General features: G+C 40.8%; 1 protein-coding gene across 2 annotated transcripts; it reads left to right on the top strand.

Moving 5' to 3' along the window:
- The first annotated feature begins 27,572 nt into the window (after positions 1 to 27,572).
- Positions 27,573 to 50,219, top strand: MYL10 (myosin light chain 10). 2 transcript variants are annotated; one of them, XM_076354288.1, is made up of 7 exons: positions 27,573 to 27,634; positions 36,001 to 36,087; positions 38,871 to 38,946; positions 40,391 to 40,495; positions 44,061 to 44,139; positions 49,159 to 49,207; positions 49,972 to 50,219. In XM_076354288.1, exons 1-7 carry the CDS (start codon positions 27,632 to 27,634, stop codon positions 50,068 to 50,070), a joined length of 498 nt encoding a protein of 165 aa, XP_076210403.1. In that variant the 5' UTR covers positions 27,573 to 27,631; the 3' UTR covers positions 50,071 to 50,219. The 2 variants fall into 2 exon arrangements, with proteins under 2 accessions (XP_076210403.1, XP_076210404.1); XM_076354289.1 differs by lacking the exons at positions 27,573 to 27,634; positions 36,001 to 36,087 and adding an exon at positions 36,987 to 37,055.
- The last annotated feature ends 703 nt before the right edge of the window (positions 50,220 to 50,922 follow it).

Raw genomic sequence — 50,922 nt, 5'->3', positions numbered from 1 at the left:
TAGCCTGCAGGAAGTGTGATGGTGATTCAGTAGGTGGCTCAGTTCCCTTAGAGTCAGGATTGAACTGGTAAGACTTTCCAGGGCCAGAGAGTGCAGTACTGGCAGAGATGACATCTTCCAAAGGTCAGGGCAGGATGGAAAACTGATGTCTGTTTATTTTGTTTGCAAGGGCATGAAGAAGAGTTCCTGTCCTAGAAATGAGGCACCTCTGATGTGATCAAAGAAGTCAGCAAAACTCTTCTTCTTTAAAACTGGGAAATGACCCTTTAAAAAAGATCACACCTATGGTATTCTAGGAGGCCACAAAACACCATTCCTTAGTCTACAGAAGCCCAATTCTTTTATAGCCTTGCTGCTAGTGGAGAGTCAGCCCTGCTGTTTATGTGAAGAATGTTCCTCCTTCACATGCCAAAGATACCAGCTTGATTACCATGATGGGTCAGTATAGGTTATGCACAGAGTAGGTTTACAGGTGAAACACATCCAAAATGGCTGTGTTATGCTAGCTACTACCAGCACCTCCATTTGTGCTCCTTCCTCCTTCAATAACAACAGCATGAGCTAAAACAGTCCTTATAATATTATGGGTCATAGGTCATCAAGACTTCTGTGAATGGGCCTGTGGTTTCTGTTGGCACAGTGTGAAAGCCTCTTCAGGGCAGAGCAAAGAAATGTTGTTCCTCTGGAGAAAACTTGCATCAGTTCTCCTAATTTCTCTCTTCCACTATGGCCATGTAGTCGCATCCTCTGCCCACATGATCAGTCCGTACAGTGCTAAAACTGGGAAAATGCAAGAGGCTTCAAAATGGGTGGGACAACTTCTACCTACCTTCCTCACTCTGCTTACCTAGATACTGTTCTCTGCTGCATGCAAGGAAGAGAACAACTACTGAAAGATTTTTCATCCCAACCAGGATTAAAGCAATTACTCCATGTGTGTGGACAACTGTGTCCAAGTGTCTCTTAGAAGAGGTCAAATTAAGTAGGAAAGTCCTTTGTAGACTTGAAACGGTCTGTGGTTTGTCTCAGCCTTTCACATAGCAGGTTAGCTTAGAATGAAGTTTTTATTCTTGTTTTATTAAGATCAGTTTGTACTTGAATCATTTTGGGTCAAACCTCCTTTTTGCTTAGCATTTTTCTTAAGTTTCTGAGTAGCAGTGAATGAGAGTTCTTGTAATACAAATCTTTCTACCTCTTTGGACCCAGTCATGTATATTACACCTGGCTCAAAACTTCAGCTCTCTAAATGAGAAATGATGCTGTGGTTCATCCCACTAAAACTGGACAATGATCTTACTGACATCAAATTTACTCATGTGAAATACCTTTTTCAAATTAGTGTGAATGACTATGCCTTGTTACAATAAAATGCCTTAAGATGAAATCTACCTTTAGGATAGATTTTTGCCTCATGAAGAGAGAACTTTTTCAGGACAATTACTGTTATTCCTCACTTGTATCATTAGTCTACTGATCATTAATTTATTGCATCTTTATTCGGGACAATGCTGAATGCAAGCTTAGTTTTAAAGTATTGAGTCACTATTCATTACTGATTTATTGACGTCTGTAGTGGGAACAGAGTGAAACAGTGCTAAGCGTTTTTGAAAGTAAAGTCAAGTGAATGTAAAGCATATGCTTAACGTTAAGTGCCTGCTTAAATGTTGTCCCAAAAGAAGGATGGATTTCTCATCCTTAAGCATTTTGCATTAAATCATAGGGGTTGAAATTCAGGATTTGTTTCATTGAATCAGTCAACTCAGTATAAATGAGCTATTTTCTGATCAGCCACTGATAGTACTTTCTATGCAGACATGCTCCTCTTGGATGCTCCATCTCATCTGCTGCTTTTTTTGTTAGTCCTGGAGTCTTTATGTACATTTTTGCCAATTGCAGCTGGAATTGCCACTTACTATTTGATAGGAGAAGGGGGGAGCAAGTACAATTTCTAGATTTTCGTGGGTTTAGGCATCTTCATGACAGCTTTACTGAGCTTGCTTATGTTATGCTCTTCCTGGCATTTCCTCCTTTTGAAGTCATTAAAACCAATTTCATGTTTATAAATAAAATGTCCTAATGCATCTAATATTTGATGAGGTCTGGCTGCTGCCTGCTTTTCTTTTTAATGTTTACACCAGGTGCCTCTTGCTATCAAGGAACCAAGCAATGAATAAATTTAACAGATATTTCTTTTAATTAGCCCCCAAAGAGCTAGCAATGAAAAACACTATCAGAAACATTTTACTGCTTTAGAAAATATAAGACTTCTTCACAAAGCCACTACACAGAATTACAGAACAGCAATAAAATCATCACTTGCATGCAGAAATAGATTGTTTACACAGGGATCTTGTATGAACTGTGCATTTATTACTATTAACTTCTAATCATGCAAACACTTCCACACATGCATCTGAGTAGAGCTATTAAAATCAGTGGGACAACTATGCTGCCTAACATTAGGTACATGCATTAAAGTTTGTAGGATTAAGGCTCCATTTGTGTATATCCCTAAGAGCTTTGCCTTCTCTCAGAAGGGGGGAGGAAAATTTATATTCCAGATTGGTGTAATTACTGTAGCACATACAGTATTGGCAAACTAGATTCTCTGAATGTCTGCAACATTTCAAAGCAGTTTAAGATACAGGCTAAAGTCTGACAGTTCCTTATTCTGACTTATATTCTGCCCCCTCTGCTTTTGATTCTGCATTCAGAGCTGCCACAAGAATGTCAGCACTGCAATAAATATGCATTTATGTAGCACCTTTTTTTGAAGTTTTCTAAACACTTTACAGACAGCCCTTTATATTCACAGATCTCAAAGTATTTTAGAAATCTGTTAGTATTGTTATCCCTCTTTTATTGAGGGAGAAATGGGTGTGTTTCAAGGGAAGTGACTGATCCAGGAACCATTGCTTTCAAATTAGATAAATCAGAATTCTTCTATGAAAATTTTATCTGAAAGATCTCAAGTGGCTCTGAGGGAAAACATGAAGTTTTTATTTCCATGTTGCAGTTAGCTGATATAGGCAGGATTACACAAGGCTAATAACCCTCATGTGTGACGATAGTCAGCCTAGAAAACTCCTCTCAACCAGACACACAGTAATTATCTCTACTCTATGGCTAGGATATTGTGAAGAAAATCCAAGAATCCTGACTCCAGAGTTGTTTGTTGTAGACTGTAGATCATGGGGGTGTGGTAATTCTGCACTGAGTCCCTCCCACAGGTCAGTTTTACATGGGGCTTTAAGGGAGACTGAAATTACATCCTGGATTCTATTTTTTGTGTGTGGTTTATCTGGCTTGCAGTTGAATTGTCCCCAAGATGTACAGATAATATAGCTGACTATGTGTGCATGCAGCCCTGCACTTGAAATGTACCCAAAACCTGGAGCAATGGACAGTGGAGAGCAAACACGTCCACACAGATCTGCAGAAACCAGCCTGATCTGATACAGCCAGAATTAGCATATTCTTTTCGTAGCTGATGCACTGCTATCTGGTGTGTTTGTGCCACGGTCTCTGGTACATCCCATAGGATCCATAATGTTTCATTGAGGACTCACAATCCCTAGATAATGGAGTGTACAGGGTCATCCCATTGTATTGATCCAATCCCTGAAACAGCTAGTTGAGGAAAAAAAAACCCCTCTCTCCCCCAGCTATACAGAAGTTCCTTAATTAGAGAGCACTATAGAGCTAGAGAAACATTCTCTGCCAGCAAAATATTTCCCATAATGTTGTTATGGGAAATGTCTTAAAAGTGGCGATCAATTCTTCTTTGAAGTCATTAACAACCAAAAATGGATGCAGGAATTGGTGTGAGAGGGCTGGAAATACGAGAAGATTTAAAGTGTCCCTCTCACATGTGCTCCAGCAGAGACAAGGGAAGAGATCCAATTGCTTTCTTGCTCTTGGAATTTCTCTGTTGGTTTTAATAGTGTGATGCCCTAATGACAGACTCCTCACACACTCTGGGGTATGTTCTCAACTTAATCCATGGGGATACATGTCTGTAATACTCATTAATGTCAAGGAGTGTTAGGACGAACATAAATCTTTGCTCACTAAGATGTGAATCTAGGCTCTGATGTACACCATACAACATCAGCTGCTGACTGAAGAAAAAGAGGAATTCCAGCACCTAGAAAGTCTACTTGAGAGTTCCTAGACTAAACAATCAATCCAGCCAAAAAAATCAGGGATGAAATTTCTAGTCCACACTTTGGTTCAAAAACACCAGCTGTGATAGAGAAAGATGCATACCCAATGGGCAGTCTCGGGCTCACACAGGAAGTCCGTAAAATCTCTGTGAATCCCCAGCTGGCTAGACAAACTCTCTAGTTCCATCAGAAACCTTGAAAAACAGATAAGCAATGCATTTCTCAGTAAATCTTCAGTGCCATACAGCTACGGAAAACATCACACTATGCATATACGTAAAGAGAAATTTTGATGCCAAGAAATTGGAACTACTCTATAACAGACTTCTGATTTGTGATTTCTTTGGCACTGAGCCTAACAAAAAATCACTGTGATTTCCAACTACAAATATTTTTGGAACCACCAGACTTGCTCCCATGTGTATGTTAAATGAAATGAATGTTCAATACCCATAATAAAACCCCAGAGGGAAGACTCCGATCAGAATATTAACATTAATCTTAGGAAGTCACTAGGAACCATTCAAGCTACAATAATAAATTGCAATAAAGAAGGAATATAAGGGCTTTTTTTCTGTCTGTCCAGTAAGAAGTTGTTACTGTGAACACTCTAATCTACACAGCACAGAAGTGAAGTGGTTGCCCTTAAATTTTCCAGTTGCGTAAAATAAATAAATGACATTACCATAATATGTACAGCAATCCCTCTTATACTAACTTAAGTGTAGTTTAGGGAATAGTGCAGATACTGAGATAACATAATGCAGCTATCCGAGACAAGGCTAGAAAGTTTTGAAAAGCAATCCTTCTATCAACAGCTTCAGAGTCAAAATCAGGAGCCCGAGTTCACTCCAGATTTATGGTAAGAGCCATTGCCAGGCCACTTGCTTGTGAGTAGGTCCCTGGTCATTCAGCCTGGGAAGTCAAAGATATCAGGACACGATGCTATCATGTTGCTCCCGTACTAAAGCAAGTGGCTGAGCTGCACTGTTCTGACCTGCCACCTATACTGAACTTTGGCTTTGATTTTATTTGGATCCAGACTGAAGTGCCTAAATTTAGGTATCTAAAATGGTAGCAAAGTACCTTATCAACAGTGGCTTGATTTTCAAAACTAATGATTGTTTTCAAAAGCAACTTCCTTTGGCTAGCAGCAGTTAATCAGGACTGCTCAGCGCTGTCATGTAGATAATATGGATATATATGTATGTTCAGTCTTAAACCATTGAGTTTAAATGCTTTGACCACAGTCTCTAACACTGAAAACTGTGGTTCTCTGTGTACAATATTTGCTTGTAAAATCTAGCAAGAAGAATGATCAGGAGATGAATGAAATCAAACCAAACCTGCCCTTTTACTTTGACTGGATTTTTTTAAGTTTGGTGTTCTGAATTTAAGTGGTGACAGAAAAAGTTTCTCATTATCATTAGAAAGATAGACTCTGTCATGACTAGCACACAATTCTACTGGCAATGTCATAGTGTTTTCACAGATAGGTGGGAAATAAGGTGTACAGGAATTTCTTAATTCAGTAAAAGGTTGCTTTCGAGTTCAGGCACTGACTCCCAATAGTGAACATATTTCTGTTGTCATGGAGAAGTAATTTTTCACACCTGACTATTTTGCGGTGTTCACTGTATTTCTGATGCGACTCAGATTCCAGGAAGTCTGGGAACTCCAACAGCAAAGCCTGCTCTGCAGAGGTCTTTAGCTCAGCGGCAACAGTAAGGAGTTGGAAGCTAATCCATGTTGAACTGTATCATTGAATCTTTTGGGATTCATTCAGAGCTTGTTAGGAAACAGAGAGGTTGTATCTCAAATCCTGAAATGCAAAGCATCAAGACACCTCAAGGAAATTTTTTGATCACATGTAACAATGCAATTCACAAAGAACTGTCTAAACATGTAGTGGCTTTAGTGTGTTTAGTGTGTCCCTATGATAAGTTTTCTGTGTGCAGCCTCGCAGAATAGCAAAATTGTCCTTCCAGGTATGAACAATGCTCTATTAATAGTCTACTAAGTACTAGGAGTGAATGAAAGACACTTCAGATGACTCTTGAAAAATGAATCAGTATCTACTCTGAAATTGGACCCCAAGTATGGAAACATAAAGTAGGACGTGGCTGTAAGAGATTATTTTGGGGCCATATGGTTTCTTACTCTGCTCCACCCTCCTTTTCAGGAAGCGCACATGTCCCAGGACTCTGTATTCATTTGAGATTAATATGGGCATGTTTTGTGAGAACACTTTGTGGGGCTATTAGGAATTTTGTTCTCTCATAACAGACAACTGCTCTGGTAATGTCTCCTCACCTGCCTTTGTGGAAAACACTTATGCAGGGAGAAGCTGTTGTGCACCGATTCTTGTCTTCATCCTACAAGTAAGTTGCTGGTCTTTCTCTTCACCACTCTGCTTTTATCTCTCATCTATCCTATTTGACACATCTCTCCTGCTGACTGCTGGTGGGGCAAGCCTGTGATGTGTTCCGAGCAAACGCATGTGCACAGTTTCCACCATTGTGTGGTCTCATGTTATGAACTTACCTGTGGGTGTTTACTTTGGTGGCATGACCTGGTATTTTGTAGCACTGTATCTTTTTTTTCCTTCCTTGGTATTTTTTTCCCCTCAGCCATGATAACTCTTCATCAGAAGCTGCTGCATTTCTGCTTTGATCATATAGAACATACCGTATAGCCTCGGGTAACACAGTGCTGCTTAATACAGATGAAATAGCTACAGACCCTCTTAGAAGTAGGGTTTAAAAAGGGATACCAGTGAAATCAGATCCCTCTAGCTGGACAGCAGTCTGATAGGAGAACAAGGGCTGTTGTGGTATTTGGCAGCCAGACAGCCTTTATTGTTATTAGATGAAACAAAGCTTGTGATCTTTAGTCCTTGACCTTAGCTGCAGCAGCACACTCTTAATCAGACCTTAATTTAACACCTAACATGGTCACAGAAAAGATCGGACATGGGCTGCTGGTTTAATTACATATGGCTGATATCATCCAAACCAATTTAACCTCATTGCTGTGTGTTGGGCGCTGGATGGGAATCGCCCTTTAGACACAGGACGAAACAGTTTCCAACAGAAAAAAAACAGCAACAAACCGTTCAAAGTTTTGTGCATTCACTTAAAAAAAGAAATAACTACTCTTTTGGATACTTTGCAGATGATGTTACAACCTTTTCAGGAAGAACTGGAATCAGCATTTAGCAAATCAGATTTGCTAAATCTGTTTGCCCTTTATGCTTTCACTCTGGCATTTTAAGTATTTCTAATATTTAAAGATTAAGCATCTTGCTGATAGGATTCTCCCATCCACATTCATTGAATCTGTTGCTGTGTTGTAGCATCTGATGACTGAACTGTGTAGCTGGGTAAAAAGTAATATTTATATGTTTCATGATAAGATTTTCACATTTTGCTACTGCTTACTTTGTGCTCAGTTCTTCACAAACTGACACAATATTTATTTTTGACGTTTAAATATGAACAGTCATATTTTTACATGTTTTGACACAAAATTTGATCTCTTTCTGAATTAGTCTGGAAATCCAAAAACATCCAAAGTCTTCCTTCAGAAACAGGATTGTTTTGATTAATCAGATTTCACTCAATTTTTTTTTCCAAGACACCATCAGCAAACCAAATCCACACCAAGCATTGTAAATATTCTGCAGTTTTTTCGTGAAATCACAACTTTTCCATGAAATCCCAGTTAAATACAAAAAGATTGTTGTGAACACCATAGGTTTACTTGAAAGAGATTGCCTCAAGTTTGCTAGAGGTAGATGTCTAACTAGTGGCCTAGCAGCGCACTTAAGCAAAAATACTAATGAATAAAAGTAACATAAAATATTAACAAGCAGCAAGAGCTTAGTCTCTGGGACTTAGAAGACAGATTCCACTGTCAGTGTTTGTCACTTGGCTTGCTGAGACCTTGGGCAGGTCATGTTGCTTCTACAGATGAACTCTGATTGCTCTAACTGAAGTGGTTTGAGACATTACCATTCTGTGTTGTCGGTCCTACCTGTCTGCAAGAGGTTATATGCCTCGCGGCAGGGATGGCAGAACAAGACATGTGCCAGCAAATTAGGCATTCCTGTTCGCAGTATGACATATTAGCCTGCATTACTGGTGAAGGTGGATTTACACTGAGACACTGGGCAGTAACATGCAGGCACTGGGATATACACCCTGTAGAATCATTGTGCACATGTAAAGGTGAATGCGGATTACCTACCACTCTCAGTAGGAAGCGGCCTGCTGGTGACAGACGGAGTCCAGCTGTCTCACAAGGGAAAAAGGATCATGGCTCATGAATTGGCAGGGCTCATTGAGAGGGCTTTAAACTAGGTTCGAAGGGGGAAGGGGATAAAACCAGGCTCGCTAGAGATGAGCCAAGGGGTGGCGTGCCGATGCCGGGGGCGAAATCGATAGCCCAGCTCAAGTGCATCTACACCAATGCACGCAGCATGGGCGGCAAGCAGGAGGAGCTGGAAGCCATTGTGCAGCGGGAGAGATATGACTTAGTCGCCATCACAGAAACATGGTGGGGTGACTCTCATGACTGGAGTGCTGCAATGGATGGCTATAGACTCTTCAGAAGGGACAGGCGAGGAAGGAGAGGCGGTGGGGTGGCCCTGTATGTTAGGGAGTGTTTTGATTGTATAGAGCTCAATGATTGTGATGATGGTACGGTTGAGTGTCTATGGGTAAGGATGAGGGGGAAGGCCAACGAGGCAGATATCCTGCTGGGAGTCTGTTATAGGCCACCCAACCAGGATGAAGAGGCAGATGAAGCGTTCTATAAGCGGCTGGCAGAAGTCTCTCAATCGCTAGCCCTTGTTCTCGTGGGGGACTTCAACTTCCTGGACATCTGCTGGAAATACAACACGGCAGAGAGGAAGCAGTCTAGGAGGTTCCTGGAGTGTGTGGAAGACAACTTCCTGACACAGCTGGTAAGTGAGCCTACCAGGGGAGGTGCCTCGCTCGACCTGCTGCTTACAAACAGAGAAGGACTGGTGGGAGATGTGGTGGTCGGAGGCCGTCTTGGGCTTAGCGACCATGAAATGGTAGAATTCTCGCTTCTTGGTGAAGTAAGGAGGGGGGGCAGCAAAACCACAACCATGGACTTCTGGAGGGCGGATTTTGGCCTGTTCAGGACGTTGGTTGAGAGAGTCCCGTGGGAGACGGTCCTGAAGGGCAAAGGGGTCCAGGAAGGCTGGACGATCTTCAAGAAGGAAGTCTTAAAGGCGCAGGAGCAGGCTGTCCCTGTATGCCGTAAGAAGAATGGGCGGGGAAGACGACCGGCCTGGCTGAACGGGGAGCTCTTGCTGGGACTCAGGAAAAAAAGGAGAGTTTACCGCTTGTGGAAGAAGGGGCAGGCGACTCAAGAAGAGTACAGGGATCTCGTTAGGTCGTGCAGAGAAGAAATGAGAAAGGCAAAAGCCCAGCTAGAACGCAATCTGGCCGCTGTCATTAAAGACAACAAAAAAAGTTTTTACAAATATATTAATGACAAGAAGAGAGCCAAGGAGAATCTCCATCCTTTATTGGATGCAGGGGGGAACATTGTCACTGAGGATGAGGAAAAGGCTGAGGTACTCAATGCCTTCTTTGCCTCAGTCTTTAACAGGCAGAGCAGTTATCCTCAGGGTACTCGGCCCCCCGAGCTGGAAGATGGGGACGGCGAGCAGGATGAACCCCCCGTAATCCAGGAGGAAGCAGTCAATGACCTGCTATGTCACCTGGACGCTCACAAGTCTATGGGGCCGGATGGGATCCACCCGAGAGTGCTGAGGGAGCTGGCAGAGGTGCTCGCCAAGCCACTCTCCATCATTTATCAGCAGTCCTGGTTAACGGGGGAGGTCCCGGATGACTGGAGGCTTGCCAATGTGACGCCCATCCACAAGAAGGGCCGGAAGGAGGATCCGGGGAACTACAGGCCTGTCAGCCTGACCTCGGTGCCAGGGAAGATTATGGAGCGGTTCATCTTGAGGGCGCTCACAAGGCATGAGCGGGACAACCAGGGGATCCGGCCCAGCCAGCACGGGTTCATGAGAGGCAGGTCCTGCTTGACCAACCTGATCTCCTTCTATGACCAGGTGACCCGCCTAGTGGATGAGGGAAAGGCTGTGGATGTGGTCTACCTGGACTTCAGCAAGGCCTTTGACACTGTCTCCCACAGCATTCTCCTAGAGAAGCTGGCGGCTCACGGCTTAGACAGGTGGACTCTGCGCTGGGTCAAAAACTGGCTGGACGGCCGGGCCCAGAGAGTTGTGGTGAATGGAGTTACATCCAGTTGGCGGCCGGTCACGAGCGGTGTTCCCCAGGGCTCAGTACTGGGGCCGGTCTTGTTTAATATCTTTATTGATGATCTGGATGAGGGGATTGAGTGCACCCTCAGTAAGTTTGCAGATGACACCAAGCTGGGCGGGAGTGTTGATCTGCTCGAGGGTAGGAAGGCTCTGCAGAGGGACCTGGGCAGGCTGGATCGATGGGCCCAGGCCAACTGTATGAGGTTCAACAAGGACAAGTGCCGGGTCCTGCACTTTGGCCACAACAACCCCATGCAGCGCTACAGGCTTGGGGAAGAGTGGCTGGAAAGCTGCCCAGCAGAGAAGGACCTGGGGGTTCTGGTCGACAGCCGGCTGAACATGAGCCGGCAGTGTGCCCAGGCGGCCAAGAAGGCCAATGGCATCCTGGCCTGTATCAGAAATAGTGTGGCCAGCAGGAGTAGGGAAGTGATCGTGCCCCTGTACTCGGCCCTGGTGAGGCCGCACCTCGAATACTGTGTTCAGTTTTGGGCCCCTCACTACAAGAAGGACGTTGAGGTGCTGGAGCGTGTCCAGAGAAGGGCAACGAGGCTGGTGAGGGGTCTGGAGAACAAGTCTTATGAGGAGCGGCTGAGGGACCTGGGGTTGTTCAGCCTGGAGAAAAGGAGGCTGAGGGGAGACCTCATCGCTCTCTACAACTACCTGAAAGGAGGTTGTAGCGAGGTGGGTGTTGGTCTCTTCTCCGAAGTAACTAGTGATAGGACGAGAGGAAATGGCCTCAAGTTGCGGCAGGGGAGGTTTAGATTGGATGTAAGGAAAAATTTCTTTACTGAAAGAGTGGTGAAACATTGGAACAGGCTGCCCGGGGAAGTGGTGGAGTCCCCATCCCTGGAGGTATTTAAAAGACGTGTAGATGAGGCGCTTAGGGACATGGTTTAGTGGGCATGGTGGTGTTGGGTTGACGGTTGGACTCGATGATCTTAGAGGTCTTTTCCAACCTCAATGATTCTATGATTCTATGATTCTATGATTCTATGATTCTTACTTCCACTCTGCACAGACGTAAATGACTTCACAAGCTGCAAGAATCAAGCCCAAAGGTTTTAGGTTGAAATGAATTTAAAAGCAAAATGAATCCAAACCCTCCATGTGAAGCTACACATAAAATCTGTATTTTCTTCTGTTGCAGATGAAAGACAGACCTTGCCCATGTAAATGCTTTTGCACCAGGTCACTGAAAATCGTCTCTGGTGCTTTCAGCGCAGAGGCCATTTGAATATGAATTTGAACTGAACTGGCTAGCATGCATTGTTTCCCAAAGTGCAAGCTTTAGAAGTGGAGTAGCCTATTGTATGTTTAGTTCTGATGTTGAGTTTTTACATGATGACCACTGTGTATTTACACTCTGGTTTACTTTGCACAAACTTTCCACTGTAGACCCCTTACACTGACTGAGCTTTGACTGAGACAAAAGAAAGACTTGTAGTGTTAGAGCTATGGTGGTGCAAGGTTTAATCTCTAGTTGACACTATACTTATACAAAATCAATATGAACAGCAGGTTGTCACTGGAACTGAAAAGAGAATCTCTATGACAGGCTTATGCATTTTTTTAGTATTTCAGTTTATCTTGTGCAGTTCTTTTGTATAGGTAATTCTTTCTGTTGGAGGATCTGCTGAAATTTTCCCAGGCCTGACTAGAGGATCAGTGTTGCTTTAAAACCTGAATAAACAGTTATACGCCTTGGTAGCTTCAGATCCAGTAGCCAGAACAAATGACATTTTGCATGAATTCTTCCAAATGAACTGCTCTGTGACCACTGTAGACTTTTGAGTTTTTGAATCATGATAGCGGAATACTGTTAAGACTTTTCTTGAAGAGCTCTGAAATGCCCTTCTTTCACTACCGCTGATTGTTTCCAAGGTTAATGCGGTTAGCTCAAAGCCCGGTATGATTTCACATACTCCTGTGAGTTATGTTTTGACATGGGGTTTGGGCTTTTTTGTGATTGAATGTTTTTACACGGCTTTTTGTGACCTCATGCTAGGGCAATCACTGTGTTGATTTGAAGGAATGTAGATGGGTCTGCAGAAATGTCAGGGTCTCCCATTAAGATGTTTCTTTCACCTCAGCAGGAGTACTCAGCATTACTGTGAGTGTTGTTACTGAGATGCCCTGTAGTAAGTAATACAGCACTAGAGCACAATTGCTCTGATGTATTCCAGTAACATGGTGTTAATGTGCCATTGCTTCTCTGTATTTCAGCACCAAGGCATCACTTCTTTGGATTACAATAACACAGGCAAGTGGACTTCTGCTTTAAGAAAACAGAGTAAGCCAGTCTATGCAGTAGTATTATACCGTGGGACAGTGGGATACAATCAGCACTTTTCACATTGTGCCTGAATGCAAGACGTGCTTTCAAAAGGCATCTGAGTCCTGCAAAGCCTTTTTCATATGCTTACCTTTACACTCCATGGACTTGATCCAAGGTTCAGTGGAAGTCAGTGGCACAGTTTCATTGCTTCTGGATAGCTTTGGATCAAGCTGGGTCAGTACTCCATTTCAAAGGGGCCCCTCTTTCACAAGGTCTAAACGTCAGCATTTACAGTACCAGAATACAGTGTACATGGTAACTCATGTAACATGTTTTGGCTAAAGTTTTCTATTTGTTATGCTGACATTTGTCTGCACCATCTAATGAGTATTTGCTCTACAAAGGCACTCAGCACCTAAAAGTGCAATTATATTTTTCAGAAAGCTCTTCGCTTAGAAGTTGTCTTTATGAGTAGGCATTTCTTATGCTGAGGATTGAACTCTTGCAAAGAAAGGAAAGTTTGAGCTTTCTTGATAAAGAAAAACAACACACCTTATTCATAGTTTTCTTGATATTTTTGTGATTCTTATCATGCTTAGTGTTCTTCCTAAGTCTAGAGTCCCCAAAGCTAGATGATTAGAGAATCTTAGTTTGTGTGAAACTCAAAATAGGAATTTTTGAGCTTTCAATATTGTAGAGAAAAGCTTGGAAATAAATGCACATGGAAAGCAAATACCAGAATGCTAAAAAAAGGAACCCAAAGCCATAAGCTAAATTGGTGCAATATTGTGGCACAGAGAACAATTTAATCCCAGGTTCTCACTGAAAATTGCTGCTTATTAAGCAAAATAAAAATATTTTTAATTTTATTGCCTTAAGGATACTTAATCAAACATCAAAATGTTTTTGTTTATAAGATTCATTTTGATGTCACAAATATCACATTCTATATGAAAACATAATAGAGTAAATTTACATCAAGAGTGAATTTGATACAAAATTAAACATTAGCCTTATTCAGAGGTACCTGTATGTCCTTGTGGGTATATGGGTGTGAGTTTGTGTCTATGTCTTCTTATTTTAAGTTAATATTGGTATTTTCATGCCTGATTCATGATTTTTGAATGCCTAAACTTGGCAGCACTGAACATCTGCCTTAGTTGTGGGTACTAAGTTTCTTTGAAATTCTAACCTAAATTTAAAATTTCTGCCATTAAAAAAAAAAATCCTAGACCAGACAAGTCACTTGCCAAATGCTGGGCTATAAAATACAGCCATTTCTTTTTATTACACTGTTATACACTAAAAAAATAAACCCAAAACACCCAAACCCACAAATCTAATTACACCAAATGTGCTCTTCATCCAAAGCTGAGCTGCTGAGCTTAGCCTCAGCTCCAAGTAGACTGCATGGTTTAGCTGCAAACTAAACTTTTGGAAAACCAGAAGCTGAAATAGTAACACAACAGTAACTCTGTATTAGCCCTGTAGGGAAATATCTAAATAAGCAATAAAATTAATGAAATACTATTTATAGCCATTGTGTCATAAATGTATTATTTATAAATAAAAGCAAAGCAGGTTAGTCATGGTAAACTGACACAGCTCTACTGATTGTAAAGGGGATTTACACTAACAGTGGATCTGGCCCAGCCTTTTCCGGTATGGCTGTCACTACTGCGTTGGAGGTAAATTTCAGGAAAAGACAAGTCTGTAAAGTATTGCACTGGTTCTCTCACTTTCAGCCTGGAACATCCTCTTACCTGTGAGGTCTCAGGCTTGGACAGCAATACCTGGGTGTGAGCATCATTACAACCAAAGCAGAATCAGATTGCTAAACCACCAGCTAATATTTATCAAACCCACCAAATTCCACACCCTCTCTGGACAATCTTCATCTGCTTGTCTATCCTTCCAGACAGAAATTGTTCCTGGCACCTAACTTAAAATCTCCCATGTTGCAATTTGAGCCTATCACTTCTCACCTGTCATCAATAATCCCCATGGAATAAGAGATGACCATCTGTTCTCTATGTCACAGCATTGTTACTGAGTTTTCTCCCGATTCCTTTTGATTTTTTCTTGCAGGTTATGCTTCTAGACCTTGCTCCCTCCAGGGACCTTACCCATTCCCAGTAGAACTGCAGATTGACTTCATAGCTAATAAAGACACTGCTCCCATTTATACCCTCTGAAATAGTCTTACACTGCTTGGGTATCATTAGGTGCAAATAAGTATTATTGGCCAGGACCCGGGGGTTGGATGTACGTTTATGAGCATAGAGAGGAAACATTCCTATTCACATCAGGTGCTCCCACAAAGCTCAGAGTAGGGTTGTTCTACCAGATGCATGTCAGATTTTGAATAAAGCTGAACAGGACCTACTGATTGTTTCTACAAAACACCTCCTTATATGAAAACACCTTTTGACATTGTTGCTAATACAGACTTCCGAGAAGGCAGCTCATGACATCAAATGGTAGGTAGTCTCCAGGATCTTTAGAGAGGATCTCCTATATAAGCTTAGCCTGGTTAAAGAGGAAAAATGTTGTCAGAGCAGTGATCTGGAGCAGGTTTTCTAAAATGTTGAGCAGAGAATCTGTGTAAATATTTGAGGCCTTCTAGGCAATGTTGAACATTTCTGTTCAGAACTGCACCTGAAGACATGCTTTCACCAGAACAGCTGACACTGAGTGACACGCACACGGGCTCTGCAAAAGCCAAGGGCCAGCCACAAGACCTGTGCATCATTTAAGACAATGAGTGCTTTGCCTTTATCACTGCTTGAAGACAGAGAGAAGGGAATTTGACTTTTGTAGCACAGGAAGATGAAGCTGTGCACATCTGCATGCATTTTTGCATTTCCCTGTTAAATGTCCCTACATTTTGAAAAGTTTAGCCCAGGAAGTTACATAAAAAAATCAATTGTTATTGAATTTATACTTAACGTGTGAATCCTGTTACAGGAGGCTTTTTAGAGATGGTATTTCAATGCATTTGCTTGTTTTGCTTCATAGCATTAGGCAGGAGTTGTGTCTTGCCCACTGACTATTGACCTGGCATAGCCAAAGGGTTAGTTTGCAAGACAGAGAAAAAAAAAAAAGATGGAGGCATTAATTGTTCATTACAAAGAGTGAAAACTAATCAGGGCACAGTGTTGCTGCTAATGCATTTGAAACCTCCCTCTACCTCACCAAACCATATGGGGGTTTAAAATGTAAATACAATTTGTAATTGAGAGCAGCATTTTATTACTTGCTTTTAAGAGGCACAGGACGCCTGTAACCCTCAATATGAAATTTCCGTTGGCTAGAAATAAATTCAGCTCCATGTTTTGTTTTTATTCCCGCTGCGACACCCGCATGAGAAAGGTAACGGCTAGTCTGCAAGCTTTCACTCTCTCACTCAACACTGAGGGGAGAAGTGGCTGGGAGCTGTGGTTTTCAGTCACACTACTGGCTTCCTCACATTGCACACTGGAGGCAAAAGCAAACATGCTGCAGAATAAATCCTCAGAGATGCTGAGAGCTGCTGAGCTACCACAGCCTTGGCTGAAGTCAATGAGAACTGCAGGCATTCAGCCCTTCCCTACATTTTGCTCTCATTTTCAGTAGTATGCTGCCTAAAAGCAGCTTGTACTGCTGATTGCAGTTATTTATTTATCAGCCTTGCAATAGCTCCTAGAAAGTGCGGTCGTGGGCTCAGATTCCATTGTATTAGGTGCTGTACAACTAAAGAACAAATAACAGTTTCTGCCACAGTGAGCTGCAAATGTACGTGTAAGACAAGTGACAAGAAAAATATACAGAAAAAGGAGTGTGGGACATTTTTGCTTCTTCTGTGATATGGGAGATGTCACAAGGATATATGATTTATAGTTAGATCCTTTAGGGAGCCAAATACTCAGGCTGTATTTGACTCTAGCAAAATGGGCAGTTCAGGGCAAAGTGGACAATTCCAGGAGAACTGTAGGGAAAGGATTAAGAAACTATCCAACAGTGGGTCTCCCTGGGCTGAAGAGTTCACACTTCTGCTAGAATTATTAGAGCTTATTTTTCAAGAAGATAAATCCTGTCAGTTCTAGTAAAAATAGAGAAAATAATCAAAATAGAACTGAAAATGAAATAAGTACTGCTTTGAATGGACTAGACTGGAGTATTTGCCTTCAGTGCAAGTTTTGAGACCTTGTTAGGTGCCCAGTGCCTCACAGGGTTTAACTCATCATATACTTCTTCACTGAGGAATCAGGAACATATTAACTGTAAGACTTGAAATGAAGGCAACCACGCCAGTGCCTGCCACTTTAGTGAATAGAAACTCATTCTGCTACTTCAAGACTTCTCGGCTGAATTAATGTGTAGGACATAATAATAGCCATGCTGAGAGTGAAATATTCCCTCTCTCATTAGAAACCACTTCTGTTCTTGTTGAGCTGTATCCTCCTACCTTCATCTGCTCTGGGTTTTATCCAACATTATTTACAATAATTGTATCCACCTTCGCTGTTGGATTTCTCAAAGGAATTGTGGCTAAGAGGGATAAAAGATGTCTGCATACTCAGTGGCTTTTTCCTCAAACAAATCAGGAAGTCAAGCATGGTTTACAATGAGAAAGAGCTACTTGAAGAGCTCTGGGGTGGGTTTTTTTTCAGCCTCTTAACATTGCAGGACACCTAGACATCCTATCTTATACATGAGAAACTTAAATTGTACATTCTGTCAAGTAGATAATTGAGTTGATTAAAAAACCCTGGATATCCAAGAACTCCTACTGAAATCTCAGGATACGTAACATGTTCCTTGACCTAAAGGCTGGAGTAGGGTAACATAGGAGAAATCTACCCATAGTTTGTCTTCAGGGAGTCCTTATCTTCCAAGGTCTCTCTGCTTACGGGTAAGAAGCAGGCAAACTGTCCAGGACTAAGCCGCAAGTGTGGAGCGATGACTGGATTTGCTAAAGTTACTTCTGTCTGCACCTTTATTAGCCTTGAATATTTGTGTGTTTCCTTATACAAAAAAATCATAAATGCTAAAAGTGAAATACAGAATGACATGCAGCTGATGCCTCCTTGCACGTTAACTTTTTTCATGTCACACTGACAAATACCAAAATGCAAATGACCTCTCTTCACTAACGCACATTTATTGTGCAGCAACTCATGTATGCTGCACAATGCACAACTACAATGGCTAAATGATGAAATAGATGAAAATAGGGTCTAAACAGACTGTACGTTCACCTGCCTCACTGAAGTAGGCACTCAGTAGGCAAAAGAGTGTCTGGCTTAATGAGGTTAATGAAAATTGGATTTCCTTCTGCCTGGCATATTTGAGAAAAACCTTAGGCTAGGAGTTCACAGCAGAATCTTTCCTGAGGGACTTTGTTTTCTTCTGTGCTGTGACCGATACATACGTGTGATCTACGAGTTCTGAATGGCATCCTTATGTCTGAAAGTGAACACTGAGAACTTCCCGGGTTATTACGCATTTTTCCTTCTAATACAGCATGAGTTCAATGTCTGTCATTGGTGAGGGAGCATTACTCGCTCCCCATAAGAAAATTAAAAATAGAAGAAAGTGGCTATTCCTTAATTCCATCTTCTGAGGATCTTGTTAAGCTTTTGGCTTGCTGTAGAAGGTCATGGTAGCCCTACCTCTGCAATCATTACTATTACCTATACACCATTTGTTCGTGGAAGTTAGGCTGAGGGTTGACTGGGAGCCACAGTTATTAATGATAAGCGTCTTCCAGTTTAGATTCCCCAAGTTTTTCCCTTCCCAATGGACTTTTTCCTCACGACATTGCTCTCTATTTTTTCAGTGATGTGGTGCATGATGTCCACCCATGATTATGCTGAGCAGTATCACGGAAGTGCCTGACCCAAGTTCATTTTGAGGATAGATTGTATACTTAGTTTCACCCCTTTGTAAGAACCTGGCTTGAGCTGACATTACAGCTGCCTGAGTTTCAGTGGAAGAGATGAGCCAACAGCAGTTCTCTCCTGCATTCGTTTTCTTCAGCAGGGAGCAGCTTTCATGCCTGCAGAGGGTACAACAGACAGTCTGTAGAGCAGTATCACCACATGCATACTCTGACCTACAACTAACTAGCAAAGGAGGTAACACGAGCAGTTTGCTGTTCTTCCTTTCAGGAGAGATTTTGGCTTCTAGAAGCCTTTGTCTTGACTTCTACTGAAAGGTACAATGTGGGTCCAGTTTGTTTCTTACACAAGTTCAACTCTGCATCCAGAGCATTTTAGTTTTGTCTGTTCTCATGGTTTGATATCTGACTTTGTGCTTTAGGGAGTCTCTGTGTATGGTCGAGATGTTGGGTTCATGGCCCAGACTTCTTTCATACATTTTTAAACCAAAAAGCTCAAGTTAAAGATATTTCTTTCACAGACAAGGGAGGAAGACTAGTACCTCAAGGAGTGATTCAGCCCACCTGAGATGCAATTCTTACAATTTATTATTATTTTTCAAACTTTGTGTGCTCTAAAACATGACTTTTGGCATGTTGACTCATGATTTTGGGGTACTTGTATGGAGTATATTGGAATATGACAGTATCTGTGAATGTGGCATTTGCATTTCCTCCTATTTGAGTGACTGTACTGTGTATTTTCAAACTACCATGGGATTTTGTGTTGCATTTCTGAGTACACTGGGGTTGGCTCGCATGCATACATAACTAATGTCTGTGTTTTAAGTGCCAGGAATGTAAAATGGGTTAGCTAGCTAACTGAGTCGAACAGCAGGTCGAGTCATGTCACAACAGTATAATTCACCCAACAGAATAAGGATAGCTTGGGGGGTCCTAAGTTAAAAGAACTTGATTAGTCTCAGCTCAGAGTAAAGATTACCATAGACTGGCAAAGACAGGAGCAAAGACATTCAGACATGGCTTAGGGTCCCAGTGCTGTGAGGTTATATCCACAATCGCCAAAATATTTAGGAAGTAAGTACCAAGTGAGTCAGTCTGAGTTGCTTAACCATCATTGTGAACGTGTCTGCTTATTTTCAGAAGATTGGTACATGAGGTGCTCAGCTTGTCTCACAGGTGTTCACTGTCTGGCCAGACTGGGTCCCACCCTGACTTCCTATGCTGGTGGGATGCGCTGTCATCCACTATGAAACTGAGCCTTCACTGTCAGTACAGTCCACCCTCCCGCACAGTTCACGTACAGCTCCTGGACTACAGTGGAACCACAATTTCCAGCATTATGGACTAGATGATCTTCAAAGTCCCCTTCCAACCCAAACCATTCTATGATTCTATGAATGCTACAAAGAAAAACTATATTGGTCCAGATTCTGTCCTCAGCCACATGATGGTCAATCCAAGATAATCCCACTCATTCTAAGAGGTGACAATGGATTTATGCTATTGTTTGTGAGGTCAGAATACAGCCCCTTTCTTATGTGCTGTGCTCCTTTTCATAATTTTAAGCCAAGTTTATGAGTGTGGGTTGTTTCTGTAGTACAAACAGGAGAGTGTGTTACTATGCCATGTGATGATTCTCCCATAATGATTTCTTAGAAAAGTGCCAAAGGATTGAATTAGGAACTTGTGACATTTACAAAGAGTTGTTAAATGCCTTTGTGGTTCCTAGCTTTTACAGCTACTGTGCTGGTGGATTATGGCCCTACTACCATGTCCTACATTCAACATCTGCAAAGCAATGCCAAGCTACTACACTCAAAATTTCCAAAGTGACTGTTTCAGCCTGCATTTTTCACTGCACTTAAATTCTTGAATTGTCCCTCATTTGGAAGTCTTTTTTCTAGTGCTTTTATGGATGGTATAGCTTAAAATCTGTGCTGTACTCTGAGGTAGTATTGCTGCCTATCTTCTATTCCCTTGTGTGTGTGTTGTAACCTGCAATGGAACATAAGTGGCTCCAAACCTCAGTATGATGTGATCCAACATACTCTGGGATTCATCTGCAATTATACCACAAGCACCTGGCATTAATTTAGCCACTGGGTCAATATTCAGATATTATTTTCTGTAAACAAAATTGGCTTTTGCTATGCTGGATTTTTGACAGAGGAGGTAGAACCTTATATTTTAGCACATCCTGATACAGTTAGATTTTAGGTGAAGAGTTCCAATTGTTTATCCTAAAATTTTAGGAAGATCCATGCCATACATATTCCAAACATTTTCAGAAATTATGCGTGTGTGTGTGTACAAACAAATTACAAATGCATCAGATTAATTTAGAAAAGTAGATTTTAGCCTAAGAGAAAAAGGCATAGTAGACCCCATCAAAAGCTAAATAAAAGACAGAAATATTCAGGCAAAATTTCTGACAGGGAGAACCATTTGTCAAGTGGTGGGCTGGTTCCTTCATCCTTTGAAAGTTTTAAGTGAATATAGCCTGTTTTTCCATGAAGATACTTGGCCAAAATATTAGCAGATGTCTAAACCTCACCTGCTTTCCCAGAGCTCTTTAGCTTTTCTCCAGCCTCTCTCAATTCCTGACTTCTTCTTTGTTAAACCCTAACTTCTCAGCAGGGTGTCTTGCTGCCAGAAAGAACAGGCATTGTCAGCAGAAACTAATTACTTTCTCATCAAATCCTATCTTGCAGCAAAAAAGTTGTGATCTGTCCTACTGCTTCCAGTGCCTCCCAGATCATTCATGTACAGATGACACCTCTTGTGTGACCAGCAGTCTAAGGTGGGTGTGGAGGATATGCTAAACTGCAGACATGACAAGGTGTGGAACAGTGAGGACAAGTCCACTAACTAGACTGGCTCAAAGTCAATGGGGGCTGAATTCTGTCACTGAGGATGCCATGGCTTGAATTGGCTTGGCCAACCACTATGAGCATAAGATAATAATAATAACAGTAATACTAATAACAACAATGTTTAAATATATGCTCTAGCTCAACCAGAAGACACAGGCTTGATACAGCAACTGATACGTAAAATGCTATGGCCTGTGTTAGACAGGAGAAGTGGCTAGAGATGTTTTTTTGATTGTTTCATCTGTAAAACTCTAGCGGAAATTACAGTAGATTTCATTATAATCCATCAGCTCTATTATTTTTGTTACTGTTGGGTCTTCTGTTTTGGTTCTGTTGGATGGAGAACAAGGCAGCGCTGTTGCACAGGGATTCATAACATCACCAGAACATTCCAACTTCATTTATTATTATTGTTTTGAGGTTTTCACAAATACGGCTCATGTCTGCTTTTTCCGCTGGGGAACTGGGCAGTATAAAGTAGCCAGGGAATGAAAAATAAAGAATTAACGCAAAAGGCTGGGATTCTGCTGCCTTGCATTCTAGCCTTGCCTATGATGGACTTCCTATTGGGCCTATAGTAAGATACAGTTTTGTGGTTCTGCTCTCTGTCTATGGAACAAGGAAGGAGTAACTGTGTGTTTCAACCTTGCGGGTGTGTTGGGAAGACAGAGTCAGCCTTGGTTTTAAAATACACATATACTACGGTAATTAGAACAATACAAAAGCAAATAAAAACAGGAAGAAGAAAAGTACCTAACCCACAAAAGGATTTGGTTGATGTGCAGCAAATGAGATATGGGACCACAGACTACGTGATGAAGTTAAGAGAAATATTGAACAGCTGCTTTGCTACACACTTCTACAAAATGAAATGACATCCTGCAGGAAAAATAGTACAGGCTCATTTACTACCCAAGAGGGCAGAGCTAAGGTTACAGGGACTTTAACAGTGTTGTCATTTCCTTACTCCCAGGAGCTGCATTTTCCAACTTGATGGCTTTCCTAATGTAATTGCATTTTATGTGATGATTTTTTAGAGCCTGATTCTTGCTAGAGTAAATCAGGAGGAACCCCGGCAAGGTCACGTAAGTGGTCTCAGTGCAAAAATGATGGGAGCCACAGCAGAATCAGGCTCAGTCAATAATCACCTTCTCCAAATTCGGCAACAAATGCCCCATGCTGGAATAGCAAATAAGTATCAGATGAAAACACAAAACAATGACAACAGTGCATTTTTCAGTAGCCACATCATATTATGTCATTGACGTCAGGTTGAGTTATATTAGTCTGCTTTTCATTATGTTGTGTTATGCCTTTTGACATAATGCAACACACTGTAAGTAACATAAAGTGACCTCCAAGTATAAAAGAGAACACAGTTTTTGTCAGATTAGATAGTGGCTATGAATTCTCGGAGAGGGAGGGGTAAGTCAGAGAAGGAGAGAAGGAGGTTTGGATTCAGTGTCCTGAACAACAAATGCACAGAACTTAATTAACAGTTACAGCAGCCCTGGCTGTTTCCAAATAGGTGTATGTGTCTCTGCTCAACAGAGAGAGAAGATTCTCAGTGGGATTTGCACTGTTTAATTTATTTAAAATTCTGCAGAGGTATCTGTAATAGCTCTTTCTTTTCTGTACCTGAACTGTAGGAGCGCCATATACAGTGAACATAAGACTAACTTTCCTGAGACTCACCTTGTTGCCAGGCTCCAAAATACAGTAGTCAGACCAAGCTTAGCCAATGGGCTTTCTGAGCAGCACTGTGTAACCTGTCCTCTGTATCAAGAATTTAATCAGCTGCTAAGAAAACTACTGTAGGGAGAAAGGAAAAGGGAATCATCATGGCTCTGAAAAGAAGGGGAGCTCCTCATTAATTTAAGATGATTAAGGAAAAGTGGGTGGTTCAAGGGAAGTTGCTAATTTTCTCTGGAGGGCTTCAAATACACCTCAGCTTGGTAGTTCTTGCTCATGGCTTTGCTGGAATAAGCTGGTGTTCTCACTTTAGTGCCTACTTGAGAGGCGCTCGGTCTATACTCCTGATCCACGCTTTGCACACCTGCCAGGACTTGCAAGACAATGTTTCAGTTCGCTGCTTTGCTTTTAAGTCCTATTTACATTTGGATAAATCATTGAGTATATCTGTTCCCCACCTTTAGAATAAATGAACATCTGTGACTTGGAGGATGTCAGGAGCACATAGCAATGAGAAAAACAGATGACATGGCCAGAGAACAGTAGTAGTTGGCAATTCCACAAGGTACATTTTGCCAGAGTGCAGAGTGCCAGGATGGGGCTCACTGCGTCCTATTTTTAGATAAGGACTGGCCTTGTCTTTACCCTCAGCACCAAACTGGATATCAGACAGAGAGATCAAGCCTGGTCAGTGCATACAAAGTGGAGTCCTTTGGTATGAAGGCTGGGATACATCTCTTCTAAAGGTTTGGGGATTGTCCTGACCTATTGGCAGGATATGGAAGGTTTCAGTTCCCAAATATGATTAACTGTCACATGTCTTCTTTTGAAGGCATGCCACTCAAACACATGAAGGAAAACTATCTGTGTGCAGAAGAAGTGTAATGTTGTGGTACGAAGTTGGTCTCAAAACTCAGTCTGCAATAGCCAGAATACTTACAAAGGTACTTATTATACATTTCCTATGTAACATATTCAGCATTAGTGGCTTTTTTCTGTCCCCCACTGAACTGGGAGAAGAGGCCACATTCCATTTGGCATCCCATCTCACTACAAGAATTGTGACTGAGTCCTGTCATCTGCATCTTTTTAGCTAGTGAATGTTGTATGGATCGGAAACATTTTCATGATCGGTCTCAAAGATGGAAGTTACAAAGGCACCTGAATACATTTGATGTGGTCTTCCTGAGTAGTAATGGATGTGGAATCTCGGTTAAGAAGGTGTCTTAAGATTAAAATTTAATGTTGTTAGCAGGAATAGAGTGTAGCATGTTGTTTGAAAAAGGTGCCCAGATGAGCAGTTACAACAGCACGATACCAGAATCCAATGTGTCACATGCATTTTCTTTATCATTTCTCCATCTATAAATGTAGTATAAATTAATATCTACTTAATTTCCAGGCCTGCAACATTCCTTTAAGATGTGTATGAGATGCTGTCCTTGTTCATTAGGCTATTAAATATTAGAGACTTAGCAGTTACTTCTTCTGAACAGTGTGCAATAAACCAGCTCTGCTCTCCATCCTGCAAAGAGATCTGTGCAATCAGACCCCTGTGACACTGACATCCACAGTGCCCTGCGTGAGTGCAGAGATCTACCTTTAAGTATCATTTTGCAGCATCAGAGAGTCCAGAATTAAACATGAAACATTCTGGTAAGTATTGTTAAGTTCATAAAGAAAGCTGTTACCCTATACTTGATAAGCTCATAAAGAAAGCTGTTACCCTTGGTAGGACATCAAATTTTGCTTATGGCCAGCAAGACACAGAGGCTTAACACTGGAAAATCTCACTGAGATTTGCAGCCGGGCTGGATCTCAGGAGACTTCCTATTATTATTTTCTTTACTAATAAATCATTATGTTGTTTCCTTCACAGCACAGAGAGTTCAAATAAACCTGTCCCTGTTACAATCTGATTCTCTGAAGGAGTGTCCTGTTCTGTTGAGTCATGTGAGAGGAAAATACAAAGAAGTAGAAAGACAGATCAAAAAGGGGTAGCAGAAAGGGCCCTGGAGGCAGACTTAAGTTTGGTATTTAATATTTCAGGTAAAATATTCACTTAGCATCAATTATCTTGTTGGGTTCTTTTTTTTTTTTCCAAATGAAATTGCCTTCTGAATCAGCCAGCTCTCTAATTACCAGATTGAATGATTGAAATTTTTAGGGCAATTAAATTCAAGCCTTTCTTTTTCAGTCCTTATGTTATTCCCCCCTTCTCTCCCTCCCCTCTCCTGTCTGGAGCCTTTCTATAATTTGGAGGCAGTTGCAGAAGCAAGCAGACCTTTAAAGCCAAGATGTATGTCTCCCTTAATTCCTCTATGGATTTGTTTTATAGACTAAGAAGAGAGGGTTCTGGTCTCTCAGGACACGTGCATTACAAACACACAGTATTGTGTGGGTTTTATCCTAACATGTCATGTCATTTAAAAACAGCTTGGAAGAATTCATTTAATATAGAAATTCTGTGAAAAGACAAAGATCAATGTGGAAAATACATAGACTAGTGGAAAATGCCTGCAGATCAAGCTAGAAAACTAAGGAGCAAATTGATGATAATAATGATGATTGATGATGTACTCGATAAGAGAAAACAAAACTCCCAAAGAAACACTACAAAGCATCTGTTAACAGAGCTGTTAGGACAAACTCATGAAATGGCTGGATAAAAAGATAAGTATTCTTCCAAAAAAGGACACAAAATTCTCAGGATGGACTCCTGGGCCCAGTGAACTCAATGACAAAGCTGCTGCTCATTTGGCTGTCTCGTTAGGATTAGAGCAGTGATCCTGAAAAACAAGTAGCCATATTCTTAAATGTAAGCATGCGAGCTATTACTTTGATTTCAGTGGGACTATTCCTTCCTTAAAGTTAAGCAGAGGCTTAACAGCTTTGCTGAATCAGGACCTAACCCAGTGAACATGCTGTCTTTATCACGATGAACCTTTGAAATTATGTAAGATTTTCCTCAAAAACCTTACTTTGATTTTTTCAGGTTACCAAACTCAGTCTAGTATACAAACCTGGGTCTGCTATCCAGCAGGTGGTTGCAGGCGAATGGACTGAGGGATTTATTTTTATGCAGTGTTACAGTAGGTATTGGTATAATGTCACTGAAGTCAGAACGATGAACACTAGGCTAACTTCCACCTTGTATCCACGACAATTTCGCTAAAGCCAGATGAATTGTATTATGCTTATTTATTACTTAATTATCCCTGTAGGTGTTCGAGGTACTTCACAACAGCTAAAACAGTCCTTGCCCTGAAGAGCATGCGGTCAAATCTAAGATTAGAGATGACAGCACCGCAAGGGGCTGGACCTGGAGAAAGAACAAGGTCCTTGTTCAACTAGATACTTAAACGTATCTCTGTCTCAAAGTTCCGTTGATTGGTTAAGCACTTTCGTGACTCAAGGTTAGTGTGACTGATGCAGACAAGTATTTCAGATGCTAGTGTGTGTTCCTGAAAAACCTATTGTTGCTGCTGTTTTTAATGCACCAGTTGTCCTGTATAGATACTCTCACAGACACAGATTAGACCTTTAGGAAATACGATTTCATGTCCGTGGAATTACGCCATTTTGTACCGGTTAATGTTTTGGCCCATTGTGATAATGCCAAACATGTTTTATGAATCAAATGGAATGTGTATGCATTAATGTCCATGAGCATTCCCCAGGAGACACAGACCTTGTGGTTCCTATGGTGCCTTCTGTTTTCTCGTGCTCTCAACACCATATTCATTACTAACATCTCTTTTTTCATGCTTTGAAGTCCATGACTCTCCATCAATTTGCAGTAGCTTGAGATCTGGCCCCTGGACTTTAGGCATGTGTGATAGATTCAGGGAAAACAGACCTGACCTGAGTCACTTTATTGCCATCTGCAGAGCAGTGCTTTTCCAGCATACCTCCCAGTTATAGATGTACCTATTCAGAACCTCAGTCATTTTTCTGGAGCTTTGAAGGCATGCACCAGGCTCTGGACCTACCAGACATCTCAGTGGCCCAGATTTATTGCTCGTTTCCTCTGCATTTTCTCAAGGACCGTGTTTGTCTTTCTGCTTTTTCAGGATGCCATGTCCACTTAAAATCTTTTTAGTGTGTGCCCTGTGTTCTTTATTTAGAAGTACATGGGAAAGTCCCTTCAGCTCTAGCTTATTGTGAGTGCTGTACAATTGTATCCCAACTGCCTACTCTACTTATCTACTGCATTATTTCTGTGAAAGCAAAAGCTGTGCATGGAACAGATGCTTGGAATGGTATTGGGATCCAATTACTGCACTTTTCCAACCTTACATCTATTGTCTAAACTTGGAGCAGGCATATTTTTATTCCTTGGTGACACTATATAAAGAGACAATTGGCATAGTGTTTGCTGGTTGGCAGAGAAGGGGTGGAAGGAGCAGCAGCAGTATGGTAGGTTTTATTCTTTCCCGTGTCTGTCTGTTTATCTCTCTCCGTATTTCTTTCTAACCCTAACAATTCAAACAGAGCAGTAATGATCACACTGGACCCCATGAAATCTCATACTTGGTATTGCATCCAGAATGAAGATATATCCCATAGAGTGAGCTGTGAACTTCCAAGGGATTTTCTGTATGTGTTTAACAAATGAGTACGGTAGGGAACATAGATGCACTTGCTGAAGGGAAGAGCTCGTGCATCTCTTTCCAAGACTAGTACACTGGGGCAGCAATTGCTGGCACGGCTGGTGTTAATTAGTGCTAAGGTCTGCTATGGTGTGATGGGGAGTGAGGGAAAGGGATATCTCTGTAATTGTAACTGTGTTGCTCTTGAGACCGCAGGGGGAAGTAGGAAGTACTGCAGAGATTTCTGTGTCTTGTCTTTGCCCTGTTCATTGTTGCCTTTTAGCTCTGGGACTCCAATAGCCACCTCTGCACCAAAGGTGCACTTGATGCGATTCCAAGGAGCAAAGAAGAACTCCTGCCTAAGAAGCAGTGGGCAGACTGGGCTCTCTCTTTGTTTTCTGCAAATTCAGAGGAATGACTACAACAATATTAAAAAAAAAGCTGCTGGTTTTCTCTTTCCTTATTTTTCTCCTTTTTGCAGGTCCTTTTCATGTGTCTTAAAGTAATGTTGCCCAGTGGCTCCCTGGGGCTACGGAATATTTGATTCTGGAGAACACCGGAGGGGGAATTGTATATGAAAAGACGTCTCAAAGCTTAGTTCAAACCTGATCCTATTTAAGCAGGTGATGAATGTGATCCAAGTGCTGTTCTGAGCGGGATAAAACCACATTCAAAGTCATTTCTAAAATCCATGCACAAACCTAGGTTCCAGTTTCAGTCAGTGCAAACCCAGTGTCAGTGGTTTCACACTGAGCACACAAGCCACTAATCATGTTCTTCACCAGTGTTTTAGAAGTGAGCAGTGCCTTGTGCTGATTATGCCTCTTCAGTTGTGGATTTACAGGTTTCCCTTTAATCAGCTTCACTAAAGTCTAAGCCAGCCCTTTTGTGGGGTGGGGGGCAAGTGCTGGGTCTTAGGTTTTCTTTTTCCCCTCTTTTTTTAAATTTTGTTTACCAGTTTTCTTCCCTCCTATTTAGTTCAATGACACACCACACTGCTTGATGTTTGAAGATATTTCAGGACATTCTGTGGTAAAATTGCTTAAGTTAGGAGATGTGAAAATACAGTGAGAGACTATTCTGTCTCCTCACTCCCAGTTCAACTGATGATTCTCTGTGGTGGTTCTTTTCATTGTGCCTTTTGTTTTGGGAAAATATCTTCTGAGATACCTTACTACACAGGGACACATGAAACAGATTTAAAATGGAAAGAAAAAAATAGCCTTAATGAAAGAAAGCTGAAGAATATCTTTACATAAGGAAGTGATCATTTTTTATTAATCAGAGGGAAATGTATATGTAATTATGCTAGATGAACTCTGTGGGGAGGTTTTTTTCTCTCTTTATGATGTCTTAAGGGATTTATAAATATTACAGAGGTTTTATAGCATCATAATATTTCAGATGTGCAGTAAAGCTACTTTCAAAGGATTAGTGCAGACAAAGCAGCATAGTAAAAAATAATTACAAGTCAGCCAGTGCTACTAGGCTCTGACATACAGGGCTGATGAGAGTGAGAGAGGCAGGGTTCAGGGAGATAATTTTTCTAACAAGAGCAGACCACACAAGTGCTGTGGAATGGAGTTCTGAGAACTGTCTACGGCTCTCCGTTAATTCCAGGGAATTTCAGTGAAGTTGGGTCTGTGATGTCTCCCCGCATGCTCTGTGCTGATGGAGAGGAGGAAGGGAAGAAGAGAGGCGGAAGAAAGGAGAGGGAAGCCTTCTTCATATTCCCAAAAGATTCCTGTGTTTATTCAGTTCGAGTGACACCTTGTAGCAAATTCTGTATGCTGAAGGGAACTGCGTACCCAAAAATAGATTGCATTCTGATCAAATGTGTTTTGCAGCCTGCTTAACTGTCTGGAATGTACCACCTGTACTGAAACAAGTATTGACCTCAGTGGAGCAACGCTGACTTCACTAGCTGAAAATGTGGCCAGTTGTTTAATTGTTGAAGTGTTTGTGTATGCATCTGCACATGCATGTGTACATATGTGCGTGTCTGTGAGCAGAGGACTGTGTAGGTAGGGAGGGACTGTTCATCTGTTTACATGGAGGAGAAGGACATGCGTATGCCAGAAATTTTGTCGGGTAGGGAAAGCAGCTGGTGAATTTTGGGTCACAGAGGTTGAGCAGTCTGCGGTTGGAGAGGTTATCATCTGCTGTTCCAAGATAAGTTCTGAGAGATAATACATTCTCTCTGTATATCTGTGCAAGAGAAAAAAGGAGGCTGTGATTGGGAAGGGATTTTATGTGGGGCAAAGGAGACTGCTTTAGTGTACGGGAGTGTGAAGCAAGGAGGATGCAGTCCAACAGATTTTTGTATCTAGCAGGGATCAAAGGGGTGTGTGTCTGTGTGGGTGTGTGGGAGGCTGGGACTACATATAAAATGGAGTGAGGATGAGAAGGGAGGGATCTGTTTGTGAGTGCAGGGTAGGTAATAAAAAGATCTTCTGCTTCTCAGTTCTGATAATGTGGGTTTTTATTTGAATGATCTGAGGCTGTTGCCTGTTTGAAATGCAAATTGTGCCCTTAGAGCAGTTTATGTTGCTTACTCCTCTAGACTGTTCCCCCAACGGCATGCACTTGGGTTGGCCTTACACTGCTCACCTGCCATGAAAAGGACCTAAACCATGCTAAAAAAGGGTGGCTTGCCCATAGCTGGGATCTTTGGTGCAGATGCAGTATAAATTATCTCAGCAGAGCAAACTTGTGAGACAATAATCAACAAAAATCCTGTCCAGTGCTGCAAAAATCCCTTAGATGGGCCTGAGATGTAACTTTTGATTCAGAAGCTGGATTCAATGATAATGAAAATTCAAAGACGGGAAATGTCAGCGCTGAGATCCCAGAGTGGATGAAAAACAAGGAGAGAGTGTGATGGATGAAAAAGTAATAGTAACTCAGAGTTAACATCATACTGTGGATCACAGTTGGGGACAGAATCTGAGCAAGATGATGGATGATTCTGTCTTTTCTGTAGTCACAGACGTAGTTGCAGAGGAAGGAAGTACAAAATGTGAAACAGTGCAATTTAAAGCTGGTAGTATCTTATGTCTAGTTTGCCCTGGGCTGAATGAACATATAAGGGTACAAGACAACAGAATCAGGCTTTTAATAGTGTATGCTGCTGTTTTTCTCTGAAGGACTCCTTCCCAGGAGACCTGCTTATCCACTGGTGTCTTCTTCGGTAAAAAAATTAAAAGAAGATACCCTAAGTTGCTGAGTGGGGAAGTGTTTCTGCTTGTGTTTTAACTTTGGCTGTCAGGAATATCAAACTGTGTCATCTTTAGTTAGAGTATTTTCTGAGTCATTTAAGGGATGGTGGACCAAACAGGGAACCCCAAATCGAACTGAAAATGTGGCTTCTGGCAGTGCTGCCCACTTTGCCTGACTGCCTGTGGAAACACTCTTGCTCTGCAGAAAATGCTAAGTAGAGGTCGGTTACTTCATACTTACTGAAGGGTAGAAGTGTGCACCTGAGCAGTCAGTGCAGAGTAGCGCCACTTACGGAGCTGTACCTTTGTTTGCCTTGCAGCAACTTGTCTGTTTTACCATACCTTTCTGGGTTGTCTGCAAAATTCATTGAGGGGCTGAGATGATGAAGTTCTGCAATAATCCAGCGTCACTTCCTTTGCATCTCTGGTGTCATGAACCTACTCTAGCAACAGCCTTTTATGAGTTTATCAGGGTAAACAACACCTCATGTCCTGATGTAAGAACCAAGTATTTTCAGCTCCTTCCTCCTTTGCATGTAATGATATAAACTGATTCCCTGCCCCCTTTTCTTTTATGTCACCCTCAAATCAGGGATTTCTTCACTCTGATTCACTTGAACATACACCCCGCTCCGCAACATATAAAAAATGAATCCGTATTCTCATATCCAGAGAGGCAAAGGCAGCGCACACTCATTGTTTCTGTCTGCCTGTGTCACTTCACTGTCCTTGTTCTCTCTGGCTCCCTGACACTGCCAGACAGGAGAAATATAAAGAACCTCAGTGAGGGAAACTCAGCTCAAAGCAAATGCCTGGTTCAAGTGTTTTCTTGGGACCAGATTTTGGTATGGCTCCATTTTTTCATTTAAAGTTTCTAAAACAACCCAAAACCTAACTAAGAAAAAAAAAAGACCCTTTAAAATCCAGGCTAATTGAGAGAGTGCTAACACTAGTAAGACAAATGAGTGATATGCGACAAGCCTGTGGTTTCTCTTCTAAAGTGAAGTGTTGTTTTCTTCACAATGGCATGATTAATACACTCAGGCAGGAATATTAATAGGCTTGTTCAGTTGTTGCAACATTCTTCCCACTGCTGTGCTATTGAGGCCTTGAAATCCGAGCCCAGGGGACCCTCAGCTCTTCAGTTTCTCATCTGGCACGTTTTGTATGTCAGTCTCAAAGCACATGTTGCAAAGATAGAGCAGCTATCTTTGCAAAGTGCAGCTCAGCACACTTTGCGTTTTACAAATGGGGAAATCAAGGCAGGCAGAAGTGATGTGTCAGTCACCCACTTGCTCCTCTCTAGGTCACCTACTAAATCCTTGACAGTTTAGAAACCGTATGTTTGCTCTGTTCTGTGTTGCTCTTTTTACTATGCCATTCTTTCAGAGAGATACTCCAGAGTCAGAATCCTGATTCTATTCATTAAAAAAATCTGGAGTGTTTGGAGTTGTCAGACAGCAGCACAGACCTATTTCTATTCTCCTAGAGCTGCCTTTTAATTTGACTTACCCACCAGAAAGACAGTGACAATGTACTGTATTCTGTTCCTACTCCACCTACTTGTCTCTCAGCCTTCCTCTTCATAGCGCCTGCCTATCCACCAGCCATGCAAAATCAAGGTGCAGTTTCTTCCTGTGATTATGAATTTCCTAGCCTTTCAGAGCAGATAAATTACGGTCCCAATACTGTGTATGCAAAAAACAAGGGACTGATAATCCAAGATACTCTATACGTCTGATGCCAAAAGACTTAGCTTGAAACTGGTGATGGAAAGCCATTCCCATCCAACAGCTGTTCATTGGCCCCTGTGAAATGTATTGGTGGTCTCAGCCCCATTCCACAAGTGAGCAGATCATAAATAGGATCCACACCCAGAGCTTCAGCAGAAAAATTAAAGATAGATTGAGCCACATGGGCACTGATCTCCCTTATCATCCCTGGAGATGACTAACCAGAGAGTAACATTGAACAAATATCATGCTGGGATGAATTTCTCCTAGTACGGTGATTGTTCTCCGGATAACTAGTCTTCAATCTTTTTTGCCTTGAATAGGACTTTACTAATGTAAAGAAACTTTTTGAGTGTTTTTTGTGTTGCTGGTCTGTTTCTAATAGATACTGAGCCACAGCTTTTCTGTTTATCTGATCCTTTCTTATAGCTATGATCCTTGCTTAAAGCCTTACAGCACAGAGAACCCATTAAATTGAGGAATAATGGATGTATTGCCAGTGTTTGACATTTAAAGTTAATAAAACCTGGAGCTGGAGCCCACTGTCCTTCATTGTGGTGCTAGCTTGCAAAGATGCAGATCGTTTGCTAGCATGGGGAATATTTGTCATGCTGAATATGGATGCTGTCACAGCAGAGCAGAGCATGAGAATGGTAAAACATGTTTTGTCTTCATAAAGACCAGCTACACGAACACAGGAGAACCAGTTCTACTACCCCATCCGAAAATGCTGAGGCCAGCCTTGTGCCCTGTGATCAGTTCCCCCAGACAGCTTGCAATACATTCCACTGGGTAACATCTGCTTTCTTTTTACTTCCTCGGGGAACAAATACACGTAAATACGTAGGATTGTTCTTAATATTTCCATTCTATCTGGAAGTGTTGAAAACCTCCACCAGGCATGTCACGTTACATGGAAGATTGCCCATTACTGCTCAAAATAACACTTATTTCATGTGTAGGAGGAGGAGGGAATCTGTTTATTCCAAAATCAATATTTCTACATTCATTAAACACTCCACTTATTCACTTTTTTTTCCATGCCTGTGGTGGCATTCTATCTTTATTTTTATCCTCACCACAAATACATTTTTCTTTTAATTTCCATTCCTATTTCCAGATTTTAGTGCTTTGCATTAGCTGATTGGAGCTTGACAGGTCTGGAGTGTGGGGATGCGGGTGAGTGTCTACCATAGCCCTAATTTTCAACCTGGGATCTAAAACAGGGTGTCTAAGTGCAGAAATCTGCCTGGCAAATTAAATTGATCAGACAATGTATACTTCAAACAGAGTCAAGTGGGAATATTTCCTTGAGCTGCTCTGCTCCTCAGGATATTTGAAATCAGTATTGAATTTGAATTTTCACAGTCTTTATTTTGATGAAAGAAGACAGTAGAAGTTGCCTTCTGTTTCATGCAGAATAGCCCAAACTAAATAAGACTAATTTTCCATGACATGAGAACCAGGTGGGACTATGATGATGAAGTTTAAAAGTAAAAATGATAAAGAAAAAAAAAATCTGTCTGGAAGGGAACTCAAAAGGCAAAGTAGCTCATTATCCTGCCCCAAATAAGGATAATGCTGTGGTTAAAACATTTCTGTAATCCATAGGAATCACAGATCTGATTCTTTACTGCAGAACAGGAACTGTATTGTCTTAGGCAAGCTGGTTGGGCCCTTATTCAAAGATATATAATGAAGTCTAGTTCTGACTGATTTTTCATGAGCATTAGATTCTTAGATATCATTGTAGCTCTTTCCCCAATCTTTCTCTATCTCAGTCTTCAGACTACAGAATAGTGATAAAAGCAGGCCCACCCTTTTATTTAAGATGACTATCTTGAATATTAAAATTATATGGGCTAGTATGGCAATGTAGTGTAGCGTCATAGGTTGGTGCAAGAATATAGACTGTCCTCCAAGTGTAGAAGGTGTTCCTGCATAGGAAGAATCTGTTCAGTCAGTGTTGGTCCAGACAGAGCAGACTTCTAAATATTTCTATGTGAGTAGGAAATTATATAATTTCCCTTTATAGTTCTGTCCTGGTTTCGGCTGGGATAAAGTTAATTTTCTTCGTAGTAGCTGGTACAGTGCTGTGTTTTGGATTCAGCACGAGAATAATGTTGATAACACACCGATGTTTTAGTTGTTGCTAAGTCGTGCTTACGCTAGTCAAGGACTTTTCAGCTCCCCGTGCTCTACCGACTGAGCAGGCTGGAGGTGCACAAGAAGCTGGGAGGGGGCACAGCCAGGACAGCTGACCCCAACTGGCCAAAGGGACATTCCATACCATGGGACGTCATGCTCAGCACATAAACTGGGGAAAGCTGGCCGGGGGGGGGCCGCTGCTCGGAGACTGGCTGGGCATCGGTCGGTGGGTGGTGAGCAATTGCATCATGCATCACTTGCTTTGTATATTCTTTTATTATTATTGTTGTTATTATTATTATTTTATTTTATTTCAATTATTAAACTGTCTTTATCTCAACCCATCAGTTTTCTCACTTTTACTCTTCCGATTCTCTCCCCCATCCCACCGGAGGGGGAGAGTGAGCGAGCGGCTGGGTGGTGCTCAGTTGCCTGCTGAGGTTAAACCACGACAAGTTCCTGAACTGAGTCTTCATGCAGGGCCTCATTTTGAGTCTGGCTGCCTGTCCCTGTATGGGAACTGGGAAGAAGGAGTACCTGTAGCCACTTACCTGAATTGCTTGTATTTCTTGAGAACAGCAGGTTGGGAATTTTAGCTTACACCTCCAAGTGAGGCTATAAGCTTACATCACTCCTCCTGTAGTACAGAGCTCTGAAAAGCCAGTGCAGAAGGGGGAGTAGTCTCCTGCGTCAAATGGTCTGGCATAGGTGACTCTACCCAAGGAACAGGAGGTTCCTTGGGGAAGGAAGCAGTGGACCAGCTGTGATATTGAGAGTCACACTTTGGGTCCCTCACCTTTTTTAAGGCAGCACAGTAACAAGCTGTCCTTGTTTATCTGAGCTGTCAGGTTCCAGGCCAGAGCAAGGGAATGGCAAAAACCCTCAGTGAGAGATTCTTCTCTTACTAAAGCAGCATTTTTTATCCCATTTTTATATAAATATATTGGATTGAATTAAAAACCTTGTCATAACAAAACACAATCCTCTTGTATTACTTGACTGTATATATTTTACCTTCTATTAAAGATGGAATTTGTTTTCATGGTGCTTAACAGACAAAGTAATACATGTTTTTCTTCTTATTTGTATTACAGGCTCCAAAAAAGGCAAAGAAGAAGATAGAAGGTGGTTCCAATGTATTCTCTATGTTTGAACAAACCCAGATCCAGGAGTTCAAAGAGGTTGGTCACTATTCTGCTGTTCTCTATAGTCTCCTGTCATTGCTAATGAATAACATAGGTTTTGTTTGTAATCCTTATTCAATTCTCCATCTGCTTTAATAGAACACACAGTTGTTTTCTGAATCATCTCTGTGGTTTTGGCTGGTATATCATTTTCCTTGTGTGTTTGTTTGTTCTTTCCTTCATTCTTTCTTTCATTCTTTCTGTCCCTCCCTCACTCTCCTGTTTCAAGCTCTAGGCTTATTTGAAAAGCCCCCAAGCCCCCACCCCAAAATAAAGGAAAATTATCATCTCATCCACTTTAGCCCTGATTCAGGAAAACACTTGAGCACATGTTTAAAGTTAGGTTTAAGTGGTATTTCAAATAAGAATAGTCTTACATGCTCAAGTATTATCCTGAATAGAGATGCCTTATTGAACCAGGGCTTTAATTAGTGGACTGTTCCACAATAGCAATAGAAAATGTTCTTCTGTGCCCTTCTAATACTGCCTACAAACTAGAAACAAAAATACCAAGAAGCCCTCAGCAAACTTTCTCCATAAATGCCAATAATACAAAACAACATGTTGAGATGAACTAAGTAAGCATCTTTTAGCTCCCAAAGAATTCGGTATTACCATGCATTGTAGATTCTTTGACCAGTTACCTGTGAGAAGGTAAATCTAATGGGCTGGCATATTAAAGACAGATAATTTGTTTGATGAGTTTATGCTCTTTTTCCGAGTGGACATTCTAGAATGTCTGTGAGGCCATCACATTTTGCACTGGTTTGTCATTTTAAATTATTCTTTTTTTCCCCATTTTTTGTTAACTCACATCTCCAAAGCAATTTCCAATGTGATAAATAGCTACTGTTTCATTTTGTGCATGTGGCTTTCAACTTTACTTTTCATCAGGATTCCCACCAGTAAAGTTCAGTGGTGAATGAGACTAAAAACCCACGCAAAGGATTGTGAATATGGCCCAGGTAAATGAATTGAAACCACTAACCTTTTCCCCACAGTTAATGGGAACATGTTTAACACTCTTCTCCCACCTCTTCTCCATATTCTATGAACCTGCAGTTTTATTTTCTCCAAGGAGTACTGTTTGAAGATGTGCTGACAAAAAGAAGAACTGGTCAGAATGCTATATTTGATCTACTCTAAATTAGATAATACTAGGAGCCTTTCTGGGTGGATGGTGGCAGAATAACGGCAAAAGCATGAGGCAGTGGAGTGGTCCAGTGAAAACCAAGGCCATGTTGTGTCTAAAAACTGCATACATGGGACAAGTATTTCTGAACAGCTGTTTTTGATCAGAATATTTTTATCTAGAGATTTCAACCAGCTCACCAGAAAATGTTTCAGCATTTCTGTTAGTACCTTATTTTAAGTTCACCTGTTACAATACATACCTAACGCTCTTCCTGTCTTCTGTGAGCTTGCTGGGCTCTGCTTTGCTCTTCATATTTTCTTCTGGTTTGCTTCCAAATTCTGGGGATCACCATTTAAAGCAAGCCCCCCCAAAAAGGAGGGAAAGCAACTCTAAAGAGTTGGGCTTAATTTTTTATTAGGTGATGGTTTGGCAGGTAAATGAAGGGTTATGAACATGCACGCTGCAAGAAATCACATGGGCAAACTGGAATGTGAGCAGTGGGGCTTCGTAAGAAACTGGAGGTAAAACTACATGAAAATATGTTGATATAATACGATCATGCAAAGAAGTGCACCCTGTAGAGCAGCAGACTTTAAAACTCTGCAAGTTACTGTAAAACTCTGCAAGTTACTGTAGCTGCAATGGACTAGCTGTATTCTCAGGAGCACATTGTCTTTCATAATAACACTGAAGTAAGAATACTTCCTGGTCATTGTAAAGATATACTCTCATGTTGATGTGCATGTCAGACAGATAACCAGCTTCAGAGACATGCCTGGTTCTACTAATATTCCCCATAGTATGATAAGGGGAATTTCAGGTCATTAAAATCTTTCAAAATCAATGAAACATTAAAAGTGTGATGGCAGCAAATAGACAGACATGCAAACAGGTAAATAAATAGATAGGCAGTTAGCTGGCTTGGTAAATAATGGTTAGAGTATATAAATTCTGTGTTGGCTGAAAATAGAAAAATAACTGTTTTTTTCCTATCAAAAGTTAAATTTTGCCTGACAAGAACTATTTAAGGTCAACACATCAAGGTCAGTCAGAGCACAGAGTACAGTCTGAAGGATACAATTTATTGGAAAGGGAAACAAACTTTGAATAAATAATACTATGAAAGCTACATTTCTCTGTACTTTCAAAAATTCAGCTATCTCTGTATGAAGGATCATTTTGAGGTCCAGAAGAAATTGACTTTAGCTTGATCTACAGTAATTAAATGTTTTACAGAATATGATAGCTGCAGAAAGGAATGAGGTATGGGAAAGGTACAAAACACACGCAGTAACCACTGACTAAATCCTCCCTAACTAAAGCCTCCCTAATTCAAACTTTTATGGGTTAAGGCCTGAATGGCTGGAGCTGCCAGCATTGGCTTCAGCCCAGCTACACGCTGCATTGAGCATTAATTTAGTAAGAAGAAGTTTGGGTGGGTTTAATTAAGCCCCTTGCCAAGATACAGTAATGTGTTGAAAGTGAGGAAAGTGCAATGATGTGGCATGATGTGGATGAGTCAAAGGAAGTTAAATATTCGTCTTTACAGCATGAATATAATACCCCCCTGGACTGGTATGTGTGATTGTAGCACTGTCCAGTGCAACATGGCAATGGCAATAAATTTTCCTTTTTCTTCCAACAGGCTTTTACCATCATGGATCAGAACAGGGACGGCTTTATTGACAAAGCAGACTTGAGAGACACATTTGCTGCACTAGGTAAACTGGTAGTAATAATCAAATACCTAAAAGAAATGCAGTTTAAATTTCAAGCACATAAGAAAAGTTTGTATTAGAGTTATGGTGGGAGAAGTAATGAGATACACAGGAGGCAAAAGGAAACCTGTTCAGTTTGATCTTCTGCCTTTATGGTAGTTGCTATCTTACTACATAGCTCCAGCTGGAAAGTCTCCTGAGCAGCCTCTTTCAGAAATGAAATCAAGGTCTCTCTGGGACTCACTGGCGGGTGCAACAGAGCTGTGCAGCTGGCAACTCTCCAAGGGCACTGATCCCTCCCCTGCAACTATTTCATAAAAAGCCCACCCAAGCAGGGGTCCATGCCTTTCTGATGTGCCTCTGAATCCAGGCTTCACAGGCTGCACCTTTTTCATCTAGGAGCCATGCAATATCTACCAATTAACGTTGTTGTCATGGCCTAGCTGCCCCTCTGCCCACACAAAAGCAGGAAGACTTCATGTGAGGTTCTGTGCTGTTGTGCGTTTATGCGGGGTGGAATGTGCATGTCATGAGATTAGGTATTGTCCATTCCACGTGCATCACAATCCTAATAATATCAAGCAGATTAAAGAAAAACTTCCCAAAGAAAGGAAAAATCAAAATGTTCTTGATCCCAAACCTGGAGTTGTATCCTTGTTGCAACATTTGAGGCTTGAACAGTGATGTAGGAATTTGGGCTTTTGCCATCTGGATCTTATTAAAAAGAGTTTGATAAGAATCTTTAGTGCTCCCTGGGGTGGAATCAGATGCCAGCAGAGTCAGTGCAAAGAGCAGAAGCTCCTGAACTCTTTATTGCAACAATAAGGTTTGCAAACTTTGGCCTGTAGCTACTGTTACCCTGAAATATTTATTTCTTAAGGCCAAGTTCTGGTATCTTTCCTGTTCAGTGAAGCCCTTCAATGCCTATAAAGTACAGTGACAGCAAATTACCACTCAATTTGAGTAGAGTTGCCAGGGTCTAAATTCTCATCGGTAGGACTGCACAAGGATGGGGAAGGGATGCAACTACTCAACTCATCCATCTGCCCTCTACTCCGAAAGGCATCTCAATATACAGGAGGGCAAAGACTGAGACCTTGGATTCACTTCAGTCACTTTGAACTCTACTATATTAATATCAGAGGGGCCCGTATTTCACCTGGGGTAAAAAAACAAAGAAGAAAAACAATTTATTTGGAAGTGCCCCTTCTTCCGTCCACTGCTGGCCACATCCCTATTATTTATCCTTCTTACTCCTTCAGTCACCCTTTGATCTTAGAGCCAGCTCTGCCAATTTGTTTTACACTAGGGTATTCCAGAGTTGTGTTCTACCATGTTATTAGCAAAGTTGCACAGAGCCCTGAGCTCCCCAGTGGGAGGAGATGAATGGGAATCATTTTTTGAAACACAATTTGTGATTTATTATGAAAAATGATCTCTGCTGCAGGTCGTCTGAATGTCAAGAATGAAGAGCTTGAAGACATGGTGAAGGAGGCGCCAGGTCCTATTAACTTCACTGTCTTCCTTACTATGTTTGGGGAAAAGCTGAAAGGTAAGTACCTTTGGGGGGTTGGAGAGGTATCTGTCAAAGATCCTCAGCACTGAAATATCTCAGCACCTTGCAAATTATAATAATGTATCCACAGAACAATGCTTAAAGGCAAGGAGTGACCTCCATTTTTGCAGACAGAGATGAAGTATGAAAAGGCTAAGGGACGGTCCAGAGGACAATTCAAAGGTGTGATTTCAGCTTACATAAGCTAACATGAAAGTGGTAAGTTGAGGTCCAGAAAGTAATGAAATCATGGCAGCCTGGAGCACAGTGTAGATGAGTCATTCACCGTCAGTAGGTTCCTGTTGCTCATGCTATAGTGGTATCACTCCCAGTGTTAGCTGGTTTAAAAGTATTTTCAGTATTTCTACAAAAAAACTTTCTGCACTTCTTTGGCTTATTATGCAGACATGACCTCTGCATCATCCTTGCAGTTTTAGGGCATGAAGGAGCAACATGGCCCTCCCTCATTTTCTGTATTAGTTGTAACCCAGTGGCCCAGCCCTGGTTTCACTTGAGGTCAATAGTGATTTTGCCATTGGATGAAGATTTCACTGAATAACTCTTACTGGAGTGGATAAATTGAAATAATTTAATCTCAGTGGATTTACAGTAATAAGGGCGAGGAATTTTGCCCATTTGCACAGAATATATAGGGATCACTGTAGGGAGTTCAGAAAATGTGGGTACTAAATTAGTTGTAGGAGCTAGTAATTTAGTCGTATCTCTTATACTGTTAATGGTTAGAAACTGCAAGAGAGGGAGTGTGTGGCCAAGAGAAACCTCTAGTCATCTTCCTATATGCATTAGAGATAGGTGAAAGCCCTGACCTTCAAAGCAAGGTTGGCCTTAGCCAAACACATTCCAGAAGTTTGTTAAAATAACTAACGAACAGAAAAATGGAAAAATCTGATCGCATCTTCTTAAAAACATTTATTGTATTGCTGCTGGACTCTGGCTTTATATTGCTGAGCACAATTTCCGTAAAGGGCTTGCTACGCTTGCAAGCAAGCAAGGAGTAGAAAATAGAGAGGTCTGAAAGAAAGAATTAATGTAGCTAGTCCTCAAAGAAATACACTATTGCTAAGGAACACAGCATGTCTGGGAAGCATCAGAGGTGATGGAGAAGGCTGTAGACTGACACTGAGGAGGGGATTTTATTACCCAGACATCAATCTGTCTTGATCACAGTGGTACCTCCACCTTTACATTCTAGAAGTCATCTTGCAGAGTAGGTAGTGCCCTTCTCCATAATCTTCCTTCTGGGATATGTGACTATTTCTTGTGGGGTGCCCTGCTACCCATTCCTGTCTATTTGTGATGCTTATGATCACACAGAGCATGGAAGTGAGCTCTTCTTCCTTTCCCCTCTTCCCTCTTGTCTTTTACGATTGCTGAAGCTGGCAAAGAGTCTGGCCCTGCCAATTGTGTGGCCTAAAACCAGAGCCAGCACAGGAAGGTGAATGGTAAAGCGTACCCCTCTTGTCTGCAGGTTTCCTGTTGGCTACTAGCAGAGGAGGAGGGGTTTTTTAATTTCCATTTGGTGAAGGGAAAATCACAGCTGTGCCTGTCATGCCCTTCTGGTTGGGTTTGTCATGCAAAGGAAACAGAGCCAAAAGACTGCACATTCCCAATCAAAACTAATTGGGATGAAGAGCCTTTGTAGTGCAATTAGAAAGGGAGAAAGGGCTAGAGGAAGTGGATATGGCAATTTTGCAACACTCTTTATTAGCTAAGTACCACTCAGAGAATTTGGTGAAAGGTGCTTTCTAAGTAAAATTTGTTGTGCTATAATTGATTTCTGTCATAAAGGGGAAGCTGGGATTTTCGGGACGAGCTTTAGCTTTGTATATTGAGATTATGATGCCAGATGAACAGCTAACAAAACTCGGTTTATGTTAATGCCAACCACATGGAGCTGTTTCTACAGGGAGTCAGAATAATACAATTTGTACAGAAAACAGAGATGCCGCACATCAAAGAAACCACTTTATTTACCAGCTAATCAATAAAGAATGCCTGCTGCATTGCTTCTCTTCAAAGCCAAAGTCCAAGGATATGACTGAGTAGAAAATGTAAAACACAGTAAGGAAAAAAAAATCCCCCACACAGTGGTGACTACTTAAAATGCAGACCTTTCCTTGGAGCTGGAAGATGTTTCTTTTCATGGGGCAATCAAAACACTCATTAAATACCAATGCTCTTTGTATTGATCATACATTCATTGCAGTTTGAATACATTGCCTACAGCTTGGCAAAAAAATATCCATGGCCAGCGTGTGACAAGAAGGAGGCCATACAGCCTTAGGTTTATTCACTATTATACCCACTAAGATACTACTACTAATCCTTGTGAAACCTTTTAAACAAAGAAAACTAAGAAGGCATCAGGAGTGTATGTAGTCATTAGAGCAGGGAACCTTGACTGGGCTCTATTCTGGTCCTCTCTCTGCCAAACTTTGAAACAAACTTTGAAACTGCAATTCTTCATGTCATTACCTTTTTTTAATCACGCTCTCAACATTTCAGCATCCCAAGTAGCTTCATTTGTCCATGGGTCAGTCTTCCTGCTTGTAAATTTGGTTTCCTACAGTTATAAGTAATGATTTGTGTTATATATACTACCGTAATATTTTGAAATACTGGGGAATGGTCAGAAACAGAGTATATAGTGTATCCTTTGGTGTGGGTTGAAACTGACTGTAAGTGAGTGTACTCAGAATCTGCAGTATTACAGAATAGTCAGAAACCCCAGCCAAGTTTAAGGCACCGTGAAAGCTAGTCCCTGACCCAATTTTTTTCCAGTCTAAATAGATGGGACAGATAAAGGATGGAAGAAAAGGAAGACTATTACTTTCATTTTACTGCTGGGAACAGAGGAGCAGGGAAATTAAAGTCATACCAAAAGTCTGTGGCCCAGCTAAGAGCAGAAGCAAAATCTTGGAGCCATAGTCTAGTGCTTTAAACCATCCTGTTTCTATAAGTAACACTTAATGAGGAGATATTTAAGTGGAAGTGCATAAAGACAGAACATAAGTGCAAGAACAGAACGTAAGTGCAAATCACCGTTTTACATTGATCATTCTGTTTCCATTGCATTCCACTGACATTCTGATTTTATGATGAGCTCCATTTCCTTTCGTGAGGGAAATAACCTCTTCTCTATATAGCGAAGAACAAGTAACATCAAAAAGTGTTTTTACAAGGAACGTACAGTACAAGATTAAAGGAAGCCAGTGATGGAAACAGTTTGTTATATTTTCATTTCTGAAAGCCACTAATCCTCTGGGTACTGATATTGGAGACCAGTTCCTGGAAGTTTTCTCTCCTGCAGACATAGAATAGATATGAGGTATTATTTTTAAGCTTCTGAGCATTGAACTATTCGCCTCTATTTTTTATCTGACATGACAAATGCTGCCGACTTAAGGAACCTTTGTCTTCAAACCTACAACTGCAGAATTCTCCATTTTGCACTGTTTTCAAGTGAATGCAATTACTTAGCAAGTGTTCAGCAGCTATAGAAATACATCCAGGCTTCTAAATTATATTTCATTAATTTTAGGCACGGACCCAGAAGAAACCATTCTGAATGCTTTTAAGATTTTCGACCCAGAAGGAAAAGGCCACATAAAGGCAGACTAGTAAGTTTATTTCAAATCCTTTTAAAATAATAATAATAATAATAATAATAATAATAATAATAATAATAATTGCACAGTTTAAAGAACTCCTTAAAAGCTATATTTTTCACAGTATTTTAAGAGACAGAGGAACTGTTCAGGCAGAGAAACAATTAGCTTTGTAAGCCGGAGTTAAAAGACTGGACTATTTTATGAATGTATTTGTATACCAAAAAGAGATGTTATTGTCTTCAGACATTGCAAGAGGCAATGGAAATATAATCACATGTAGGCCATTAGATAGCCTTTTTTTGAAGGTCTGGATATAAATCAACACATGACTCTTTATAGATTAACTCCATATGTAAAATTAAAATGAATGTCTGGTGCCTAACTCTCAGAGTGCTTGACTAAAATGGGAAAGCTAGTCCCCTTTTAAAAAAAGTGATCAATTTAATTAACTCTGGGACATGGTTTTAGTGAGGACATTTTCCTTGTTATGTGTTTACTGTTTGAGCCTTCTGCTTCTAGACAATAATTTGCTGTAAATTTCTACTAGATATGGTGGTAGCCAAACCAAATAATACTATTAATAATAAGGCAATTATTGTCAATATGGCTATTTTTAAATAAGAAGGCAGGACCTCATTTGTATTCATAACCTGTTACACCAACAAAGCAGGGTAAAAGGACTTTCAGTGCTAATTGCACAAATGTAAATCCTTACTGCACTGCCAGAACTGTGTAAGCAGGCCTTCAGGTAAATGAGACAAATGGTATCAAATCGGGGCAGTGGATGAGGAGGTCTGACCTATGGCTCAGGTGAAATGCTTTATGTGCCTAGATTTATGCATATGCTTAAATTCCTTGGTGAATTTGGGGTCTACACTTTTACTGCAGCAGCCATTTCAGGTAGATTTTATAAAGCATAATATGTATAGGAAGTTTATTAGGGAACCATGAGTTACAAAATGGTATTTGCATCAAGGAATTCTGCTAATCTTGTGATATGGTAACTGAAAACTAAACCTGTTGCCAGAACCTCTGAGGTGAAGTTTTCCATGACATTATCTGCAATTATTGATGTCTCATGAAAGTTAGCTGAAAATACAAAATTCATGTACAATATTTCCTTCTGTTACCAATACGCTTTTCTATGACAGTGGCACTTAATTCCCAGTGGGTATCAGAGTCCAATTATGGTAAGCAATATGCAAAATACAAGCAAAGAGACAGTCTTTTCACTAAAGAACTTCCAAATTAATTAAAACACAAGTGGATGTAGCAAACAATCAGAAGGAACAGAGGGTTAACAGTCGTCCTGATTGTTTTGGGGCTAACATTATCCAAACAGCTTGGGAAGAACAGTAAGAGAAATACATCAGAAGTGACTCAAACAGTCAGAATAAAATGTAGCCTGTTGCCAAATAGGCCAGATCACACGGTAGTGAAATCACAACCATGAAATACAACCTTCTGATAATACAAAACCCATGAAACGTTATATTTCCCACCACTATCTGTAACAATATACTGCATACAAAATCTGCAGCTTGCCACCCTGTGTCCAGTTCTACATTCCTTGGATGCTGGAAGCCAGTTGGAGTTTGGGGCAAATTAGGAATGCAGTATCACACTCCAAAATTAAGATGAGAGAGAAATACTTTTATTTTTCCTTGATGGAAAAGGTCAACCTTGTCCCCACCCCCACTGCACTACTAACATTAGACAATTGTTTTAGTTCATCACCACAACAGAGCATAATGTTTACTTATTAGACCCGAGGGTAATGTTGATCATTACAGAACAAACCATTAAATCAATTCTGTGAATGTCTTTGAGGTTTAACTTCTATTCATATGCTTCCAAAATTTAGACATTTGAAGGTTTTGAAATAATTTTTATGTTGGCTCATACAGCCATTTCAATATGACAGTTAATGTTAATAAATAATATTTCTCCATATTAAAAAATCCTGGAATGTTTCTCTCCAAAACCAGCCATGTTGACCTTTTAATCAGAACTTCTTTTTATGTTCATGGAGTTAACATCCTTCTGGGGATTTTTATGTCTCTTCCCTCTGTGTGTTTTCACCTCTAGTCTGGAAATGACTCACTTAGTCCATCTGATGCTAGCTGGGATGGAGTCTTCTAACCTTTCCAGAAGCTCCAGGAGTTTATAACTTACTTCCAAATTCAATGACAGACTTTGTTTGTCTGCATCTTTATACCACACATAAAATCCTTCCTATAGCATGATGTCAAAAAGAGAAAATGCTTTAGGTCAGATTCTCAGCTGGTGTAAACTGGCATAGCTTTTGGAAAGGTTAGATGATTCAGCCCTAAACGCCATTCATTGGACAAAGTGAGTCAGGCCAACATCAACTGTGTCTAATGCTGATGCCAACAAAACTTTTCAGATTTGTACCAGATGAAAATGGACCCAGGGAGTTTACATGTGTTCTGGACCTTTGGAGGTTAGTTTGGCTGAGCTAGGGATGTTTCTCATCATAGTTGTAGAGCACTGCTCCTTTCAACTCACCTGGTTTTCTCCAAGAGAGCACTGTAGAAAGGGCAAACCCAGTGGAAAACCAAAAATGTCCCAGAGATTTCACAGATAATTTAAAAAAAGGTTTTGAAAATATAAGAACGCAACAAAGTATTTGTAACTGTAGAAGGAACTGATGTCAGCTAGGACAGAAGGTAACATTTAGACTCCTACGTCAAGGCAAATGGATATTCTTTTTTTCCCAGAAAACTGATTTTTTTTTTTTTTTTTTTTTTGAGAAGCAAGTAGTCTTTAAAAAATACACAAAGAAAAAAGTGCATAATGTGTAGTTTTGGAAATTGTGAGTGTTCACTTCCCTATAAAATAAATAATGGAAAATGTGCATAGATCCTTAACTCAGTCCTTCTTCCTTATGAGTGTGCCAGAGCCTACTGGGCTGTGCATCAGAAGATTATAATTAGATATTTGATCTTTTCTTTTCCCCTAAATAATGTGAATAGAAGACACACAGTGCCCAGACCTCTTTTTAATTCAGTCCTGTTTGTGATGAAGTTTAGTTGTGACTTCTGACAAAATTGCTGTTAAGTGCTTCCTTCTATACACCAAGCTCCTTCCTGTATCACACCTCCTATTTACATTTGCTAATGCTGTTTGCCCCAGTGCACATATATCCAATAATCAATTTATTCTGATGCGAATGATCTCTCTACTCTTGCACCCACTGATCATTTGAGAATTCCACTTCAAAAAATGCAGTCACATAACAAATGGCCAGGATAACAAAAGAGAAACAGCAATATGAGAGAAAGAGATGAAGAAAGACTTTGCTAAGTAAAGAGAATGGTAAAGTAATGCAGGAAAAATATATACAACAGCTTAAGCTCTGTCTGTGACTTCAGAGTATTTCCCAAAACTTGCATGGATATTTTCACTCTTGTCCTTGTGGGTAAGACCCTTATTCATTACCCAGAAACTTCTTTTTTCAGTTTTCCCCTTCTGTCCTTCCAAATGAGCACTTCACATCAACTAGAAAGAGATTCAGAACTGTATATGCCACTTATGCAAATGGGGATATGTCTTTGTGTAGCCTTTTACTGGAAAAAAAAAATGTGTGTCAGAAAGATGAGGAAGTGCAGTTGTAGCTTTGCCATTAAAACTACACTTTTATCTGTGTGACATTTTTCACTCGAGATGCATGGTGTATGGGAGCAGAAAGGGAAGCTTTACTATTTTGCCTGAACATCTGCATCCACAGTAGGTGAATTTTGCTCATATGGAAGTGTTCCTGTGCAGGCATGATTTCTATTATAAATAGTTAGTTTCAAATATTCACTTTAAAAAGCAGAAAGGGCTGTTTCCAGAAAACTATTGCTCTCACTCCCCCACAACAAATTCTTCAAAAAAGCAGCCTTTTTTCAAATCTACAAACTAAAACAGATATCTATACTTGTTTCAGCTTTTTTTTTTTGTACAACAGACTGCTCATCTGTTATCACAGGTTTATACTCTGCTTTACTGATCTAGAAAAGATCCTGATAATGTATAAATACCTTTGGTAGTAACAAAAGGAGACCACTCTGCCTCTTCAGTGCGAATGCAAACTCTTTGAGATTAATATAGGAATTCTTCTACAGGAAGGGGAAATTATTAGTGCAAGTGAAAGGGATGTTTATGTGATATAACTGAGTTCATACTGGTGGATGTTCTAGCACATCATGCATGTACTGCCCTCAACACGTGAGTAACTGGGTGAAATACAAAGACATTTTATCTAAAGGGGTTAGGCTAGAAAGAGTAATTATTCTTCCTGGCTTTTCTGTTCACCTATAAACTTAGGTAAAAAAAATTACATGCTCGACTGACTTCCCACAATGGGTTTGAAAACAGAGGGTAAATCAGCTGAGGGTCTGTCCCAAAAATACTCTCTTTGATGTAATTGCATAGGATGCAGATTGTGTGTGGGATAAGCTCCTTGTTACAGTGCTGTAACTCCAGATCAAGACATTGTACCGTGAAATACAACAGGTCTCATGCAGTTTCACAGTCTCCTCTGGGAATGACTGCATGCAAATAAAGGGATTCTCAGATGATGATTCGGAATAGCTGTTGGAGTTCTCTTTTAAGTCCTCTTTCTCATTTCATGCTCTGTTCCTTTCATCCCCAGATTTTACAGAAAATATTCTCTCTTTTGGTTTTGTTAAGTGATCCAAACTTTAAACAGCAAGTGAGAAAACCTACCATTTTAGGTTAAGATAAGCATACAAAATTGCTGTATTTCAATTAGAGTAATAACCTTAAACAATTTTAAACCTCTATAAAATGTCACAAAAGCAAAATAAGTTGGCAGAGCGAGGCATTGACACTGATGGGTGCCCACAGAAAATCTCTTACAATATCATGTAAGGATTAACAGCTCTAATTTATGCGGTCACACAGATTTTCTTTCATGCGACTTCAGGAGGGATCTTGCCATCTGAATTGTCATGTGCCATTATCACCCTTTAATCAGGTTATTTCGTTTTATTTGAACAGCATCAAAGAAATGCTTATGACACAGGCAGACCGGTTCAGTCAAGAAGAGGTAAGGACCTTCTGCTTTATTCAAAATAGGAATCTATCTCCAGCTACTATCCAGCAATAAGTATTTGTCCCTCTTTAAATGCATGAATTCAGCTCAAATCCAGATTGAGAGAAGGTTGATGCCAGTTCTAGCAATTAGGAACAATTGAAAGCATCTCTTCTGAATAGCTTCATGGCTAAATCAAAGTCAAACAGATTCCTTGGACTTCCATCCAAGTGTAAGCGTGGCCTATCTCTTGCTGTTCTTTCCTATGATGAGCTCGGCAATGAATTTACTAGAGTTCAAGTGGGTTTGGGTGGGGACTGTGACCTGGTTTCCATTCCTGTGAGAGTTATTTTGTTTGAAATCTGAAATGAGTTCTGAAATGAGGTACTGACTTTGTGGTTTGTGTGAGACTGAACACAGATTCTGCTGGCTGGGAGGAATTTAGAGGGACTTTATTTTCAGAAGAAGAGATTGAGTGGAATTGGTTCGTGGCAAGAACAGACTGGGGTGCAGACTGTAGTACATTATTTGGCCAGGGCTTACCTGGATTTCAGGGAGAGCTCTTTTTGACAGGGAACTTGTTGGGATTATAGCAGGACTGTATTAACTAGTTGTGTCCTAATTCCTATTTCAATTTTACTGAAGCTAAGGAAAAATTTTCCACAGTGGTTAATAGATCAAGGCAGAAGGGAGCTGAACTGGGTTGAAAATCAAAAGCAGTACACGTTGCTGTCCCACAGTCCTATGTTTGTAACACTTATCTCCTCTTTGCTTGGCAGATCAACCAGATGTTTGCCGCTTTCCCTCCAGATGTCTCTGGTAATCTTGACTATAAGAACCTCTGTTACGTTATCACCCATGGTGAGGAGAAAGACTAAGAGGAAAGAGATGAGCTTCTCCCGTGGTGATGCACCAAGTTATTTCATAATGCTTTTGTGTGCAAGACAAAGGGCTAAACATTCAGTATGTGAAGCCATGTGGTCATCAGAAGAGAACCAATAAAACAATTGAAATTAGATTAAAGTTATTTAATGCTCCTGTTTTTATAAAAGATGAAAATACCAATTTTGTGAGTTTTTTCCCATCCTTTTTTTTTTTCTGTCAGTGGTTTGAAATGGAATTTTCTTGATGAACTGGTGCTTTCATGATTTATTGACAATCCTAATGTTCACCAGATGGTCCATTGGGCACTGCAGTGTTGCTTAACCTCTTGTCTTTTATATGTAAGCTCCATGTGTTAATTGAGAAATCCTCTAACTTATTGCACTAGCAAGAGTATTTGGTAAATAGAATTCTGTTCCATTTCACAGCCCCTAGCAATGAAAGTGTAAATAAAACAATCTTAAGCTCTTGTGAATATGCAATATGCCCTCTCAGTGATGTGGCCAGTTTCATAAGCCACTTGACTCATTTGCTTTGGTGCAAAAGAACAGAAGTAGTGGAATAGTGGCTATTTTTCTCATAGTAGAATTTACCTAGGCACACTTAGAAACCAGTAATAATGAATTTCCCCCTTCAGAGGTACCTTTATTATGTGTAGGAGGTTGTCCATGAAATAACAGTAACGCCTGGTCTTTCACCTGTTGGTCATTAGCCTTGTTTTACAGGTGAGGCACACACTGGAAGGATGTGTTTTGCCAAAGATTGTCGAAAGTCTAGGGACAAAGACAGGAAAAAGAACTCAGGAACTGTAGCCCAGGGTTACGTGTGAAAGCAGACTACCTCTCACT

This window comes from Aptenodytes patagonicus, chromosome 17, assembly GCF_965638725.1.
Source record: "Aptenodytes patagonicus chromosome 17, bAptPat1.pri.cur, whole genome shotgun sequence".
NCBI classification, from domain to species: Eukaryota; Metazoa; Chordata; class Aves; order Sphenisciformes; family Spheniscidae; genus Aptenodytes; species Aptenodytes patagonicus.
This window is presented reverse-complemented; position numbering and strand designations above follow the sequence as displayed.

Bases quoted from the DNA above. Each gene is read 5' to 3' on its own strand.
- MYL10 (XM_076354288.1), top strand. The intron at 38,947-40,390 runs GTAAACTGGTAG...TCTCTGCTGCAG, and splicing joins AGACACATTTGCTGCACTAG to GTCGTCTGAATGTCAAGAAT. The intron at 49,208-49,971 runs GTAAGGACCTTC...TTTGCTTGGCAG, and splicing joins ACCGGTTCAGTCAAGAAGAG to ATCAACCAGATGTTTGCCGC.